The sequence below is a fragment of the Callorhinchus milii genome, unplaced genomic scaffold, assembly GCF_018977255.1.
Source record: "Callorhinchus milii isolate IMCB2004 unplaced genomic scaffold, IMCB_Cmil_1.0 Scaffold5, whole genome shotgun sequence".
Taxonomy (NCBI): Eukaryota; Metazoa; Chordata; class Chondrichthyes; order Chimaeriformes; family Callorhinchidae; genus Callorhinchus; species Callorhinchus milii.
Genome location: NW_024704746.1, coordinates 25,724,999 through 25,795,947, shown reverse-complemented (window position 1 = coordinate 25,795,947; position 70,949 = coordinate 25,724,999). Strand labels below are relative to the sequence as shown.

The 70,949-nt window shown below is 42.9% G+C and overlaps 6 protein-coding genes across 7 annotated transcripts; 2 read left to right on the top strand and 4 right to left on the bottom strand.

Moving 5' to 3' along the window:
• Positions 1-8,075: 8,075 nt before the first annotated feature.
• Positions 8,076-11,234, top strand: LOC103188899 (small nuclear ribonucleoprotein F). The gene is made up of 4 exons (XM_042335182.1): positions 8,076-8,171; positions 9,086-9,211; positions 10,551-10,615; positions 10,914-11,234. Exons 1-4 carry the CDS (start codon positions 8,169-8,171, stop codon positions 10,978-10,980), a joined length of 261 nt encoding a protein of 86 aa, XP_042191116.1. The 5' UTR covers positions 8,076-8,168; the 3' UTR covers positions 10,981-11,234.
• Positions 11,235-12,780: 1,546 nt separating this feature from the next.
• Positions 12,781-19,594, bottom strand: LOC121849176 (coiled-coil domain-containing protein 38-like). Its single transcript, XM_042335018.1, has 10 exons — positions 19,467-19,594; positions 18,914-18,994; positions 18,162-18,310; positions 17,547-17,631; positions 17,174-17,243; positions 16,396-16,547; positions 15,843-15,975; positions 15,275-15,474; positions 13,334-13,427; positions 12,781-12,909 (listed from the first exon to the last, which is right to left on the bottom strand). Exons 1-10 carry the CDS (start codon positions 19,592-19,594, stop codon positions 12,781-12,783), a joined length of 1,221 nt encoding a protein of 406 aa, XP_042190952.1.
• A 5,078-nt stretch (positions 19,595-24,672) lies between these two features.
• amdhd1 (amidohydrolase domain containing 1) lies at positions 24,673-32,676 on the top strand. The gene is given in 9 exon segments (NM_001292687.1): positions 24,673-24,895; positions 26,247-26,353; positions 26,798-26,862; positions 27,084-27,361; positions 27,523-27,748; positions 28,088-28,212; positions 29,062-29,155; positions 29,512-29,672; positions 31,982-32,676. Coding segments are annotated over 9 exon segments (1,302 nt in total). The 5' UTR covers positions 24,673-24,758; the 3' UTR covers positions 32,091-32,676.
• Positions 32,677-34,922: 2,246 nt separating this feature from the next.
• LOC103188894 (histidine ammonia-lyase) lies at positions 34,923-47,454 on the bottom strand. The gene is given in 21 exon segments (XM_007909062.2): positions 34,923-36,232; positions 37,766-37,835; positions 37,985-38,093; positions 38,602-38,655; positions 38,658-38,735; positions 39,120-39,285; positions 39,584-39,649; positions 40,387-40,467; positions 40,911-40,969; positions 41,408-41,503; positions 42,150-42,297; positions 42,448-42,495; positions 42,854-42,993; positions 43,306-43,431; positions 43,539-43,576; positions 44,265-44,331; positions 44,691-44,763; positions 45,241-45,315; positions 46,090-46,117; positions 46,219-46,279; positions 47,144-47,454. Coding segments are annotated over 21 exon segments (1,962 nt in total). The 5' UTR covers positions 47,391-47,454; the 3' UTR covers positions 34,923-36,100.
• Positions 47,455-48,835: 1,381 nt separating this feature from the next.
• On the bottom strand, positions 48,836-59,382 carry LOC103188896 (histidine ammonia-lyase-like). Of its 2 annotated transcripts, XM_007909063.1 has the most exons (20): positions 59,094-59,382; positions 58,273-58,336; positions 57,990-58,011; positions 57,040-57,114; positions 56,858-56,930; positions 56,390-56,456; positions 56,269-56,306; positions 55,458-55,583; positions 54,899-55,038; positions 54,741-54,788; positions 54,107-54,254; positions 53,617-53,712; positions 53,102-53,160; positions 52,894-52,974; positions 52,638-52,703; positions 51,734-51,899; positions 51,252-51,386; positions 50,431-50,539; positions 49,806-49,875; positions 48,836-49,141 (listed from the first exon to the last, which is right to left on the bottom strand). In XM_007909063.1, the coding sequence occupies exons 1-20, from the start codon at positions 59,380-59,382 to the stop codon at positions 49,082-49,084; spliced, it is 1,932 nt and encodes a 643-aa protein (XP_007907254.1). In that variant the 3' UTR covers positions 48,836-49,081. The 2 variants fall into 2 exon arrangements, 1 of the variants encoding a protein (XP_007907254.1); XR_489013.2 differs by lacking the exons at positions 48,836-49,141; positions 49,806-49,875; positions 50,431-50,539 and having other exon boundaries at positions 51,320-51,386; positions 51,608-51,899.
• Positions 59,383-61,528: 2,146 nt separating this feature from the next.
• On the bottom strand, positions 61,529-64,603 carry LOC121849189 (leukotriene A-4 hydrolase-like). The gene is made up of 3 exons (XM_042335181.1): positions 64,497-64,603; positions 63,835-63,939; positions 61,529-63,277 (listed from the first exon to the last, which is right to left on the bottom strand). The coding sequence occupies exons 1-3, from the start codon at positions 64,547-64,549 to the stop codon at positions 63,154-63,156; spliced, it is 282 nt and encodes a 93-aa protein (XP_042191115.1). The 5' UTR covers positions 64,550-64,603; the 3' UTR covers positions 61,529-63,153.
• Between the last annotated feature and the right edge of the window lie 6,346 nt (positions 64,604-70,949).

Genomic DNA, 70,949 nt, shown 5'->3' with positions numbered 1-70,949 from the left:
TTCTACACGTGTGTGTGTGACACACCCCCTGCCCCCAATAAACATTAGCTAAAACCGTCTAATATGACATCTAACATTTATTAGAGATAAATAATAAGAGGACTCCTGAATCTTTCCTTATCTTCCTGAATACAGCGCCTTATCACATCTTCGAGACGTCTCAAAATGCTTCACAGAATATACTGTAAAGTGCAATGACTGTATATTTATGGGAAACGCAGCAGCCAATTGCGCACAGCATCGCTCCACACACAACCGTGGATTGAGTGACCAATGTTTTTTTTTGGGAGGGATTATTGCCCTGATTATTATGATCCGCCAATTGACTAACAACCGGGTTCCTACTGACTGCTGGTAAACAGAGGCGCGTGGAGTAAGGCAACTTGCCCAGTGTTTTGCCCCAACCGGGAATCAAACCCAGGGCCTCTCGCTTCTGAGGTGAGGGCTTTAACCACTGAGCGATACTACTTCCAAGACCAATGCTCAGATTTCCAAATAAGACCTTGGATGTATATTTGCTCTTCCACATACACGGAGATACTGTTGTGGTCAGAAACACATTCATTACCTGTTGGGGTTCAAAGAAGCACCACCTTGTGTTAGAAAAGCATTTGGAATCATAGGAAAGTCTTATTCCTCTGGTTAAAGGGAAACGTTTTATAATAATAATCCTTTCATTTGATACAGCGCCTTATCATGTTGTTGAGACGTCTCAAAGCACTTCACAGAATATACCGTAAAGTGAAACAGATCTGTTTCAAGATCCTCTCACTTGCCCTGGCACCTCCTCCCTCCTCTCCAACCTGCTCACTCCCCAACCCACCACCCACTGCCTCCGCTTGACTGGCTCCAACCCCCTGCTTGTCCCTCCTGCCCTCTTCCCCACCATCGGTGGCCGTACTTTCAGCCACTACGCCCCGAAACTTTGGAAGACTCTCTCTCAATCCCTCCGCCTTGCCCCCTCCTTCCCCATCTTCAGGTCTCTCCTGAAGACCTTCCTCTTTGACCTGTGCCTATGGTCCCCCCCCCCTCCCCGGCTCGGTGTCGTGCTCCGCCCCTGTCCAGCGCTCTGGGACGCTGCCCTGTGTAGGGCGCTGTGTAAGCACAGGTTGTGGTTGGTATTTTTATCTAGCGTATTGCTTACAGTAGATACATTATACATGAATTGTTTGCATTGGGTTTTCCTATCTCATACTTTACTGAGTTCTATATGTCAGTCTGACTTTATTTCCCTTTTTACACATACATCTGAAGAACTAATTAGCTTCTCTCAGGCGGGTGACATGTTGAAGGGCTCGGAGAATGTTTCTCTCTCTCGGAGTTTGGATCTTTCTGATCCATCGTCATTCTCACTTCATTCATAACAGCTAATAGTGGGCGGGAAGTACAGTCACTCAAGGCCAGTCAGCTAGACAGTCAGTCAGACAGACAGTTGTCTGCAATTGACTGAAAATTTTCCTCAATCAACCTCTCAGAGAATGGATCATGTTAGCAATCAGTGTCAAGAGTGTACCAGGGCTGGTCTAGAGAACCCAGAAGAAAATTAATAAATAATAATAATAATCCTTTTATTTCATAAAGTTTCGCGCTGCCCGGGAATCGAACCCTGGTCCACTCGTTGCAAAGTGAGAGCTCTAACCACTGAGCTACAGGACTCCAATACAGCAATGCTGTGAGTCGGTGTACTGTCCAAACCATCTCCTGATGGTATTGTTTGCAGCTGAGATACAGCGGTTCACTGTCAGACTACACCACTCAGACTGATTTACACGGTGGTGTTGTGGCGATTTGCCATGAAAAGCACAGCATAGACTGGGCATCAATTTATGTTCAGTTGAAGGTGCTCGAGAGAAAGCCTTCCTGCTCAGGGTGTACAGTGCTCCTGCACCACTTAACATTTATAAATATTTATTGTGTGCTGCTACACACCGCAATATAAACCTGAGCCGGTGCTTGTCTCTATCCTCCACCTCGTGGGTGTTCTCCTGAGCAATTTCTATCGACACCTCTGTAACCTGTCTTCTCGTTTCGTTCACATTCTATGTCAGGAAACCTTTACACTTCACTGTTCCTTGCAGATACACTGATCTGCTTTCTATCTGCCATCTTCAGCATGTGAGTCATCTGTGGTGGCCAATAAAAATAATAATAATCCCTGCATTTGATACAGTGCCTTATCACGTCTTCAAGATGTCTCAAAGCGCTTCACAGGATATACTCTATAGTGTAGTGACTGCATATTTGTGGGTGAAAACGCAGCAGCCAATTGCGCACAGCAGCGTCCCACAAACAGCCTTGGATTGAGTGATCACATTATTATTATTATTTATTTTTGAATGGATTATTACCCCCGGAAAAGCCAAACAATTAACAACCCGGTTCCTGCTTACTGCTGGTAAACCGAGGCTGTGTGTGGAGTAAGGAAACTCGCCCAATGTTTCACCCCAACCGGGAATCAAACCCGGGTCCTCTCGCTTGCGAGGCGAGGGCTCTACCCACTGAGCTACAGGACTCCACGTTTACACATGGACTTAACTTTACAACATTTTAAGCTATATAACAACACCATGAACAGATTTGGTAACAAAGCCACATGGCTGACCATTAGTCTTGAGTCAGTGCAGGTCATTGTCACGGTGTCAGTGGGGGTGAGGAGGGAGCGAGCAGCACATTCCCCAGTCAGCGGGGAGCTGGGAACCAGCTCAGAAACAACCAGCGGGAGCTGTGGGAACATGGCTATGTTAGCAATACCTGACAGGCTCTGAGATTTACACAGCTCTCTCCTAGCTTTAGTGACTCTGGTCAGGAAAGGAAAGCTTCCTGGCATAATAATAAATAATCCTGGCATTTGATACAGCGCCTGATCACGTCTGTGAATTCCCTCTGTCACCTGTAGAATTGGGTCAGGAACTACTGATCTTCCCTCATGCTCTCAGGGGAGCATGTTGTTGTTGTTGCTGTTGTTCTTGCTGCTGCTGTTGTTACTATTGCTGCTGCTACTGTTGTTGTTGTTGCTGTTGTCGTTACTGCTGTTGCTGTTGTTGTTGTCGTTGCTGTTGTCGTTGCTGCTGTTGTTGCTGTTGCTGTTGTTGCTGTTGTTGGTGTTTGCCACTAAACCCAAGTGAAATTATTGGGATGAAAGTTCTCCGTTCTACTCTTGAGCAGCTCCTCCCCCAGGAAACGCACTCAGGCTTGCCTGGCTGGTGTTCAGTCTCTCTCAGGTATTGATGTGGCTTTTACCATGACAATTACCACACAACACAATACCTCCCTTCTTTTGCTTATTTTTCTCATATAATTTCCCTGCTGAATTATGCGACTAGTTCAGACGAAACCAACAAAACCCAAGACTCGTGCCAAAAATGTCCTGAATTCCTCAACAGAGAAAATAATAAGGGTCATTCATCAAAACATGACTCATTTAAAATATGACAAAGGCCCACTTTTTTGCCGTTTTGTGTCCCACACAGAAACAGTATTCGCAGACGCACAGACTTGTGGCCAAAGTTGCAAAGTTACTTTTGCAATTGCATTTGAACTGCATACAATTCCCTTCTCCTATATCTGTTTGCACACAATTGTGTAAGCAATAAATGTGGAGTCCTGTAGTGTAGTGGTTAGAGTAGTGAATTGCTTTCCGGGGATAAAATCTCTTTTTTAAAAAAAATAATAATTTGGTCACTCAATCCCGACTGTGGGACTCTGCTGTGCACAATTGGCTGCCACGTTTCGCCCACAAATTACACAGTCACTACACTTTACAGTATATTCTGTGAAGCACTTTGAGACTTCTCGAAGATGAGTAGATGGGATGCATGGAATTGTTGGGTTGGTTTAAGCACAGTGATGGGATTCCGCACGTGTCAGACACCCGACTGACCCCCATAAAAGCTTTTTTAAAAAAAACATAAATCTCACAACAATTCCATCAGGTCTGAGTGAGAGAAACCGAATAAAAGACATGTATCTACACTGTCCTGACATTTTCCTGCATTAGAAATCTGCCTCATGTGGGTTTGGGAGGGGATAGGAATTGGACATTTATTTGAAAAGGAAAAATTTGCAGGGCTAAGGGGTAAGAGCGGGGGATCGGACTAGGGCTGAATGATCTTTTTTGCTGTAAGGTCCCAGGATTTGGAGCCTTGTGCGAAAACACGAGTTTGTCTGAAATAAACAGAAAATTCTGCCTAAAATTTAACAAACGAAACCTAACTCAAAGACAAGACAAATGGTATCCTTTATATTAGCCATTGATCCCCTCTTTTAATAGCTTGGATTCATTGTACTTTTTATAGGAAATCCCATACGTTTCTACAAATAATGTACTGTACTGTGCAGGTATCTATCTGAGATTCCACAAACATCCCACAAATAGTCATAATTGCAAAATTGTGTGTTTCAGTCTCATGACAGTGATTGTTTCTGTAGATGGGACCCTACCCATTGATTATAAAACAAAGCTTATCAGACAGTTGGAGAATACTTCAGGAACAAAGACAAAAGCAGACTTTAGAAGCTTTCATCCAGACTCAACAACAAGTTGTTCTGACTCATAACAAGAAGATTAATGTACAAACTTCATACACACACATACTGTTCAAAATTGACCTTACAAGTTGGGACTGCATGTGCTCAGACTAGAGTCTAATCAGACTATAATCAGTTAATTGTGTAAAGTCAACAAAGAAGTTGACCTAGAATATTTGTGAGTCTCCTATTGCTTCCATGTATTGTTTTAATTGTTGTTGGCATAGTTTTGATGTAAAGTCATTCTAAATCTCACATAAGATATCCATTTCCTGTTCATTAAATGAGCAAGACGGTGGAAGCAGAAAGTGTTGTTTCTTTCAAGAACAAATGAAATAGATTAAATACACTGCCACAGAAAAGGCTGTTCCACTGAGTGTAAATCTTTCCCATTAAAACAAAATCCTTATGGTCTTTCTGAGTGGGATTGGCAATTTCTGAGTGATTGGTAATTTGGTGCCAATTTGTACCATACAATAGACCTGTACAACATCAACAACAAATTACATTTGTACTGTATAGCACCTTTGACATCAGGAGGACGTCCCAAGGCGCTGTACTGTACAGTGTTCTGTAATGTAACTCTAATACTGATAATAATAATCCTTACATTTGATGCAGTGTCTTTCACTTTGGGAAGATGTCTCAAAGCGCTTCATGGGATATACTGTAAAGTATCTCGTGTAATGGAGACACAGCAATGACTGTGTATTTTGTAGGTGAATGTGGTAGCCAATCTGCACGTCATGTAACAGCAGCCACCTGCTCGGAAGCTGCTTGCGGGTGTCCAGACATTTGAGTAACAGGAACCGAGTGGTGTTTCCTCTCTCTCTGCTGCCAAACAAAACTAAATCACGAGGACCTGATTTACAAGTGCTGACCCCTACATGGCCGGGATCGGTGATGCTGTTCTCCAACACTGGTGATTGTTAAACTCACAGAGATCAGTTCCTGAGGAAGTTCTCCTCCAGCACATTGAGGATCCCAGGAGGCTTCCAAGTTAACCCGCAACTGACGCAGCAAAGCTTAACGTACATCAGGCAGTTTGAGCAAAGTAACACACCTCAGCATAAATATGCAGTCCATCCACTTTACAGTATATTCCATGAAGCACTCTGAGACGTCTTAACCATGTGATGAGGAGCAATATCAAAAACAAGTATTGTTATTATTATAAGATGGTGACAGAATGAAACCTGAAAACCTGGAGAAACTGTAACATAATATTAATAATAATAATTAACCTGACATTTGATTTAGCGCTTTATCACGTCGTTGAGACATTTCAAAGCGCTTCGCAGGGTATATTGTGGAATGAACTGACTGTGTATTTTGTGGGTGAAACACAGCAGCGTCCCACAAACAGCCGTGGATTGAGTGACCAAATTATTTTTTTAAGAGATTATTAGCCCTGGAAGCGATCCGCCAATCGACTAACAACCAGGTTCCTACTTATTGCTAGGAAAACAGAAGTGCCTGGAGTAAGGAAACTTGCCTAAGGTTTTGCCGTGCCCAGGAATCGAACCCGGGTCCTCTCGCTTGTGAGGCGAGGGCTCTAACCACTATAGAGGAAGACAGTCAGTGTGAAAGGGCAAACGAACATTAGATCATGAGAACGTGACCTGGGTGGAGTGATCACAAGACAATATGTACAGCTTGTCCCCACAGCTCTGTAGAGGGCACCGCTGCAGGTCAGGCTGTGCTGCCGTTTAAAGGAGTGGTGATCTATCGCTTTCCTCTTGTTACTGACTTAGCACATTTCCGAGTCAGTCTCAACAGGAAAAAACACATTACTAACTCGTACACCACCATAATTCTCGGAATGATGTTTAAACAAAAGAGATAGTAATAATAGTAATAATCCCTGCATTTGATACAGCGCCTTATCACATCGTTGAGACAACAACAACAACAACAAGATTCCATTTATAGGAGGACGTCCCAAGGCGCTTCACAGGATATACTGTAAAGTGAATTGACTGTATATTTGTGGGCAAAACACGGCAGCCAATTGCGCACAGTTTATTATAGATGGGTCTCCATGATATAGGCAGATCTCAATTGTATTAGTCTCTATTGTAAAACAGGTATATATGATATAGACATAGTGACTAGGAGTCCCTGCAGCACTGCCCTGGGCTGTGTGTATGTGGCGTATGATATATATACAGTGTGTGTGTATGATGGTGTATATACAGTATGTATAGTGTATGATGGTGTGTATAAATAGTGTGTGATGGTGTATATTGGGGGGTGTATATTGGAGGGCGATGGTGTATATTGAGGGTGTGTATATTGGGGGGTGATGGTGTACATTGAGGGGGGGTGTATATTGAGGGGATGTATTTTGGGAGGTGATGGTGTATTTTGGGGGTGATGGTGTATATTGAGGGGGTGTATATTGGGGGGGTGATGGTGTATATTGGGCGGGTGTATATTGGGGGGTGATGGTGTATATTGGGGGGTGATGGTGTATATTGGGTGTATATTGGGGGGTGATGGTGTATATTGGGGGGTGATGGTGTATATTGGGGGGTGATGGTGTATATTGGGTGTATATTGGGGGGTGATGGTGTATATTGGGGGTATTGGGGGGGTGATGGTGTATATTGGGGGTATATTGGGGGTGATGGTGTATATTGGGGGTGATGGTGTATATTGGAGGTATATTGGGGGTATATTGGGAGTGATGGTGTATATTGGGGGTATATTGGGAGTGATGGTGTATATTGGGGGTATATTGGGGGTATATTGGGTGTATATTGGGGGTATATTGGGTGTATATTGGGGGTATATTGGGGGTGATGGTGTATATTGGGGGTGATGGTGTATATTGGGGGTATATTGGGAGTGATGGTGTATATTGGGGGTATATTGGGAGTGATGGTGTATATTGGGGGTATATATTGGGAGTGATGGTGTATATTGGGGGTATATTGGGGGGTGATGGTGTATATTGGGGGTATATTGGGGGGTGATGGTGTATATTGGGGGTGATGGTGTATATGGGGGTGATGGTGTATATTGGGGGTATATTGGGGGTATATTGGGAGTGATGGTGTATATTGGGGGTATATTGGGGGTATATTGGGAGTGATGGGGTATATTGGGGGTATATTGGGAGTGATGGGGTATATTGGGGGTATATTGGGAGTGATGGTGTATATTGGGGGTATATTGGGTGTATATTGGGAGTGATGGTGTATATTGGGGGTATATTGGGAGTGATGGGTATATTGGGGGTATATTGGGGTATATTGGGGTATATTGGGGGTATATTGGGGTATATTGGGGTATATTGGGGGTATATTGGGAGTGATGGTGTATATTGGGGGTATATTGGGGGTGATGGTGTATATTGGGGGTATATTGGGGGTATATTGGGAGTGATGGTGTATATTGGGGGTATATTGGGGGTGATGGTGTATATTGGGGGTATATTGGGAGTGATGGTGTGTATTGGGGGTATATTGGGAGTGATGGGGTATATTGAGGGGTGTATACGGTGTGGGCGTGGCTCAGACTCGGTGACGTAGCCCAATCAGGGTCTGGGGGCGGGGCCGGGCCGGGGTCAGGGGTCGGCCTGTGTTTCCCGGCAGCCTGTGCGGGGTTTTGGCGCCGTCAGTGCCGGAGCCCGAGCCATGGTGAGTGTGGGGGGAGCGGCCCCGGGGCTGTGACAGCACCCGAGGCCCAGGCCGCCCGGGCCGGGCCTGGGGGGGGAGAGGCCGCGGCTCAGGCCCAGGCCGCGGGGGGGGGGGAGAGGCCGCGGGGGGAGAGGCCGCGGGGGGAGAGGCCGCGGGGGGGAGAGGCCGCGGGGGGAGAGGCCGCGGGGGGAGAGGCCGCGGCTCAGGCCCAGGCCGCGGGGGGAGAGGCCGCGGCTCAGGCTCAGGCTGCGGGGGGAGAGGCCGCGGGGGGGGGGGGAGAGGCCGCGGGGGGAGAGGCCGCGGGGGGAGAGGCTGTGACACTGAGCGCCATGTGGTTACATTCCCGCAGTTGTTATCCCCCAAAACACCATTAATGAATTATTCCCAACAATAACTATGTTATTACGTTATACAAACACACTAACACGTGGTTATACTTCATCATTATTATATTATATCATTATTATATATCATTATATTATTATATCATTAGACAATGCCGTTACATCAACATGTGGTTAGACTGCAATGAATACGTTGTAACATAATTAATTATTGTATTATAATATTATTGTACGATACCAATGTGTTGACATGTGGGGCATCATAGACCCCGACATTTGCATAATGCACAATTCTTTGTGTGTTAATTACTCACATAATTATTATTCACATAATGATTACTGGGGCACGGTTTCAAAATTGTGATGTTGGTGTATGAGGCCGTGTTCGGCAGTTCCCCCATCGCAAAGCTTGAATTGCAAAACAATAATAGCTGTCAATCCCCTATTATTACTGACTTTAATTTGTGAATTTAATGTAGAATCTGTAGAAAAATAAAGTGAAAGCTGCTAACCTTGTCTTTCTTTTTGTTTTTGTCTTTTTGTTTTTCTGTTTGTCCGCTATGTGCAAAGAGTTTACCTTTGAATCCCAAACCATTTCTCAATGGATTGACTGGCAAACCAGTCATGGTCAAGTTGAAGTGGGGAATGGAATACAAGGGCTATCTTGTCTCAGTTGATGGCTACATGAACATGCAGGTAACAACAACAACAACAACAGGATTTCATTTATAGAGCGCCTTTCACGTTGGGAGGACGTCCCAAGGCACTGGACAGTTGGGTCAGGACCCGAGCATTGGGGGGGAAATGGTCAGGGTGAGGGAAGGGAGGGAGCGAGGAGGGGGGGAATGGTCAGGGTGAGGGAGGAAGGGAGGGAGCGAGGAGGGGGGGAATGGTCAGGGTGAGGGGTGGGAAGGGAGGGAGCGAGGAGGGGGGGAATGGTCAGGGTGAGGGGTGGGAAGGGAGGGAGCGAGGAGGGGGTAGAGAGTCGAGAGCGGAGCTGAAGGCTCGGTTGAAGAGAAAGACCTTGAGACCGGCCTTGAAGGAGGAAAGGGAGGAAGCGGCGAAGGCACTGGGGATGGAGTTCCAGAGCCTCGGGGCTGAGAGGCTGAAGGCCACCGATCGTCGGGCGGTTGGGGCGGGGGATGTGGAGCAAACCGGAGCCAGAGGGACGGAGGGTACGGGGGGGTATGTAGGGGGATAGTAGGTCGGAGAGGTAGGAGGGAGCGAGGCCGGGAATGGCCCTGTAGGTGGGGATGAGGATCTTGAAATCGAAGAATTCTTGAAGAAGCTATATATAGGGTGTAAATTGCACTGTAGTAGACAGTTCGTATTAGCTAATACATTAACTCTGGTGAGATTTGCAACTCTTATCCCCTTAATTGAAACATATCTCAGCACTAACATCGCTTGAAGAATGACTGCAATATTCTGCACTTTGTCAAGTATTTGTATTATTATTATCCCACACTGCTAAGTGTTTTTAGTGAGAAATATGGACTGACATCATAACTGGATTGAGATTGAGCAACTGAACTGCTCATCAAGAAGGCTGCATGATAATTTTATTTTATTTACTCTCTCCCTGGCCACGAACAAACAATAATATAGTATTGTCCATTGAAGGGCTTTCAGATGAACTGTTTCTGTGGATCTTGTGTAACAGACTGAGATGGCTCAGGCCAGGACAGCTTTAGAGGTTTTGATTTTGTGGATTGGGTGGCTGCCAAATCTGCAAGCTAGTATAGATGGTGCAAGATATAAGAGGAGAATTCTATAATATTCTTTTCCCCATGCATTTCACATTGAAAACTGAATGATTAGATCTTACACATTTTTTGTTTCCTGGCAAGATTGTGGAGAGAATTTTATACTAGGCTTTCCTACTTTGCTACAAATGCATTGTAATGAGGAATACAGATGTTGTCCTTTTGTGTTCAAAAAGGAGAAATATATAAGAGGTTGTACTTGCATTACTTCTGCACTTTGATATGTTAGTATTTAGGGCGAAAACTAAATATTGTTTTCTTCATTAAAGTTGGCCAATACAGAGGAATACATTGACAGTGCTCTAGCAGGACATCTTGGAGAAGTTCTTATAAGGTAAGAATTTCTATCTTTATTTAGAAATATAGGGAGATATTTGAGCTGCATCGTATCACATGTAATATCACCAGCTATATAATCAACACTTGTGAGATGATGTGTAGTTATTTCACACGGTCCAGACAGATGATTCGGGACCGGGTGGTTTGTTTGGTTTACCCGATATCCAGTGTCAACTGGGACCGGCAAAAACAGATTCCACTATATTTGATTTGTGACGATTAATGTATGTACTCTGTTATGTGTGTAATTAAGCTAAGTGGAGCTAACTTTAATTTGTAATCTTTTTGCACAGGTGTAACAATGTTCTGTACATCAGAGGAGTTGAAGAGGAAGAAGAGGACGGAGAAATGAGAGAATAATTTTGCTTTTTTTATATAAAAAATGTGTAATTATTTTGTACTTTTTTCAGCGCTGCGACATTGCTAGGTTACTGTTGAACAGACTCATTCACGGACTTGTAGGTGCTCTAAAGATGGATGATCTGCCTGGATTCTACAATACAGACTCTTAATATAACTGTTTCTGGCATCAAAGCTGGTCACAAATCACATGTTTGTTGTTTATGTGTGAAGATTCAGATCCAAGGTTAACAAATAAAAGGTGATTTAAAATACTCGTGCAATTTAATATACAGAGATATGCTTTAAGTAGTTAATAATCTGTTTACTTTGTTGGGGGAAATCTAGCCCTGGTTTATGAACTGGTTTAATTTTATTTGGTAAGGAGAAAATGTGTTAGAAATTAATGGATTCTCTACATAAACTACAGGTAAGATGGGGTATGTACTTCTATCACAGGCTTCGAGGTTATATCTACCTCGCCCCCTCCATCCCCACCTTCGGGTCGCGCCTGAAGACCTTCCTCTTCAACTGCCTCCCCCTCCCTCCGGCTCGGTGTCGTGCTCCGCGCTGCCCAGCACTCTGTGACAGGCGCTGTGTAAATGTGAGTTGTTGTTTGTTCAGAAATAATTATACTCACATCTGATACAGCGCTTATCGCGTCTTTGAGATGTCTCAAAACGCTCCACAAGATATACTGTAAAGTCTGGTGACTGTGTGCACATGGCCATTGAGATTGATTGAAGACATCAACAAAGCATGAAACGAGTGACTTTTCCAGTCAACTCCAATACAATACACAATTACATTTCTATAGCTCCTTTCACGTCGGGAGGATGTCCCAAGGTGTTAGGAGGTACTACGAGGTGCTTATGAATGTCGAGAATTGGAACTATAAGTGGATTTGGAGGAAGTTGCATCAAAGAAATCTCCCCCCCCCCCCCCCCCCCCCGCCCCCCAGTTCATTTTGTGTGAAAACTCAGAATAGAATATTTGGAATTTGAGAGTCACACTTGGTTGCTCGTGACGGTGTGGGACTAGTTGTTCAGCTGTCAATCCTGCAATAGATGCCCAAACTGGGAATGTTCCAGGTCCCAGGATACATATTTGTCACTTTAATAATAAGAATCATCAGATACTGTATTACAAAAAAAAGTAAAAAGTATAAACTTCCTCACCCCATTTCAGTGCTTATCCATTTAAGTTTAAAGTACCACATTGTGACAACAACTGAAACCACAACAAGACACGTTTAACAGATCTGTGACGACAACTTTTATCGGTGTACAATGTCAACAGGAAGCTATTGACTCGATGAAAACATTTCATCCTTACACTTATTAGATGAGTAAGGATCTACCTGTTCTTAAACCTCAAGTACAATTTGACTCTTGTGACGAATAATAATAATAAATAATAACAACAACTTGTATTTATATAGCGATCTTCACACTGTATAACACACGTTACAGAGCGCTTTAATAATAATAATGAGCAGAGCAAGGGGAACTTTACATCTGATTAAATGTGCCATCAATCCTGCAATGGATACCACCTTTGAATTGCAGCAGATGTGACATCTTTTATAGTCCCAACTTTCACTGTTCTAATTTTTAATTTTCCTAAAACTGATTAAAATTGTTGGTGACAAACAGTGATGTGACTGTTGATTGTCTGACAAGTCTTGATACTTTTCCCCCTTTAAATTGAGACTTCTGCATCAATAAACAGAATGCAATTACAAGATAACTAATGTTAAATAAAACAGAATCAACAGATACAGGAAACATTGGTCAAAATATAAAAACAAAACAGCCCGTTTTACTGAGTGTGTGTTATATTAAAAAAATCCTCAAAGCTGTGTTCAGAAAGGGCCAGCTCTGTGATGTTTATCTCGTCTCTTTCTTGGCTTTCAGGCGGTTTTGAACGGTACATGAGTTTTCTACTCAGCTGTTGGGGGGGAAAAAAGAATACGTTTAGGTTACGGTCTGGAATGCGCTGATTGAAAGGCTGGTGGAAGCAGATTTGATAGTAGCTTTCAAAAGGGAACTGGATAGGGACGTGAAAAGGAAGATTGTTGGCTATGGGGTAAGAGCCGGGGAGTGGGAATAGTTTGTAGCTTTTTCAAAGAGCCAGCACAGGCACGATGGGCCGAATGGCCTCCTGTGCTGTAAGATTCTTATGATTCTATGATTACTATCAGTATTCGGAGTTACGACAACCAAGAGCCAGTTAAATAAGCCTCTGAGACTGAGCAAAGTTGTAGAAATAGCAGAGGAGTCGGACCATAAAATAAAAACTGAAAATATACTGAATAAATACTGAAACTGCCTGGTAACTCGTTTAAGTCTTTGTTGACTGCCAAGATACGTACTGTCTTCCTTGCTATTCGAGTGTTCTTCTCGAACATCCTTTTCATTTTTCTGTCTCGATTCTTTTTTATTTGCGATAGAATTTCACCACGTTGCCTAAGGTTAAGGAAACAATTGGATAGAGCACACACCTGTTACCAGTGGCTACCAGATATTCAGTCCCTAAACTTTTAAGAGTGAAGAGCACTATATAAATGTAAGTTGTGTTTATTAGTAAATCTTTTAGACAGCCTTACGACGTCAAAACTGAAGATCAAGAGGATCTAAGTTTAAAATTGTAAACAGTAATAATCTTTACATTTGATATAATAATAATAATCCTCGCGTTTGATATAGAGCTTTTCATGTCTTCTAAACGTCGCAAAGCGCTTCACAGAATAGACTGTAAAGTGAATCAACCGTATTTTGTGGGCGAAATGCAGCAGCCAATTGCACACAGCAGTGTCCCACAAACAGCCGTGGATTGAAGTGACCAATTTTATTATATTATATATGTTATTATATAGTGCCTTATCATGTTGTTGAGACGACTCAAAGCGCTTCACAGGATATATTGGAATGGTGTCCTGTAGCTCAGCGGTTAGAGCACTCGCAAGTGAGAGGACATGGGTTTGATACAGGGCAGGGCAAAATGTTGGGCATTGGATAGGTACTTGAAAGGGAAAAATGGGGGTTATGGGGTAAGAGGGGGCAGTGGGATTAGTCAGTAGTTTCCTTACTCCACACGCCTCTGTTTACCAGCAGTAAGTAGGAAAAGAATAATCTTTTAAAAAAAAATTGGTCACTTCAATCCACGGCTGTTTGTGGGACGCTGCTGTGTGCAATTGGCTGCCACGTTTCGCCCACAAAATACAGTCACTACACTTTACCGTCTATTCTGTGAAGCGCTTTGAGACGTCTCGACGACTTGATGAGGCACGATATCAAATGCCAGGATTATTATTATTGTTGCTTCGTGTTTTGTGGATCAGTTGAGTGGATTTTCACAGCAGAACAAGAAATGCAGCATCTTCATCGCCCTCTATTGTTGGTCCCTGAGCTGTAGGTGTTACTGTCCTGTATGAGTGCTGAACCTCTCTGCCATCACTGCTGTGATGGGTAACCGCTCTTTCAGGTTGTAGGATATGAACAGTAGGAAACCTGACCACATGGAGTGTGGCATCTTCCCTAATGTGCTATTAGGATTCATCCCATCAAGTCTGCACCGGCTCTTACAGCAATAATAATAATAATCCTTGCATTTGATACAGCCCTCATCACATCTTCGAGACGTCTCAAAGCTTCACAGAATAGACTGTAAACTGAATTGACTGCATTTGTGGGCGAAACACGGCAGCCAATTGTACACAGCAGTGACCCACAAACAGCCGTGCGATTGAGTGACCAAATTATTATTTTTTGTGATGTAGCACTTTCAGGACATTGACTTTGTCTGTTTGTTTGTTTCTTTAGAGGGAGGGAGCGGTCATTTTAAAAACATTTATAACAACAACTTGTATTTACACAGCGCCCCTCACGCAGGGCAGAGTCCCAGAGCGCTTGACAGTGGCGGAGCCTGACACGGAGCCGGAGGGAGGGAGGAGGTGACCGTAAACACGGTCGAAGAAGAAGGTCTGCAGTCATGATCTAAAAGGGGAAGGAGGGGGCGAGACGGAGGGAATATGGGAGAGAGTTCCAGAGTTTTGGGGGCTAGTGACTGAAAGTGCAGCGCCGATGGTGGAGCAGAGGGGACGAGGGACAAGCAGGAAGCTGGAGCCAGCCGAGCGGAAGCAGCGGGTAGTGCAGTGGGGAAGAGAGCAGATCAGTGAGGTAGGGAGGCTCCAAGGCTATTGCACATAAATGGACTGAAATGCTCATCTGTTTTTTTGCTGGAGTTGAACTTCTTTAGGAAGACTTAGGTAAACATTTATTAACATTTAGCGATTAGAACAGAAATATCCTACCTCTCTCGTATCGCCTTCTGCTTCTGCTTCCTAATAATTTCTGTCTTTTCCGGTACACCAGTCTCAATCAGATCCATCAGCTTGTTGATCTCGCTCTCAATGCCAGCCAGCTTGTGTACTGAGCTGAGGTTCACGTTGGAATCGCAGCATTGCTGATACAACTTATTGATGGCTTTGTTCAAAACATCCAGGAGTACCATCTAATATACAAGAGACAAGTTCATTGGTTAGCCCCAGCTGTCATAGTGCAAACTATGTTCCATCAGCTAATTTTTTAGTTCCTTTACATGACTAATTTATGGGGGGAATAATAATACCACCTTAAAAATAATAAAAAATAATAATAATTTGGTCACTCAGGCCACGACTGTTTGTGGGACGCTGCTGTGCGCAATTGGCTCCCACATTTCACCCATAAAATAGATGGTCACTACACTTTACAGTATATCCTGTGAAGCGCTTTGAGACGCCTCAACGATGTGATAAGGTGCCATATCAAAGATTTTTATTATTAACATTTCCAACAGCATGACGGCAATAGTCAATGAATGCAGGGGAAAAAGTTTACCTCATCTTCTGCTGAACCCGGACCTGTGAACATATTCACTCTTAGTATAAAGTGTTCGGTTTTCTGTTTCTCTTTGTCGAGTTGAGCTTCGAGTGCCTCGACTTCTAACTTCAGACATTCTGCTTTATGGTTCCTGAAGAGTAATATCACTCCTTAGTAACCTACGTTTAGAGTCCTGGTTAGAGCACTCGCCTCGCAAGCGAGAGGACCTGGGTTTGATTCCTGGGCAGGACGAAACCTTAGTCAAGTTTCCTTATTCCACACACCTCTGTCCACCAGCAGTCAGTAGGAACCCGATTATTAGTCGATTGGCGGATTGCTTTTCCGGGGATAATAATCCCTTCCCAAAAATTAAAAAATATTAATAATAATTTGGTCCCTCAATCTATGACTGTTTGTGGGACGTTGCTGTGTGCAATTGGCTGCCACGTTTTGCCCTCAATTCACTTTACAGTATATTCTGTGAAGCGCTTTGAGGCGTCTTGAAAACACAATAAGGCACTGTATCAAATGCAAGAGTTACTATTATTATAATAACTAAGGTCAAACTTACAGTATTTTCTGTGCTTTGGTGTTTTCGGCTTTTATTTTGTCAAGTCCTTCCTCCAATTCCTGGTAATATTGAAGAACCAACAATGTCTGCTCTTCCATCTCGTAGAATATGTCAAGCACCTCCTGGGGACTCTCAAAATAGATCTCTGGCACCTGACAGCCAAACAGGAAATACAGGTGTTAGTCATAGTTAATAATAATAACAATTTTTGCATTTGATATAATAATAATAAATAATACTTGCATTTGGTCTAGCGTCTTTCATACACTCTCTCTCAGTCTCTCTCAGTCTCTCTCTCATAAGAACATATGAATATAGCGCCTTATCACGTTTTTGAGACGTCTCAAAGCGCTTCACGGGATATACTGTAAAGTGAATTCACTGTATATTTTGTGGGCAAAATACGGCAGCCAATTGCGCACAGCAGTGTCCCACAAACAGTCGTGGATTGAGGGGCCATAATTTTTTTATTTTTTGATTATTACCCCGGAAAGCAATCCGCCAATCAACGAACAACTGGGTTCCTACACCTGGTTAATGCCAAAAAATTTCAGATAAAATATTGATCATTATCTCCTTGTGGAAGAGAAAGGAGGAAGAGACAAAGTCGATACACATTAATATAGAAAAAAGGTCCATTTAGTTTGCCTTCCACCATCCTGACACTCGCTTGACATGTCGTGTCCCAAGCTATACACTGTATCCCCAGATATTATTTTCTAGAAATCTATCTAATTTGTACTTTAATTCAATTTAATTGAATTCAATTTTATCTCACCACTTCAGATTCAGATTCTTTGTTTCCCAATTTGAATTCCTGTTGTCTTTCCTCCAATGAAGCTGCATCGCTGATGAGAAAAATAAAGTAATTTTACCTCATCCCAAATCCAACCAACAACTCTTCACTAGTTTAGTGTTAAAATACAGTCGTCTTCATTCTGGCTACAGAGTAAGACTGATTGCGTAGTCCATACAGGACACCTTATAGGTAATAATAATCCTGGCATTTGATACAGCGCCTTATCACGTCTTCGAGACGTTTCACAGCGCTTCACTGAATATACTGTAAAGTATAGTGACTGTGTATTTTGTGGGTGAAACGCGGCAGCCAATTGCACAATTACGTTAATAATTAATTGTGTGAACCTGACCTCAGGCTGTGATGAATCGTGGGGGGTTTTCTCTCTGAGGTCGGATCAGATCCTCCTTTGATTGTATCAATTGTCTCCAAGTCAACTGCACAGTAAGGGGAAGAGAGTTACTGATTAGTGAATTATTGCAATCTATACTTTCCCGCAGATCTTTCCTTCGGTTTGTTCCATCGTAGAATCAGCAATATTGACGACACGGAAGGAGGCCATTCATCCCATCGAGTCTGCGCCGGCTTCAGAGCAATAATAATAATAACCTTCCAGTTGACACAGCGCCTTATCACATCTTCAAGATGTCTCAAAGCACTTCACAGAATATACTGTAAAGTGAATTGCTCGTATATTTGGGTGAAACGCGGCAGCCAATTGCGCACAGCAGTGTCCCCACAAACAGCCGGGGATTGAGTCACCACATTATTTTTTAAATTTAAGTTGTTATTTCTTTTTCATTTGTTATCATGACAGAAGACCAAAGTCCATCCAGTTCTCCTTCACCAGATCCTGGCAATCGCTTGAAATGACGTGTCCCAAACTATATGCTGTTTCCCCAGATATTATTTGCAAAAATAAATCTATCTAATTTGTCAATAATGTACCATTAGAAGCACGACCAACCTTTTATTCCGTCCTTGTTCGTTTTACCTATTGACTTCTGTAACCTTTCTTTCATTTTCTTCTCTTTCATTTCCTTTGGGGTTAGCATTTCAAGAATATTCTTAGAAACGATAGTATCCATCAGCTTGTCCTCTTCTTTGGCAATGGAGCTGAACAATAAAAAAAACACAGAGCTCTGTATGTGAACTGAACTCGGCTACTGCCTTGTTCCCACATAATAATAATCTTTGCATCTCATACAGCGCATTATCACATCTTCGAGACGTCTCAAAACGCTTCACAGAATATACTGTAAAGTGAATTAACTGTATGTTTTGTGGGCAAAACACAGCAGCCGATGGAGCACAGCAGCGTCCCACAAGCAGTCATGAATTATTATTTATTTTATTTTTGAAGAGATTATTTACCCCAGAAAAGCGATCCGCCAATCGCATGACAACCAAGTTCCTACTTACCACGAGGTAAACAGGTGTGTGGAGTAAGGAAACTTGCCTAAGGTTTTGTCCTGCCCGGGAATCAAACCCAGGTCGTCTTGTTTACGAGGCGAGGGCTCTAACCACTGAGCTACAGGACTCCACATAATAATTAATTTCTCTGTTTATTATTCATGCAGTATTATTGAACAAATCACAACACAAAAATACAACCATAATAACATCACATCACTGTATTTATTCCCGGACGGAGTGAAACCTCAGTGACGTGATAAGGTGCTGTATCAAATGATTATTTTTCTAATATATTTAACTTACCTTCTAATTTTCATAATTTCGATAGAAATGTTCTTTATTTCGGCAACTTTCTGAAGTCGAGCTTTAGTCGCTTCTTCTGCTCTGAAAGAAATAAAATATAAAACAGAAATAAAGATCTGAACAAATTGAATGGGTGACTTAAAGTATGACAGCTTTATGACAGTGGACAAAACCTTAGGCAAGTTTCCTTACTTCACATGCCTCTGTTTACTCAGCAGTAAGTAGGAACCCGGTTGTTAGTCGATTGGAGGATCGCTTTCCTGGGGGTAATAATCGGTTCAATTTTTTTGGAAATTGATAATAATTTAGTCACTCAATCCACGACTGTTGTGGGACACTCACTGCTGTGTGCAATTTCGCCCCCAAATTCACAATCAATTCACTTTACAGTATATTCTGCTAAAAGTTTTGAGACGTCTCGATGACATGATAAGGCGCTGTATATAAAATGCACGGATTATTATTCCTTGGGACTTCCTCCCAACATGAAAAGTTCTATACAAGTGTAATTTTGTTTTGTTGCTAATATTATTATTATTATAACCCGATCTACCTGATAAATGCTTCAGCTCTATTCTTCTCATTTTTGCTCAAGAACGCCTCCACCTTATCCTTGTACTCCTTGATGTATTTCTCATCTTGCACCATTTTCTTTTCTTCAGAAGCTGATGTTTTTATCATATTTTCGATGAGGCTTTTATTAAGGGTTGTTGTGTACTACATACAGAAACAACAGCAGTTTGGATTAATTAAGAAATTGAGGCCAATGTATAGTGATTATACTAATATACAGTCATGAAATTTCAACCCTATTATAGAAAAAACATTTTTTTGAAGGGATTATTACCGCTGGAAAGCGATCCACCAACAAACGGAATCCTAAACTACAGGACTCCACAATCCATCAAACTATAATTTTTTCAGTGGGAACATATTTGTACCTCCAGCAAGAATAGTTGTCGATTTCTAGAAATGTAGTCTTTGATTCGCTCTGTGTCTCTGGGCAAACCTGTTGAAAATTAAAGATTATTTTGGATGTATTTTCATATCGTTTTCCACCCTGTGCTGAATATATTAGTGTTTTAAAAAATCATTTTTACATATAATTTTTTTGGGAATAATCATAAGCTTTTTAGTACTAAATAGTAATAATGATGATAATCTCTGGGATTCTGCCCTGTGTGATGGGCGCTGTGTAAATACAAGTTGTTGTTGTCATGATAGCAATAGTATTAGTAGTAATGGGGCCTCCTTCAAGACCCTCCTTTTCGACCATGCCTTCAGGCACCCTCCTACCCCACCCTCCCCACCCTCCCCACCCTCCCTGCCCTCCACCTGATCACAACCCCCAGCTCAGATCCAAATCCCTGACCAAATCCCTGACCAAATCCCTGACGTCCAGCGCTTTGGGACATCCTCCCAACGTGAAAGGTGCCATGTGTTGTTGTTGTTGTTGTTGTTACTGCTGTTGTTGTTGTTGTTGTTGTAATCTCTTACCCGGAGCCAAATGCATTGACAAACAAGCTTGCCTCTGGGTGGGGCTTTCCTTCTCTTTGACAGACGGGAGAACACGTCTGCGGATCTCACCAGTCTGGCCTCTTCTTCTTGATATCTTTGTGGTTTTCGAGTGAACCGGCAGATTTCTCATGTTTATCTTCTCCTAAAAGTGAAAACAGTCCAACACCTCACACTTACACAGCGCCCGTCACACAGAGCGCTGGACAGTGGCGGAGCACGACACCAAGTCGAGGGGGGGAGGAAGAGGTGACCATAGCCACGGTCAAAGAGGAAGGTCTTCAGGCGCGACCTGAAGATGGGGAAGGAGGGGGCAAGGCGCAGGGAGGGAGGGAGGGAGGTCCGGAGTTTCGGGGCGGAGTAGCTGAAAGCGCGGCCACCGATGGTGGAACGGAGGGTACCAGGGACGAGCCAGCTGAGCGGAGGCAGCGGGTGGGGGAGTGGGGGAAAAGCAAATTACCTGCCAATTACCCGCTTCACAGAACATATTGTAACGTGGATTATCTGTGTATTTTGCGAGTGAAATGCGTTATAATAATTATAAAAAGGTTGTGACCATTTGGATCTACTGGAGACTAGAGCTGAGAATGCCAGTGAGGAGGGTATTGAAGAACTCGAGTCTGGAGGTGACAAGGGCCAGGATTTGTTGGTATTGAAGTGGAGGTTGGCAGTATTGTGGGGATGGAACAGGAGGAGGCCATTCAGCCCCTCGAGCCTGTTCCGCCATTCTTTAAGATCATGGCTCATCTGTATCTCAACTCCAGTTACCCACCTTTGCCCCGTATCCCTTGATCACCTGAACTAACAAACATCTCTCCCTCAGTCTGGACAATGTGTATGGATCCAAAATCCACAGCCTTTTGGGGGGAGAGAGAGAGTTAAAGATTCCCACTGGCTTTGTGAACTGGTTTCAAAGCTCTTTTACAGCGATTCCTCTTAAGTGTAGTGACTGTATGTGTAGGTGTCATATGACAGTTACGGCCCAAAGGGTAATTAACCTTCACTGAAACTCCCGACGTGGCCTTGCTATCTACTAGTAACTGAAGATGACCAAGAATTTACCTTTTCCTTCATTTGTTGCTGGAATTTGCGCACATCTATGTCCGAGTGCCAGGAAAAGGGATTGACACACACCTTTACATCACTTTGTTCTGTGTGTAGAGGGGGGAGGAAGGGGGAAACTTCTCAGTCAATAGATTATCAGAATTATAAAGAATACAAAGGAAGGGGCTACAGTATAATAATAATAATAGCAATCCTTTTATTATTAATAATTATTATAACAACAATAAATAATATATAATACTAATCCTTGCATTTGATATGGTGCCTTATCATGTCTTTAAGACGTCTCAAAGCTCTTCACAGAATATACTGTAAAGCGTAGTGACTGTATTTTGTGGACAAAAATTATAAATGGAAAAATAAATACATTTATCACCAATAATACAATTTTACTACTAATAAAATAAGAATAAATAACGATGATTGTTACTATTTTCAATAAGATTTATCCAGTGACAGCAAAAGTGTAATAATAATGTTTCCTAACTCCACACGCCTCTGTTTACTGGCAGTAAGTAGGGACCTGGTTGTTAGTCAATTGGTGGATAATGATCCCTCCAAAAAAAAATAATTTGAACACTCAGTCCACGACTGTTTGTGGGACACTTCTGTGCGCAATTGGCTGCTGCATTTCACCCACAAAGTATACAGTCAATTCACTTTACAGTATATTCTGTGAAGCGCTTTGAGACATGATAAGGCTGTATCAAATACAAGGATTATTATTACTATAAACATGTACACACTACAGATACAATACCCTGTAAGGGAGTTAAGTAACTTACCTGCAGTGTCAGATTTGCTCTTAATCTTCTGTCTTGTCAGTGTAGTTCCCGTTTGTCGCAACTGGTTTAGACCTTTTAAAAATAATTAGGTGTGTGTTAAACCTTCCATTTTAAACCTTCTCCCCGCCACTCCACACCCCCCGCCACCCCCGTCTCCCCATTTTATCCGATTAAAGAGTAATAGTCATTAATAAGAAACACTTACTTGGAAATCTGCTGTTTTTCACAGGTGTTCGAGATGGTGAGTTTACAGCCACACCAGTTGCCATGACTTTATCTGATTTCTGGTTAAATAAGTGCATAAATATTATTCCACTTAATACATACAGGATGGTGCATCTGACCAGATGTCTCAAACGAATTGTAAAGACACCTCAAAGCGCTTCACAGAATATACTGAAAAGTGTAGTGACTGTGTTTTTGTGGGCGAAACGCAGCAGCCAATTGTGCACAGCAGCGTCCCACAAACAGGATTGAGGGACCACATTATTATTATTTTGAAGGGATTATGATTCCTGGAAAGTGATCCTCAAGCGACTAACAACCAGGTTCCTACTCACCGCTGTAAACAGAGGAAACTTGTCCAAGGTGTTGCTCTGCCCGGGAATCGAACCCGGGTCCTCTCGCTCGCTCGCGAGGCGAGTGCTCTAACCGCTGAGCTACGGGACACAGTGTGGGGAGGAAGGACAGAGAACTAACCCAGGTAACAGCTGGTTACAGTGGGACACACACTCACACACACACACCTGGCACCTCTCCAGCCTCAATAATCCAGACAATCCGACCCAACGTTAGAAGACAAACGGTTGGACAGGTGAGGAACAGCCGATCTGATTGGTTTCAATCACAGAGCCCGACCCACACAGTTACATTTAGAATCAAAACAACCCGGAGAGGAGGGGGAGGGGCCACCAGGTGTGTCACACACAGGTGAGGGGAGGCAGGTGTGTGTCACACTTGGTCTTAGACCATATAAAGTCCATTCGCTTTACAGTGTGTCCTGTGAAGAGCTTTGAGACGTCTCAATGACTGTGATAATGCGCTATAATGCACTGTGGAGTCCTGTAGCTCAGTGGTTAGAGCACTCGCTTTGCAAGTGAGAGACCTGAGTTCAATTCCAGGCAGAGGGCGAAACCTTGGGCAAGTTTCCTTACTCCACACAGAGCCTAATAATAATCCTCCAAAACCAAAAACAATAACAAATTGGTCATTTTCAATCTACGACTGTTTGTGGGACATTGCTGTGCGCAATTGGCTGCCGCGTTCGCCCACAAATATACAGTCAATTCACTTTACTGTGTGTTCTGTGAAGCGCTTTGGGACGTCCTCCCGACGTGAAAAGCGTTGTATCAAATGCAATAATTATTATTATTATTATTATATCAAATGCGAGGATTATTATTATTATTTTTTTCTTAAAATTTGAGAACAATAAAACACAACAAATGCCCAGAAGAGTGCAAAGTTATGACATTTTGGTCTTAATTTGGATGCTGGTTTTCTGCAATTTCTAAAACATGGTCTTTCTGTAGCAAATAGGACCACAAATTAGTTTTGCTTTGTGGTTATGAACAATGCAGTGTTTAATTAGAGTCTCAGTTTTGTAATTAATAAATACATATATGCGCCTTATCACATCATTGAGACGTCTCAAAGCACTTCACAGAATATACTGTAATATGAATTGACTGTATGTTGTGGGCAAAACGAGGCAGCACATTGTGCACAGCAGTGTGGGTTCAATGACCAAATTTGTTTTTCAAGCGATTACTAAGCCCAGAAAGCAATTTGCCAATCGACTAACAAGTGGGTTCCTATTTACTGCTGGTAAACAGGGACGTCCTCCCGACGTGAAAGGTGCTCTATAGATGCAATCTTGTTGTTGTTGTTGGTAAACAGAGGCCTGCGATGTAAGGAAATGTCTCATCTGAAGGGCAGATAAAAGCAATGCTATTGGATTGGGAGGGGAGGGGACGGGGGGGCCATCCTTTTGCTTCCAGGCAAATCATTTTTCTATAGAAAAGATGCAATCAACTAACAACCGGGTTCCTACGTACTGCTGGATAAACAGAGGCGTGCGGAGTAAGGAAACCTGTCTGAGGTTCCGCTCTGCCCGGGAATCAAACCCATGTCTCTCACTTGTGAGACGAGTGCTCTAACCCCTGAGCTACAGGACTCCATAAACAAAATATAACCAATGTCGTAGCAAATCCATGGAAGTTTCAAAGGGTTCAAGTAGGTTAATGAATATGTTAATGAGTTACTGTGTAGAAATCCCCAGTTCATTAACAGTGCAGTGTTATTCAATCAAATGATAAGTGGAAGCAAACGGCTTATTGTGAGTTGCGGATGTAGAAACCCAGCGACTGTGTTGCAGGTTGTTTGCTCAAGGACAGAGATAAAAAAAAATTGTCCCCCAAATGCTCAGCTGCTCACTGTGCTGAGCGAGAGAACAGTCCAGAGTCTCCATCTCAGTTGCAATGTCGAGGCAATCCGGAATTCTGGTTCAAAATGCTCAGCAAGTTGTCCTTGTGTGTAACAATGGCGAGAAATACTTAACAAGAAAAGCGATGCAGGATCTCGCAGTCCTTCACGATGCCAGTTTAGTGATTGGAAGGTAAGTACTGTGTGTGTTCGATCTCTGGGGTAAAATGTTTTCCAATTATTACTGTGGTGCCTCATGTCTGTGTGGGAATGTTTTCCGAGCAATTGCCGTTACTCAGTTACAGTTTGGTAAAGAGTTTTTGTTTAAAAGCTACACATTACGGTCAAGAAGTTTAACATTAAAAATGCAGAACTCATTCCGTAATCTTAGTGATGCATTTGTTTTGCGAAAATAATGTATTGTTTATTTGTAGCGCTGATTAATCACTGATCAGTTGTATCATTCAAATACTGAAGTGCTCTTTAAATTTGGGAACATTCACAATCTAACTGCAATAGTTTGAGGGTCCAGTAACGACTAAAGTAAAAATGAGCCTTTGTTACACTTTTTTAAAAAAACAGTGCCTTTGAAAATATAACCGGAAGGAATATAACTGCCAAAAAAGTATATTTTAAATTGCTTTTTAATGTAACAAAGTCAGACTGTCTAAATCGTTTCACTTTGTGAGTCTGTCTCCATTTGCTGCAGCCATCATCAATTACCTCTGTATTTCTCAATTGTACAGGACAGATGAAAGGGAGAGACATTTGTGGGGGCGCTGCTGTGCGCAATTTGCTGCCGATTTCGCCCACAGTATACAGTCAACTCACTTCACACTATATTCTGTGAAGCGCTTTGAGACGTCTCAAAGACGCGATAAGGCGCTGTATCAAATGCAAGGATTATTATTATTATTACTTCTAAATGTATTTTTATTTAATTTCTAATTGATATAATTTTATAAAATGCTTTTCGCCCACAAAAACACAGTCAGTCCACTTTAAATTATATTCTGTGAAGTGATTTGAGTTTTCTCGACAATGTCAGATGCAAGGATTATTATCATATTATTATTATTTTGTTGGTATTCACTTTGGTTTGCTTGTTTTCTGAAATCTTCCTCTGTAAACAAACTATCAGTAATCTCTCCACACGGTGTGACATATAAACACATTATAATAATAATAATCCTTGCATTTGATATAACTCTGCGCAGAATATACTGTAAAGTGAATTGACTGTGTATTTTGTGGGCAAAACACAACAGCCAATTGCGCACAGCAGTGCCCTACAAACTATATATAAACAAACAAAATGTAGATTGAGTGACCACATTTTTATGAGGGATTTTTGATGGAATGCGATCTGCCGATTGACTAACAACTGGGTTTCTACTGACTGCTGGTAAACAGAGGCATGTGGGGTAAGGAAACTTGTTTAAAGTGCCCGGGAATCGAACCTGGGTCCTCTCGCTTGTGAAGCTGCAAGACTCCACAATGTCTTCTAGTTACAATGTGTGACTGTGTTTAACTTTTTCCTACAGAAATGGTCTGATTGAGGCTGTAGGTACTGTAGATGCCATCCAGTCTCAATATCAGGACACAGTGTTTGATCGAGTAATTGATGCTTCTGGCATGTGTGTGCTTCCAGGTGCGTTTCACTCAAGTTACTCCTCCCTGACCCGCTATCTCCATATCAACCTGTCCGCTCCCCCTGCTCAGCGGGCTCCGGCCTGCTCCATGTCCCCCAATCCACCAGTGACGGTCAAGCCTTCAGCCTCTCTGCCCATATCCCCTGGAACTCCATTCCACAGTCCTTTAATAAAGCGCCTGTCACGTCAGGAGGATGTCCCAAAGTGCTTCAAAGCATTTACTGAACAGTGGTGTGACTGTGTTTTGTGGGCGAAACACAGCAGCCAATTTCCACTCAAACAGCCATGAAGTGAATGACCGATTTTATTTTGTTGACTTTTGCTTACTTACAGAAATGGTCTGATTGAGGCTTTTGATACTATTTTTGTTTTACTTTGAAGTCAAGATAAGTCCCTTCTTACTTACGCTGATCGAGTTGTTTTATCGGTTTGTTTTTTTCTAGGTCTTGTAGATGCACACACTCATCCCGTTTGGGTTGGTGATAGGGTTCATGAATTTGCAATGAAGGTAATAATACATACATAACCCTACAATAGCTTAATGGATAATGACAAAACAATTGAAAAAAACCTTTAGAATAATAATAATCCTTGCATTTGATAATAGCGTAATTATTATTATATAGCGCCTTATCACTGTCGAAGAGGAGGGTCTTGAGATGGACCTTGAAGGAGCCACATGTATGTGAACTGCTATAACTGAGCTCTAAACCTTTGTAATTGTACAAGCTGGCGGGTGCTTCCTACATGGAGATCCACAATGCTGGGGGAGGGATACATTTCACTGTGGAACATACCAGAAAGGCGTCCGAGGAGGAACTGTTTGAGTGTTTGAAGAAACGTCTGCAGCGCATGATCAGGGCAGGAAGCACTCTGGTCGAGTGTAAAAGTGGCTACGGCTTAAACCTGGAGACGGAAACCAAAATGCTGAGAGTGATTGACCGTGCTCGAAGGGAACTCGATATCGATATCTCTTCCACATACTGTGGCGGTCATTCCATCCCCAAGTAAACACACTTTTTGTTTATAATCATAATAATCCTTGCATTCGATATAGCGGCTTATTACGTCATCGAGACGTCTCTAAAGCGCTTCACAGAATACACTGTAAAGTGTAGTGACTGTGTGTTTTGTGAGTGAACCAGTCAAACTGTGATTTCTTTCTCAGAGGGAAAACTGTAGAAGAAACAGTGCATGACATAACCAACACCCAGCTTCCCAAGCTGAAGCAGTTGATGCTGAAAGGGGAAGTTCACATCGACAACATCGATGTTTTCTGTGAGAAGGGAGTGTTTGACCTGGAATCTACCAGCACCATTCTCCAGGCCGGCAAAGAGATGGGACTTCACATTAACTTTCATGGTGACGAGCTCCATCCAATGAAAGCAGGAGAGGTAACATGGGTCACGTTAAGCAACACCACCAACAACACATGACGTTTACACGGCACCTTTCATGTCAGGAGGACGTCCCAAGGTGCTGGACAGCCAGGGATTTGGACCTGAGCTGGGGGTTGGGATCAGGAGGTGGGGAGGGTGGAGTGTAGGAGGGTGACCGAAGGCACGGTTGAAGAGGAGGGTCTTGAAGGAGGCGAGAGAGGGAGCGAGGTGAAGGGACTGTGGGATAACTCCTTTTCCTGATAGATAACTGAACATTTTCCTGTTAAATCAGCAAACAAAACCATAGGTCAGTATGGAAGGTCCTGCTATAAATGCACTTTATTCCCCAAACAGCTCGGTGCTAAACTGAAAGCTCTGGCGATCAGTCACCTGGAGGAAGTGAGTGATGATGGCATTAATGACATGGCCATTGCAAAGTCATCCGCTGTCCTCCTGCCAACAACTGCCTATATTTTGAGGTAATAAAATATCTTAACTTGAAATATGTTGATGAATTATACACAACATTTCCACAATCGGCCGTGGTTTGAGGGACCCAATTTTTTTTGAAGGGTTTGTTACCCCCGAAAGCGATCTGCCAATCGACCAACAGCCGGGTTCCTACTTACTTCTGGTGAACAGAGGCGTGTGGAGTAAGGAAACTTGCCTAAGGTTTCGCCCCGACTGGGAATTGAACCCTCTCGCTTGCGAAGCGAGTGCTCTAACCACTAAACTACAGCATTCATTCACTTCCTAACATTTAGAGCTGGACTAGGAGAGGATGTGACATGATGTAATCATTATTTCTGGAGTTTAAAGACGTCTTCAACTCATTGACGATTCTGACTTGAGTGGCTGTGTGTGTTAGACTGAAACTGCTGTTTGTATGAGATAATCAGTTACTAGGAATTTGTCCATTTTGTTTTTGCAGACGGACAGATGTGGGTTAGAGGTGAGGATATACTAGCCAGCGTATTTTGCTGACGTTGAGTATTTTGGGGGCTTTTCATTATTGATTAATTGCTCACAACCGACTGAAACAAATATAAGGTTTATTTTAGCAACAGGACAAAAGAACCAGAGGGGAAAGCAATCCACCAAGCAACTAATAACCGGGTTCCTACTTACCGCTGGTAAACAGAGGCGTGTGGAGTAAGGAAACTTGCCTAAGGTATCGTCCTGCACGGCAATCAAACCCAGGTCCTCTCACTTGCTTGCGAGGCAAGTGCTGTAACCAATACTCTACAGGACTCCACATGTACTGACCTGTACATGCTAACCTGTTTTCAGATTGACTAACCTAATATCTGATCTGTTTTAATGTTCAGGCTTAAATCTCCCCGAGCCAGGGACATGCTTGAAGCTGGTGTGATAGTCGCTCTGGGCAGTGACTTCAATCCCAATGCGTACTGTTTCTCCATGGTGAGTCCATTCATTAATTTATTGAGACTGTTTGACTGGTTTGATTGGAGCAGGGTTCGATTCCTGGGTGGGTCAGGGCGAAACCTTACACAAGTTTCCTCTGTTCACCTAGAACTCCATCCTATAGTCACTTTGCCTCGCTCCCTCCCTCGCCTCCTTCAAGGCATGTCCCAAGACCCTCCTCTTCAACTGCTCCTTCGGCCACCCTCCTATCCCCACCCTCCCTGCCCTCCACCCCTCCTGATCCCAACCCCCGGCTCGGGTCCAGCACCTTGGAACGTCCTCCTGATGTGAAAGGTTCTGTGTAAGTGTCGTCGTTGTTGGTGATGATGACTGAAGCATTTTCTCCCCTGTAGCCGATGATCATGCACATGGCGTGTGTCAACATGAAAATGTCCATGAGTGAAGCTTTGGCTGCGGCCACTATCAATGCAGCTTACTCTCTGGGTAGATCTCAAACCCACGGCTCTCTGGAGGTGGGCAAACGAGGAGACCTCATCATCATTAACTCACCAAGGTACGTAATGAGCCACTGCGCCCTGAAACTCTGCAACTCTCTCACTCCCTCCCTCCACCTCCCTCCCTCCCTCCCCACCTTCAAATGCTGCCTTACTTTTTGATTGTGTTTATGGTCACCTCCCCCCTCCCTCTTCCCCTCGCTCTCCCCCTCGCTCGGACTCAGACTGTCAGGCGCTCTGGGATGTTACCACGTGATTATTATTATTATCACGTTGTTGAGGCACCTGAAAGCGCTTCACAGAATATACTGTACAGTGTAGTGACTGTATATTTTGTGGGCGGAACGCAGCAGCCAATTGTGTACAGCCGCGTCCCACAGACAGTAGTGGATTGAGTGACAACATTTTTATAATATTTGTTTGAAGGGATTATTACCCCCAGAATGTGATCCGCCAATTGACTAACACCCGGGTTCCTACTCACCAGCTCCAGTCAACGTCTAAAATCACATGGTTCTCACCTCCTCCACCAACCCGACCTCCCCCTAAAACTCTCCAAACCCATACGCAACTTAGGCGTCAGGTTCGACCCCCAATTATCCTTCCTCCCCCACACCCGGTCCCTCACCAGCACCGCCTTCTTCCACCTCTGATGCATCACTCGTCTCCGCCAATATCTCTCCCCAAAAGCCAATGAAACTCTGGTCCAGGCCTTTGTCACCTCTCGGCTGCACTACTCTAATGCCCTCCTCACCGGTCTCCCCTCCACTACCATCCATACAGCCCACATCATCCAGAACTCTGCCGCCCGCATTCTCACCCGCACCAAACCCCGCTCCCCGCTCCCCCAGTCCTGGCCCTCCCCCCCACCCCCAAACCCCGCTCCCCGATCCCCCCAGTCCTGGCCCTCCCCCCCATCCCCAAACTCCGCTCCCCGATCACCCCAGTCCTGGCCCTCCCCCCCACCCCCAAACTCCGCTCCCCGATCCCCCCAGTCCTGGCCCTGCCCCCCACCCCCAAACCCCGATCCCCGATCCCCCCAGTCCTGGCCCTCCCCCCCACCCCCAAACCCTGCTCCCCGATCCCCCCAGTCCTGGCCCTCCCCCCCACCCCAAACCCCGATCCCCCCAGTCCTCGCTCTCCCCCCCACCCCAAACCCCGCTCCCCGACCCCCCCAGTCCTGGCCCTCCCCCCCACCCCCAAACCCCGATCCCCCCAGTCCTCGCTCTCCCCCCCACCCCCAAACCCCGCTCCCCGATCCCCCAGTCCTGGCCCTCCCCCCCACCCACAAAACCCGCTCCCCGATCCCCCCAGTCCTGGCCCTCCCCCCCACCCCCAAACCCCGCTCCCCGATCCCCCAGTCCTGGCCCTCCCCCACACCCCAAACCCCGCTCCCCCCAGTCCTGGCCCTCCCCCCCCCACTCCCCGATCCCCCCAGTCCTTGCCCTCCCCCACACCCCAAACCCCGCTCCCCCAGTCCTGGCCCTCCCCCCCACCCCCAAACCCCGCTCCCCGATCCCCCAGTCCTGGTCAGACTGCACCGGCTCCTGTCCCAGAGAGGATCCATTTCAAGATCCTCACCTCGTATTCAAGTCCCTGCACTCCTCTGCACTCCCCGACCTCTCTGACCTCCTCTCTCCTCAGCACATTACCCGTTGCCTTCGTTCCTCAGGTCTGACCTCCTCCTCGTCCCCCGAGTCCTCCGCCCCCCCCTCGGTGGCCGTGCCTTCAGCCCCTGTGCCCCGAGGCTCTGGAACTGCCTTCCTCACTCCCTTCCCCTCGTCCCCTCTCTTCCTATTCTCAGGTCTCGGCTGAAGACCTTTCTTCTCGACCGCACCTTTGGTCACCTTCCTCCCCCTCCCTCCCTGGCCCCTCCCCCTCCCCTGGCTCCTCCCCTCCCATGGCTCCTCCCCTCCCTGGCCCCTCCCCTCTCTGGCTCCTCCCCCTCCCCTGGCTCCTCCCCTCCCCCTCTCCCTCCCTGGCCCCTCCCCCTCCCCTGGCTCCTCCCCTCCCCTGGTTCCTCCCCTCCCATGGCTCCTCCCCTCCCTGGCTCCTCCCTCTCCCCCTGGCTCGGTCCCGGGATCCGTTGCTGTGAAGCTCTGAGACGCCGTCCAGGTGTGGGGCGCTATGTAAATCCAAGTTGCTGTTGTTGTTGTTGTTGCTGCTGCTGCGTAAACAATAGATGATTAAACTGTTGTAAATTATTGATTGATGGAACTACTGTGCATTTGCCTCAAAGTGGAATTGATTGGCCGGGAGACCTGTTAAATGCTTATTCCATTGAAACGTTTTTTTTTAAATGGTTTAAAAAGCTTATAAACATGACAGCAAACTGCACATTCAGCAGCATTGCCATCCTTGATTTCAGATGGGAGCACTTGATATACCAGTTCGGAGCCCATCAGGAGCTCATCCAGTGTGTGATTGTCAGAGGGAAGGTGGCCTATGAAAACAAGAATTGCCTTGGGTATTATTAACTTCAGACTTTCAAATTCTCAACCACACAAACATTTTGCCGACAAAACAAGACCAAGGTCCATCCAGTTTGCCTTCCACCATCCTGGCAGTCGCTTGACATGCCGTGTTTAATGTGTCCTGAGATAGTAATTCCTAACAGAAATCTATCTCATTTGTCCTTGAAAGAATCAACACTCAACTTAGTGAGATTTATATGATGCCCAACATGATCGTCAGGAGTTTAGAAGAACATGAAGATTGTATAACATTGTACCAGTATGCACATCCTGTCTTCCTTTCAAACCAGTTATCTGTTGTGATTGTATGAAATCCTGTATTTATACACATTAATACTGCGTAACAGATAGGCAACTGAGAAGGTTTTCCAGCATTGACCTTAAGAATCATTGTGTGTCTTTACTACTGCAAGGTGAATTATAACCAAATCATCAAACGTCATAATAAATAATAATCCTTGCGTTTGATACAGCTTTTCTCGTTGGAAGAATGCCTCAAAGTGCTTCATGGGATATACTGTAAAGTGTAGTGACTGTGCAATTAAAACATGAGGACAAAGGTATATAAATAAATTGCCATTGCATTCTTTCTTGTCAGTCTGTACTCTCATGAAAACCTGCTTTTATGGTGTCCAAGCTGTGGATTTAAGATGTTAAATTCTTATGAGGATTCTGTAAATAAAATTTTGCTCAAAATTGGATTATTAATTTAACTTAAAGATCAACATTTTTTCCAGAAATTCTCACCATTTCCAACAGTCTGACAATGGCAATGTTGGCAGATATTGTAAAGGGTTTCACACCGAGGAACCTTTTGATCGGTGGAGTCCAGAGGTTATCATTGTACCTATCACTTCAGGCTATATTCCACCCAACTTTACACTGAAAGGATAATATATTAAACCTCAGCCCTATCAGATGGCACCAGATATTTACTATGACTTATGCAAAGTTGGAGTTATGTCAAACTTATATAGAATATAAACTCTTGACCTGGACTTGGGCAAACGTACGACTTAGCGATTATGCGATTTATACAGATCAGACTTATGTGAATTTTATGGTTCCTTTTTATGCTCACATGTCAGTCAGTGGATTGGCAGGAGGCATTTGAAATTTGAATTCTTTGACTTTCTGCGCTGCCTAAACAGTACCAAACCATCCTGTTGGACACCAAAACACAGTCGCTGCAAATGTCCTGAGAATGAGAGCCGTACATTCCAGACACAAAACAAGTTTGGGCAATTTTGACCTTGTTCAATCCCATTTGATGGAACACAAACATTCAGTTTAAAACATCGAGACCATTGACCAACTGTTTAACTTAAGAGTTAATAAGTTACTGAAAGCCACAAATTCTAACATTGGTGATGAGTAAAAAGGGATTGTTAGGAAGAGTTCATAGTAAGGGCCAGAAGAACACAATGCTTTTAAAGTCACAATTATTATTTTTATTCAGTGGTCGTGGCAGGAAGATCCACCGGTTAGATCTTAGAATCATAGAATTGTACAGCATAGAAGGAGGCCATTCGGCCCATCGTGTCTGTGCCGCTCTTTGAGCTTCCAAATCAACCCCACTCCCCCCGCGCTCCCCCCATAGCCCTGATCAACCACACTCCCCCGATCTCTCCCCATAGCCCTGATCAACCCCACTCCCCCACTCTCTCCCCATAGCCCTGATCAATCCCACTCCCCCACTCTCCGCATAGCCCTGATCAACCCCACTCCCCCACTCTCTCCCCATAGCCCTGATCAACCCCACTCCCCCACTCTCTCCCCATAGCCCTGATCAACCCCACTCCCCCGCTCTCTCCCCATAGCCCTGATCAACCCCACTCCACCGCGCTCCCCCCATAGCCCTGATCAACCACACTCCCCCGATCTCTCCCCATAGCCCTGATCAACCCCACTCCCCCGCACTCTCCCCATAGCCCTGATCAACCCCACTCCCCCACTCTCTCCCATAGCCCTGATCAACCCCACTCCCCCACTCTCTCCCCATAGCCCTGATCAACCCCACTCCCCCGCTCTCTCCCCATAGCCCTGATCAACCCCACTCCCCCGCACTCTCCCCATAGCCCCGATCAACCCCACTCCCCCGCTCTCTCCCCATAGCCCTGATCAACCCCACTCCCCCACTCTCCCCATAGCCCTGATCAACCCCACTCCCCCGCTCTCTCCCCATAGCCCCGATCAACCCCACTCCCCCGCTCTCTCCCCATAGCCCTGATCAACCCCACTCCCCCACTCTCCCCATAGCCCTGATCAACCCCACTCCCCCACTCTCTCCCCATAACCCTGATCAACCCCACTCTCCCGCTCTCTCCCCATAGCCCTGATCAACCTCACTCCCCTGTTCTCTCCCCATAGCCCTGATCAACCCCACTCCCCCACTCTCTCCCCATAGCCCTCCAAACTTGTCCTCCCCAACACACAAAACAAGTTTGGGCAATGTTGACCTTGTTCAATCCCATTTGTTAATACAAACATTCAGTTTAAAACACTGACTATGTTTTGGTTTCTACGTCAGGATGGTTTGATGCTATTTAGGCAGCACAGAAAAACACAATAATAATTTGGTCACTTCAATCCACGACTGTTTGTGGGACATTGCTGTGTGCAATTGGCTGCCGCATTTCGCCCACAAATATACAGTCAATTCACTTTGCAGTATATTCTGTGAAGCGCTTTGAGACGTCTCGAAGATGTGATGAGGCGCTGTATCAAATACCAGGATTATTATTATAAAGTCAAAGAATTCAAATTTCAATCTTTTCATATCTCTCTGTGTAGTTATGTGGCAAAACAGAATGAAAACGAACTCAATTCAATGTCTAAACTTGAAGTTACTTTATAGGTTTTTGTAATTCATAGTTGACTTATAAATATCACCGTCCCCCTCGCTTACAAATAAGGGCCCTTCACTCTGAATCAATAAACAACCTCTAGTTTATTCACAATCAATTTCACTGTAGCCTCATGGCTTTAACAGTCAATGACCAAATAACACTCCACGTATCATGCTTACCTTCCCCCATCCTTATTATTTTTGTTTAACACCAAAGCATTTCATTTCTTATATCACACATTAATTGATAATTTCAGCAATATAACAACAACAAATGACATTTAAACGGTGCCCTTTACATCAGGAGGACGTCCCAAGGTGCTGGACAGTCAGGGATTTGAACCCAAGCTGGGGGCGTGGAGGGCGGGGAGAGGAGGGTGGCTGAAGGCGCAGTTGAAGAGGAAGGTCCTAAGAAGGGTCTTGAAGGAGGCGAGGGAGAGTGCAAGGTGTAATGCTGCAATCACAAGAAATAGCTGTCTATTTAAATAGGATTCCATCTTGACCTCATTACTTTGCTTTCCCAGATCTCATATCACCTCAGTGAGCGAGTATTAAACACATGGAACAATCTCTCTAGGGAGACGGTGGAAGCAGAAAGTGTTGATTCTTTCATGAACAAATGAGATAGATTTCTATTAGGAAATAATATCTGGGGATACAATAGAGAGTTTGGGACATGACATGCCAAGCGACTGCCAGGATGGTGGAAGGTGAACTGGATGGACCTTGGTCTTTCATCTAGCAAGTTCTTATATTTTTATGTTGTCTCCCTTTACCTATACTGTTGGCATGTGTCATTCCTACACCCTCACTACATTGTAATCCAAACTCATTGTATATTCTGGCCTAAACATCTTCTGATTACCTTTTTCATCCAAACCAGTCTTGTGATCTTTCGCTCTCTTTCTCTCTCTCTCACACACCAAAGTGTCCCATTTACAAACTAAGGTCCATTGCAATAAATTTCCAGACACCCAGTAAAATGGCATATATCCAAGATGAAATCTCCACAATTTATCAAATAATTCAAGTATCACTGAAACCCACTTATAAACTCTACATTCACAGATTGAGTTGTACACTGTTATAAGATGATGGTACGCTACATAAGAGGTAGCTTTCTGCTATGGTACACTTAGATATGTAACTCTGTCAAGCACAAAGCTTATTCTTTACGAGCTCGCTTGCATGAAGGCTCTAGAGAGTCCAGTGAAAAGGCAGTGGGGGAAACCGATCTCGTTTCTGGTACGTTGGCTGTTCTGTACTTCTCTATGTAAGGATGTGCCACTTGCCAGACCTGTGAGAAGAGAAGCAATCAGATCAAAAGCAAAAAAAACATTGTTAATCATAATCATTTTTAATAGGGAACAAAAATAATCCTTGCGCCTTTCACTCTGAAGTATGGTGATGGGTTTCTGCATGTGCCAAACATGCGGCTGACCCAATAGAAACTTCAGGAGGATATCCCAAAGAGTTTCACAGGACTTACAGTGAAGGTAGAGTGACTGTGCGCATCACTCAGCGCAATGATGCACAGCAGTGTCCCATGAACAGCCATGAAACCCATAACCAATTCTATTTGGGGGATTGTTGGTCAGGACACCACGAGAGAGAAACTCCCTTCTCTTTTCAAATAGTGCCATGGGATCTTTAACATCCACCTGAACAGGCAGACAGGACCTCAAATTAATATCCAAACTGAAGGACAAGTATCTCAGACAATGCAACCCCCACCAAGCATTGCATTGCAGTGTCAGCTTAGACTGTGTGAGTTTAAGGTCCAACTTGGGGCTTGAACCCACAACTTCCTGACTTTGAGGTGAGAGAGCTACCACTGAGCCAGGCTGACAAGCCAAATAAAAGAGTATAGAATGGGGTTTGTGACCCTACAGAACATGAGCTTGTCTATTCAGGATCATTGCAGAACTGCAAACAACAAGATAGGGATGATTTTTGAAGCAGATTCTGAGCGTGATTTTCATAAAATAACATACCCAATTTTCTAGGAAAGGAAGACATTTCTTAACTAAGGTCTTTTCCCAGTAACCCAAATACTCCAAACACTAAGAATGTGTGTCGTTTGATTTTCACTTTAAATATTTGTTCCTCAAATCAATGTTTAACTGTACAGTCAAACACATTTATCTAATGTCAATAAATTTAGCCCCAAATTCCAGCCAGTCTTAGCCGGTAAGACTGTTTGATCTTAAATTGAAAACTGCACAATACAGAATTATGGAAAGCACTTAAATTCAGTGTTATTGTGGAAGCTGGACTTCTGCAGTTTGTAAAACAAACTTCCAATCAAGACAATTTTTCACAAGTATTTTCCACAATTTTTCATAATCTTAAATGTTAAGACAAAATGGTTTTATAATAATAATGCTTGCATTTAACATGACGTCTTATCACTTTGTTGATACATTGTAAAGCAAATTTGGAAAAGGCGCTAAACAAATGTAATTTGTTGTTGTTGAATTGACTGTGTATTTTGTGGGTGAAACGCAGCAGCTAATTGCATACAGCAGTGTCCCACAAACAGTCGTGGATTAACTGACTTTTTTTTAGGGATTATTAATGCCCAAAAAGTGATCTGCCAATTGACTAATATGCGAGTTCCTACTGACTGCTGGTAAACAGAGGCTTTGTGTGGAGTAAGGAAACTTGCCTAAGGTTTTACCCTGACCTGCCCGGGAATCGATCCCGGGTCCTCTCGGTTGCAAGGCGAGTGCTCTACCCAATACCCTACAGGACTCCACAAATTTTGCATTCCTCTTCTAGGACTGACTATGACTAGCTGGAATTTCAGGACTTTTGCCCATCAACTTGCCTTCTGTTCCACCAGCATCCTGTGGACAACTTCAATGTCGGGCGCCATGAAACGATCTTTAATCCAAGGTCTAGGAGAAGGGAGACAGTAGAACAAACATTAACATTGTTGACTGGACCTATGTATGTCCATGTGTTTGGTCTCTGGCCTCATTTGTCAACACTTTGCACAACCTTTTCTCAAATATTACCCGAAAATAGATAGTGTGATTCAACAAACCTGACCACCGTACGCACAAGATCATAGACCTTCTCCAGTGGAGTTGTTGTCTTGAGAGGACGGAGAAATTCTATCCCTTGGCAGGCTGCGAGGAGCTCAATGCTAAGCACTGAAACGGCAAGAGAGGAATAGCATATAACTTGCTAATCAGCCAACATTTACAGATTGTAGATAATAATAATAATCTTTGCATTTGATATAGCGCTTTTCACGTCGGGAGGACATCCCAAAGCGCTTCACAGAACACACTGTAAAGTGAATTGACTGTATATTTTTGTGGGCGAACGCGGCAGCCAATTGCGCACAGCAGCGTCCCACAAACAGCCGTGACTGAGTGACCAAATTATTATTATTATTATTATTTTAAGGGATTATTACCAAATCTACAAATTAAATAAAACGTGATCTGCCAATCGACTAACAACTGGGTTCCTACTTACTGCTGGTAAACAGAGGCGTGTGTGTGGAGTAAGGAAACTTGCTTAAGGTTTCGCCCTGTCTGGGAATTGAACCCAGGTCCTCTCGCTCACTCAGTGAGTGCTCTAATCACAAACCACAGGCGTTCACGATGCAGCATTAAAGTGATCCTCAGTCTCTGTGGTTTCAGTCAGGGTTACCTTGCTCCACGTGCTCTATGACCCTCAAGGCTTTCCTGGCAGCCCAGCCCCCATAGAGACATGATCCTCAGTGGCTGCACTGGTGGACAGGGAGTCAACTGATGACGGGTGGCACAGAACCTTGTTCTCAGACACTGCAGGAAATAAAAATAAGGCTGTGCTCAGTGCCTTAGGCTTTCTGAAAAGGTCAAATGTAACAAACAACAACTTTTACTGTATTTTCTGTATTTTACATTTACTGTATATAAATATAGAGCACCTTTCGTAGCGTATCTGAGCACTGAACTGTGGTGGGATTTGATGCCAAACAAGGGAGAAGTAATAATAATAATAATCCTGGCATTTGATATAGCACCTTATCACGTCTTCAAGACGTCTCAAAGCACTTCACAGAATACACTATAATGTGTAGTGACTGTGTGTTTTGTGAGCAGCCAATTGCGCACAGCAGCGTCCCACACACAGTTGTGGATTGAGTGACTAAATTATTATTATTTTTGAAGGGAATGCTAACTTACCTAAAGCAGCTGCTGAACAATGAGCGATCATAAAACCAGAGTTCAACCCTCCTTCATTGACCAGGAAGGCTGGCAATTCACTGAGAGAAGGGTTACACAGCCTCTCGATTCTCCTCTCACTGATCGCGGCCAGTTCATGAACACCAATAGCCAGGTAGTCGAGGGCCTAACACAAGCAGAATCAACATCATCATAATAATAATCTTTGCATTTGATACAATGCCATATCACATCTATGAGACGTCTCAAAGTGCTTCACAGAATATACTGCGAAGTGAATTGACTGTATATTTTGTGGGCGAAACTTGGCAGCCAATTGCACACAGCAGCGTCCCACAAACAGTCACTTGTGAGGCAAGTGCTCTAAACACTCAGCTTCCAGACAACACAACACTGTGGATATTATATGTGAGACTCAGGTCAATGAACAGGTTACAAAAACAATCATTAAAATGGCCACTTACTTTTGCGGGATATTCTCCGTGAAAGTTTCCCCCAGAAATGGTCTCTCCTCTTTCTGCAAACACCATCTTTAGTAAATAAATTAAGGTTTAAAACTGCTGGGAAGACTCTGTCTATGTACTGCTGAAATCCGACTTATTTTAAGTAGAATTTCAGTAGTAGATTGACAAAGTCAATGCAATGGGGGCATCATCGTAACAATACAGCGATGCCATTTAGGAGTGAAATCAGGGGCAGTTTTTTATGCAAAGGCCAGTGGAAATCTGGAACTCTCTCTTTCCGCCAAAAGACTGTGGATCATGGCTGTGGATCCATTCACATTATCAAGACTGAGGTGGAGAGATGTTTGTTAGGTCAGGGTATCAAGGGCTAGGGGGCAAACCATAATTTACTGCTATGGTACGTTTTTCCAATTCATCTTTAATTGCTAATGATGAAATACGATAGAGTGAGAATGGAGGCTGTATTACAGTAATAATAATAATCCTTGTATTTGATACAGCGCCGTATCACATCTTCGAGGCGTCCCAAAGCACTTCACAGAAAATACTGTAAAGTGAATTGACTGTATATATTTGTGGGTATATATATTAGCAATAATAATAACAAGCCTTGCATTAGATATAGAGCTTTATCACTTATAACTTACTAACTTATATTATTATTTACAACTTATCACCTCATTATTCTAATTAATTACAATTTATCATTGATAATACTAATAATTATCACATTATTATTATTTATAACTTAGAACATATTATGCCGTTGCATATTATCGGTTGTTTAAATTCACAAAGGATACAGGGTTATCTGTAGCACTGTTAATTTCAGTCTGAATGATGTTTTTCACAAAAGCAATAGTGTCATTCACCACCCCATGTACCTGAAACAAAAGTACTCAAGTTATAATAATAATATAATAATAATCCTTGCATTTCATATAGCAATATTTCATGTCATCGAGACATCTCAATGCAATTTACAGGATTTTCCTTTGAGGGGAGTGACTGTATTTGTAGGCAATTTAAACAGAGCTATACAGCTTTCACATGCTTTCTTAATTTGAAGGGCAGTTACAAGTTACATCGTGCAAATAGTCACAGAGTAAAACTGGCACAATTCTGATCTGTATCAATCGTATAATCACTAAGTCGTACATCTGCCCAAGTCACGTTCAACAGTTTATATTCTATACAAGTTTGAAATGACTCCTACTTTGCATAAGACATAATAAATGTCTGGTTCCAACTGATATGACTTATGTGAGGTTTACTGTAATGCATCCGAAACATTTCAACCATCAGATCGCAATGAAATATTGGCTACCTGAGGGCAACATCGTAGAGTATATGCATCCTGGACACGATCACAGAACCTGTGGCTTTCTGTGAAAAATGTACAAAACGATAATAATAATAATTATGCTTGCATTTGATAAAGCGCCTTATCACGTCGTTGAGACAATATCTCAAAGCGCTTCAAAGAACATATTGTGGGCGAAACGCGGCAGCCAATTGCACACAAACAGCCGTGGATTGAGGGACCAAATTATTATTTTTTTTGAAGGGATTATTACCCCCAGAAAAACGATCGGCCAATCGACTAACAAGCGGGTTCCTACTTACTGCTGAGTAAACAGAGGTGTGTGGGGTAAGGAAACTTGCCTAAGGTTTCACCCTGCCCGGGAATCAAACCCAGGTCCTCTGGCTTGTGAGACGAGGGTTCTAACCACTACGCTATGGAACTCCAAGGAAGACTGATACAAATATTATGAGCACATTCAGAATATTGCAACGCTATTTGAAACCCATGGGACTGCTTACCTGCTATTTCAGAGGGATGATGGTCAGAACCCAGCAGTGACCTAAATCGAAAGGCTACCTCCACCTGGCCAGGGTGAGGACGTAATTCATGAATGTCTAAACACATGGGTAACAGCACACTGTAAATCCAGCTGCAATAAGCACTCAGAGATTTATGTCGCATTTACCTAAAGGACATATGATGTGATGAATTTGTTTCCCGAAATGTGATATAATCATATACATTCTATAATATATATCTTATAACCACAAAGGCTTATAAGATAAGATAAGCCTTTGCGGTTATGATATCAGCAATTTATTATTCCGTAAAGTAGCAAGACTTGTAATAATGATAATAATCCTTACATTTGATATAGCACCTTATCACGTCTTTGAGACGTCTCAAAGCACTTCACAGAATATACTGAATATACTGACTGTATATTTTGTGGGTGAAACACAGCAGCCAATTGCACACAGCAGTGTCCCACAAACAGTCGTGAATTGAGTGATCAAATGTTTTATTTTTTTGAAGGGATTATTACTCCCAAAAAAGCGATCGGCCAATCGACTAACAACTGAGTTCCTACTTATTGCTAAATAAACAGAGGTGTGTGGAGTAAGGAAACTTGCCCAACGTTTCGCCCTGCCCAGAAATTGAATCCAGGTCCTCTCGCTTGCGAGGCGAGGGCTCTAACCATTAAGCCACAGGACACTGAGCTAGAATGCCCATTGGGTATAACACTAACTAATCACTCACCACTGTCAAAGGCTCTTGTGGTGCCTTTCAGAACCTCCAGTGTAAGAGCTGCTATAATGTCAGCCTGTCTGGCTATAGCAGTCGCTCTCTCCACAGCCTCAGCTCCCAGCGACGTGATCATCTGTGTCCCATTAATGAGAGCCAGTCCCTGTATGATGAACAAATAAAGAACAATAACGTACAACCATGCCATTCTAAATTGAAGATCAAGTGCCATATCTGCCGCATAGGACAGTGTTGCTGATTGAAACAATCGCACATCAGTGAAAGAAACAATAAAATCAAACCCCTGAATTACCTCCTTCGGCTTCAGTGTAATGGGCTTCAGGCCATGTGCTTGCAAAACCTGAAAGAGAAAGTTTTGTTATTGGTGCAAAATGTTGTAAAGGATCCATTGAATCCAACCTGTTCACAACAGCAGCAGCAACAACAATAACAACTCACATTTACACAGCCCCCTCACACAGGGAGCGTCCCAGAGCACTTGACAGTGGCAGAGCACGACACCGAGCCGGGGGGAGGGGGAGGTGACCATAGCCACGGTGGAAGAGGAAGGTCTTCAGGCATGAAGATCGGGAAGCAGGGGGTAAGGTGTGGGGATAGAGGGAGAGAGTAGGATTTGCAGGGTTACCAGGAGCTGAGTGGGATGATTCTTGACCCCCATTGAAGCCTTAGTATTTCACGGAACAGAATGAATAACTCACATATTTGGCGTCTGCCCATCCACTTTTTGGTGACCACATTTTGCCTTCACCCATCAGCCCCAGGGCGAGGTGAGAAAGGGGAGCCAGATCTCCACTGGCCCCAACTGTTCCCTTCTCTGGGACGTATGAGAGACAGGAAGCTACAGGAGAAAGAGAGAATATAATAATCCTGGCATTTGATATTGCACCTGATCACGTGTTCGAGATGTCTCAAAGCGATTCACAGAATATACTGTAAAGTTTTAGTGACTATATATTTTGTGGGTGAAACACGGCAGCCAATTGCACACAGCAGCGTCCCACAAACAGCTGTGGATTGAGTGACCAAATTATTATTATTTTTAAAATTTATTTTTGTTTTGAAGGGTTTATTATCCATTCTATGGTGTCAATTTCACACTGAAAAGATGCGAAGTCACTTTAGCAAATCTGAGAGAGATTGTTTTTCTCACCATTAAAAGCCTGGATCATTTGCTGGAGGGTTTCCAAAGAAATCCCACTGTATCCCTTAGCGAGAACATTGATCCTCAAAGCAAGGAGCATCCGAGATCTATCTGGAGTCAAGGGCTTCCCAACACCTGGGCAACGTGCAGCAGCAAAGGTTTCAGTGAAAGAGAATCAGAATTCAAAATAATCCAGCACAATTTTAACATGTCACAAAACATGGCAATAAAGAGGTCCTTACCAGCTGAATGGGAACGCACAAGGTTTTCCTGGAGTTCCCTGAGGAACAAGGAAAATATTAATAATAATCCTTGCATGTCATCAAGATGTCGCAAAGCGTTTGACAAAATATACTGTAAAGTAAATTGACTGTATATTTTGTGGGCAAAATGTGGCAGCCAATGGCCCACGCCAGTGTTCCGCAAACGGTCGTAGATTGAGTGACTCAATTTTTTTCAAGGGATTATTAATCCCTGAAAAGTGATCCACCAATCGACTAACAACCGTATTCCTACTCTCTGCTGGGGAAACAGGCGTGTGGAGTAAGGAAGCTCGCCCCACGCTTCGCCCCAACTGGGAATCGAACCCGGGTCCTCTCGCTTGAGAGCGAGTGCTCTAACCACTGAGCTGCAGGACTCCACATTCCTAAAAGGTTACATTCCTAAAAAAAATATTGTTCATCTTTTCCATTAAAAAGCCATAAGGCGTAAGGTTTTGATTTGGATCAATTCTGATCACGGACTTAAATGCTGCTTTGCAATGAGTTAATCAACGGATACTGTGACCTAACAACCAAAGGTGTGAGCCACATTTAAAGACAATTTCCAGAAAGAATCTGTATATTCAAATAAGCTTAAAGTTGCCAAAATGGTACGAGTTAAAGCTTCCTAGAAGCCTGGACATTATAAATGATAAAACTACTGTAACAATGTCCAAAGTTATTAGGCCAACGAGTAACATGACTTACTTGAGCTTATTGTGTGGGATCACAGTTCGAGCAAATTTACCAAAGCCAGTAGTTATTCCATAAACAACTGAAAGGGAAAACAAAATGAACACTTCAATGTTACTTATAATAATAATCTTTGCATTTGATACAGCGCCTTACCATGTCTTCAAGACGTCTCAAAGCGCTTCACAGAATATACTGTAAAGTGAATTTGGGGCGAAACGTGGCATCCAATTCTGCACAGCAGTGTCCCACAAACAGTCGTGGATTGAGTGATCAGATTATTTATATATTTACTTATTATTTATCTATTTATTTGTTTTGAAGGGATTATTACCCTTCATCTATTACTTATTTTTAGAGGCCTTTAGTTTAATTGTATTCATCTCACAGATGTTGCTGATATCATTCAGATTCCCAGTGATATTTCTTTCCCTGAAATACCTTTATTTTCTTTCACAATATTTTCCAGAAGCAGTCTCGACTGTCTGATCCTCTCCTCTGATTCTTCAGTCAACTAGAGACACATTCCATAACATTGTCATTCAAACACATAATAATAATAATAATCCTGGCATTTGATACAGCGCCTTATCACGTCTTTGAGACGTCTCAAAGCGATTCACAGGATATACTGTAGAGTGAAGTGGCTGTGTATTTTGTTGGTGAAACCCAGCAGCCAATTACACACTGCAGCGTCCCACAAACAGCCGTGGATTGAATGACCATTTTTTTTGGAGGAATTATTACCCCTGGAAAGCGATTCACTGATCGACTAACAACTGGTTCCTACTTACTGCTGGTAAGCAGAGGCGCGTGGAGTAAGGAAACTTGCGTAAGGTTTTGTCCTGCCCGGGCATTAAACCCGGGTCCTCTCGTGCCCTTTGCAAGTGAGTGCGCTAACCACTGAGCTACAGGAATCCACGCGTTTAATGTTTAATTGCACTACACAAAGAATTTCTAAACATATTGACTTTAGTAGTAAGATTCGAACCTTGATCTTGTAAAGTCCTCTTCCCAAAGAAACCAGGTCTTCTGTGGTTAGATTGTTTCCGTCTAAATAAATATTCTGAGAGATTGTTTTTCCTTCAGATTGTTTTACAACATCAACTTGCATTTACACAGCGTCCTTCATGGGGGTGGGGGTAGCATCTCGGAGCGCTTAACAGTGTCAGGCTGGGGGGAGGGAGGGAGGAGGGAGGAGATGACTGTAAGCACGGTCGAAGCGGAAGGTCTTTAGTTGTGATCTAAAAGCAGGGAAGGAGGGGACAAGATGGAGGACTCGTGGCAGAGAGTTACAAAGCTTCAGGTCGTAGTGGCTGAAAGCACAGGTACCGACGGTGAAGCGGAGAGGACGAGGGACAAGAAGGAGGCCAGAGCCAGCCGAGCGGAGACAACTTACTTGACATTCGACACATTATAATTAGAGAAATATTCCAAAACAGTTGTATGTTGAGTTACTGAGCAATAATAATCCTGGCATTTGATACAGCGCCTTATCACATCGTTGAGATGTCTCAAAGCGCTTCACAGGATATATTGTAAAGTGTAGTGACTGTGTATTTTGTGGGTGAAACGCGGCAGCCAATTGCGCACAGCAGTGTCCCACACACAACCGTGGATTGAGTGACCAAATAATTATTATTATTTTCATTTATTTTTGGGAAGGGATTATTACCCCTGGAAAAGTGTTCCGCCAATCGACTAACAAGCGGGTTCCTAATTAGTGCTGGTAAACAGAGGCGCGTGGAGTAAGGAAACTTTGCATTAAATCCTGAGAAGCACCTTGTGACATGTTCCCGATGTGAAAGGTGTCAGTGTATCAAACACAAGGATTATTTACCTCCTCCGGCTCCCGATATTTGTGGTATCTGAGAGATCGATTAGTTAAGGCAATCACGCTATTGATTTTCCATCTCCATTTACTTTCCAAATATTATTTTACTCGGGGAATAAAGCTGTGAAAGGATACAGATGGACTCTCTCCGGCTGAGATGGAATGAAGTCTGGAGGCATAACGTCCCCCTCAATAACTCAATTCAAAAATAAATACTGTGATTAGTTAATGAACATCCATCAGCGATCAGAGCTCAATGTAAAGCAGTGGGTGATATATCGTCAAATCATAGGATCATAGAATCTTACAGCACAGAAGGAGGCCATTCAGCCCTTCAAGCCTGTGTCGCTCTGAAAGAGCCATCAACTAGCCCCACTCCCCCACTCTTACCCCAACTAGCCCCACTCCCCCACTCTTACCCCAACTAGCCCCACTCCCCCACTCTTACCCCAACTAGTCCCCACTCCCCCCACTCTTACCCCAACTAGTCCCCACTCCTCCACTCTTACTCCAACTAGTCCCATTGCCCCATGTTACCCCATAGCCCCGCACATTCCTTTTTAAGTTCCTCTCCAATTCCCTTTTGAGAGTTGTTATTGAATGTGTTTCCACCCTTTCAGGCTGTGCATTCCAGACTGGAACAACTCCCTGGGTAAAAACAGTAAATGCCTCCCTACCAACCTGCCCACTCCCTCCGTTCAGTGGCCTCTGACTGCTCCATGTCTCCCGCCCGACCCGCGCTACCATCGGTGGCCGGGCTTTCAGCCTCTGCCCCCACACTCTGGAACTCCATCCCATGGTCCCTTGGCCTCGCTTCCTCCCTCGCCTCCTTCAAGGCCGGTCTCAAGACCCTTTTCTTCGACCGTGCCTTTGGTCTCCCTCCCACTTCTCTGCCTTCCCCCCCCCCCCACCCCTCCCCCACCCCTCCCCCATGCTCGGGCCCCGACACCTGACTGTCCAGCGCTTTGGGATGTCCTCCTGGCGTGAATGGCGCTCTATAAACGTCATTTTGTAGTTGTTGTAACGTTCATTCTGTGAATCCTGTTAAGCACAAACCTACCAACTTCCACAAAATCATTGTCTTCCAGAACGTCCTCAATGGCATCATCGGGATCTAACAATCCCTGTCCCTGACAGCGTCTCATCAGGAACGTCACGTCAGCCACACAGTCCAACCCGCCATTGTCTGGCTTGTTCTTCACGTAGCGTCTCAAGGCCTCTCGGCCCAACCACAACACGGTGCTACACGTGTCCTTGCAGGGCACCGTCAGCCACTCGCTCCTCACGTGCACGGTGTAGCGAGGCATGGCCGCTGGGAGCTGTGGTGCTGGGTGTGAGGAGCACTGAGATGTCTGTCCTCACCAACTCCTCAACCACAGTCCTGAGGGATTGATAGAGAAGTGGGGATGTCCAGACCTCCTCCAATCACATCACAAGTTGCCGTGTGTTCCCTCCCCCTTCCCAAACCCCTCCCCCAGGCCTGAGTAAAGCCCCTCCCCCTCCACAGGCTCCTCCTCCGAGACTCAAGTGTTGTGGTCAAAATTTGTTGGGTCAAAATACAACTTTGCTGCACAACACAACGTAATTGCAAACCGTCTCCTTCCTGCCATTGTCGTGGAGCTCTCGCCTGGCGAGCCAGAGGACCCGGGTTTGATTCCCGGTCGGGACACAACCTTAGACAAGTTTCCTTCCTCCACACACCTCTGTTTATTTAGCAGTAAGTAGGAACCCGGTTGGTAGTCGATTGCATCTTTTCTATAAAAAAAGATTTGCCTGGAAGCGAATGAGTGGCCACCCCCCAACCACCCGTCCCCAACCCCCCCAGGTATCATTCTGTGCTGCAGTTCACAGCCTCATTGACTCGGGTGTCCTGGGGGTCACTTTGTCATGACTGTCGTTTATTGTATAATCCAGTTATGAGTCAACAGCCGGCACATGGTATTGTAATCGAACGTAGGTCACTGCCACACAGCGACCTCTGTGTTGTAGGCAGCTGGTGTAATGCCTCTTGCCTTTGGAAGGAGGAATGAATCCAATAGCATTGCATTTATCTGTCCTTGATGAGACATTAAGGATTATTAGTAATAGTAGTTAATTGCTAACTGAGAGCTGGCTCAGGGGATAAGAAGTAATCTGATGTTGGCTTCTACCTGCAGTGTGTTAGAAAGATAACTCACTCAAGAACTATTTGACTGTAATATAATTTACTGCTCTGATTTATATACTATTGCTCTGCATCAATGCAACCTTAAAGTCACATAACGTATTGGTTAGAGCATTCACCTCGCAAGCGAAAGGACCTGGGTTAGATTACCGGGCAGGACAGAACCTTAGGCAAGTTTCCTTACTCCACATGCCTGATTACCAGCAGTAAGTAGGAACCCGATTGTTACTCAATTCGCAGATCACGTTCCGGGGATACTAAGCCCTCCAACAAAAAAAAAGCAGGTCTTCTCGCTTGCAAGGCGAGTACACTATCCACTACACTACAGGACTCCACAACTTATTGTCTAGTAATTGGAAATGGTGTTATAAGGTCCCTCTGTCAAGCTGAGAGTTACTAGTATAGAAATATCAGTATATTACAGCATATTCTGTGAAGCGCTTTGTGATGTCCAGAAGACTTGAAAAGCGCTATATCAAATGCAAAAAGTTCAAAAAGTTTGAAAGTTCGAAAGGTCGAAACATTCTGACAAGCAGAGAAGCAGGTTTATATAATGGAGAGTTTATGGAAAAAAATGGTAGATTGTCATGATGACTGAATTGAGTTTTATATATATTCCAATGACCACAAAACAAATACAAACACATCCCTAGAATCACGAAATAGTATTGTTTTCCATTTACAGTAGACAGTAATACATCAAGTTAAAATAATCTTTGTGTTTCTCCAAAAGAGATCTTTAACCGTCCTTATACACTGAGGCCATTTCTTAAGCAGTTATTTATCTGATGATCACAGAGAATTCTTCAAAGATCCATCTGTTGGAGCAAATGCTTATTCTGATGTCTTAACATTCCTGTAATGTTCCATATATGGCTGCACTGCTTGCCAAACCTGTTTAAAACAAATCATTACAAAATTATAATAATAATAATCCTTGCATTTGATATAGCGCCTTATCAAGTCTTTGAGAGTCTCAAAGCACTTCACAGGATACCCTGTAAAGTGAATTGACTGTGTGCTTGTGGGCAAAACACGGCAGCCAATTGTGCACAGCAGCGTCCCACAAACAGTCGTGGATTAAGTGACCAAATTATTATTATTATTTTTGTTATTATTAGTTTTTAACAAAATATTACTCCGAGAAAAGTGATCCGCCAATCGACTAACAACTGGATTCCTACTTACTGCTGGTAAACAGAGGCGTGTGGAGTGAGGAAACTTGCCTAAGGTTTTGTCCTGCTCGGGAATTGATCCCAGGTCCTCTCGTTTGCGAGGCGAGTGCTCTAACCACTGAGCTACAGGATTACTGAACCTGATTATCACTGCTTAACAAGAAATTGTTGTTAAGCAGTGATAATCAGGTTCAGTAAACCTCACATCAGTAAACCTCACATTTAATATGACTTATGCAATGAATGAGTTTAGTCAAACTTGCGTAGAGTATAAACACTTGAATGAGACGTGGGCAATGTATGACTTATACAGATGAGATTTATGCCAGTTTTACTGTATCTGTGAAACCTTCCCAGAAATGTACAATACAGCAGTAACTTGCCTTTTCTTCAGTCAGCAGCCTCTGAGCAGTTTCAATGTCTGGGGCCATGGAACGATCTTTATCCAGGGCTCTGGACAATGACAACAACAACAAGAACTTGGATTTATATAGCGTCCTAGAGCACTTAGAGCAGAAGGTGCGAAGGTTAAGGGGAATATAATAAAATAATTCTAGCATTTGATACAGCATCTTATCATGTCGGTCAGATGTCTCAAAGCGCTTCACAGAATATACCGTAAAGTGAATTGACTGTGTATTTTGTGGGTGAAACGCGGCAGCGAATTGTGCACAGCAGTGTCCCACATACACTCGTGGATTGAACGACCAATTTTTTTTTGAAAGGATTATTATCCCCAGAAAAGCCATCCTCCAATCAACTAACAACCGAATTCTTATTTACTGCTGGTAAACAGAGGCGTGTGTGTGGAGGAAGGAAACTTGCCTAAGATTTTGCCTGGGAATCAAACCCAGGTCCTCTCTCTCTCGCTTGCGAGGCGAGTGCTCTAACCTGAGCTACAGGACTCTACATATCACAGTAACTGAAGGTGAAAGTTGTTTTTAACCTTCAAGCAATTTATTATTGAGTATTTTCCTCTGAGACGAAGGTACTGATGCTATGACTTACTTGACCACTGAGCGCACTAGTTGATAGACGGTTTCCAGGGGGGCTGTGGTATGAAGTGGGCGCAGGAACTCCAGAGCCTGACAAGCTGCCAGAAGCTCTATAGCGAGCACTGAAACAACAACATAGTCCTCACATCAATCTGCTGTTTGTTAGTTTAACACAAATAACATAATGACCCAACAAATTCCTTTTTTAGTTCAAGTTGCGTTCATATAAATATAGCTTTAAATTGCGCATTGCTTTCTGATAATACTAGTTTAATAATAATAATTTAATACTAATACAAATTACTTTAGTAGTAATAATAATACCTTTAATAATAACATTCATAACAATTTAATAATGAATTAATTTAATAATGAATTAATTTAATAATAAATTAATTTAATAGTAATTTACAATATATTCTGTGAAGCGCTTTGCGATGCAGGTCACAGCCACACAGCGACCTCTGCGTTGCAGGCAGCTGGTGTAATGCCTCTAGCTTTTGGAAAAAGGAATTAATCCAGTATCATTGTGTTTATCTGCCCTTCAGATGAGAAGTTAAGGAATATTATTAGTAGCAGTTAATTGCTATCCTTATAAGGTGCTACATCAAATGCAAGGATTATTATTATTAAAGAAATATTTCCCTGTTACCAATTTTACTGTAATAATAATAATAATCCTTGTATCTGATACAGTGCCTTATCATGTCTTGGAGACGTCTCAAAGCGCTTCACAGGATACACTGTACAATACATCATGAAATGCAACAATCAAATGCGAGGATTATTTTATATATATGTGTGTGTATTGTTTGTTCTCTTAGTCAGGGTTACCTTGCTCCACGTGCTCTATGACCCTCAAGGCTTTCCTGGCAGCCCAGCCCCCCATAGAGACATGATCCTCAGTGGCTGCACTGGTGGACAGGGAGTCAACTGATGACGGGTGGCACAGAACCTTGTTCTCAGACACTGCAGCAACATCAGTTATCAACAGATTATTTCACAATCACCTGTTCCATGTGATTTAACTTCCGTTGTCTAACTACATCAGCAACACAATATTGGCAGCCAGTGTGGTAAGTGTGTATATAACACATATATATAAACATTATGTTGTAGATTGGAAATAACATGATTACACAGCAGAATTATTTATTTTAATATATTTAACAGAAAAGATGACATCTTACTTTGTTATATCTTGTGTTGGGGAGTAAGCAGGTGGAAGAGATTGGGAGGTGCCAGGGCAGGAAGGGAATTGTAGATAAATGGGAGGATTTATTTTATTAAGACATTTATAACTGTGATATCTGTACCCAAAGCCGCTGCTGTGCAGTGAATCACCATGAAGCCACAGTTCAGACCCCCGTCAGTGACCAGGAAGGCTGGCAGGCCACTGAGAGAAGGGTTACACAGCCTCTCGATTCTCCTCTCACTGATTGCAGCCAGTTCATGAACACCAATAGCCAAGTAATCCAGGGCCTGGAGAGTTCGTTATAACACAAGATACAACATTCAGTCAGTCCATTTAGTGTGCAGCTGTGAGTATCTGTTTGCCAATACAATTTCAAACATTGCTTAAACTATCAAAATCTCCTATAAGAATACAGTAAACCTACAGTAAACCTCACATAAATCGTATCAGCCACAAATTTACGGTCAATTCACTTTACAGTGTATCCTGTGAAGCGCTTTGAGTCGTCTCGAAGATGTAATAAGGCGCTATATCAAATGCAAGGATTATTATTATTATTTTCAGTTGGGACCATACATTTAATGTGACTTATGTAAAGTATGAGTTATGTCAAACTTGATTAGAATAGAAACTCTTGAACAGAACTTGGGCAGATGTACGACCTAAGTGATGATACGGTTTACACAGATCAGACTTGGGACAGATTTATTGATGCTTTAGAGATTAGTAATGATTACTTATGAGGTGGTAATGGATGAAGTAGTAACCAATGAGGTAGAAACACTGTAGAGGGATGTGATAATCCAGTAGGATAATTTGGCTATTGGTGGGTACGGCTGGTTTGGCTTGTTTTATTTCTGTTACGATATTCTTACAATATGTTCACAGTGGGATGTTTATCCCTGGCCCTACATGAATTATTCTCTAAACAGTTTGAACAAATGCTTGGGGAACCCTAATCTGCTTGGGGTGGGGAGTGCGCTGTATATATTTATATATGCAAGTTGTTGTTGATGATCACTTACTTTAGCCGGATATTCACCGTGGAAATTTCCACCTGAAATAATTTCTCCTCTCTCTGCAAATACGATCTTCAAACATATTAAGGTTCAACATTCATCTGCCAGATTGTAATTGCTGTGCGCAATTGGCTGCCGTGTTTCACCCACAAAATACAGTCAATTCACTTTACAGTATATTCAGTGAAGCGCTTTGAGACGTCTCGAAGACGTGATAAGGCGCTATATCAAATGCAAAGATTATTATTATTATAAAGGATACCGGGTTATCTGTAGCACTATTAATTTCTGTCAGGATAATTTTTTTCACAAAAGCAATAGTTTCATTGACCACACCGTGCACCTGGAAGAAATGATTTCCAAACAAGAGAAGCTTTGTTATTGTTAGAACTTAAAACGAGAGCTGCCATGGTCAGCTTGCCTGGTGTAACAGTAAATATGTGACATTATTTATGTGTCATAGTACTTACCTGAGAGCAGCAGCATATTGTGAAGGGATCCTGAACACGATCACAGAACCTGTGGCTGTCTGGGAAAGTTTCAACAGGTTAGAGGAACATTAACACAGAGACATGAAGCAAGAATAATAGCAGCAATAATAATAATAATAATCCTGGCATTTGATACAGCGCCTTATCGTGTCTTCGAGACGTCTCAAAGCGCTTCACAGGATACACTATAAAGTGACTGTATACTCTGTGGGCGAAACGCAGCAACCGATTGCACAACATAGTGTACGGTGTCCGACAAACAGTCATGGATTGAGTCACTACGATTTTTTTAAAGTGATTATTACACTTGGTAAGCGACCTGCCAATAACAAATGGTTCCTACTTACTGCTAGGTAAACAGAGGCGTGCATGGGGAGTAAGGAAACTTGCCTAATGTTTTATTTTGCTTGGGAATCAAAGCCGGGTCTCTCGCTTGTGAGGCAAGTGCTCTAACCGCTGAGATACAGGACTCTACAAGGTGGTGAAGGTTCTACCTGCGATCTCGGATGAATGAATGTCAGAATCCAGTAGTGACCTAAAGCGAGAGGCTACCTCGGCCTGGCCAGGGTGAGGGCGGGAGCTGTGGATATCTGTCACGTGAGAAAAGGAAAGAAAGGCAGTATTGGCATTATGTTATCTGAAGTGATAAGAAAATTAAGGGTTTGATAAGAGTCTCCAAACCAAACTGAGAATTTTCCACATCCCACCTTCACACGGAAATCCCAGAGAGAGATTGTTGCAATGGAATGTGTGCTCTCTCTCTCCCTGGAGGGACACATCCTGTTTACCTAATTCCAGAGAGTATTAGGCGCAGGTTGGCGAGAGCCAAGGCTTGGGGGGAGCCCAGAGTGTGTCGGGGTAACTGCTGGAGTCTAACCAGCTAAACCCACACAGCTTGGCCGTTGATGTCGCCAACTGATATATAAGGAAGGGAAAAATGCCAATAGAGTAGTTTACATCAGGTCTGTTTAACAGAATACTCACCACTGTCAAAGGCTCTTGTGCTGCCTTTCAGAACCTCCAGTGTAAGAGCTGCTATAATGTCAGCCTGTCTGGCTATAGCAGTCGCTCTCTCCACAGCCTCAGCTCCCAGCGACGTGATCATCTGTGTCCCATTAATGAGTGACAAACCCTAGCCAGGAATGGAGATTTGAGTTAAATACATTCAATGTTCCTCAACAGAAAATGAGTTCCAAAAAATAATAATAATCCTTTTAACTGGATTAAACGTCAACATTTTCTCCAGAAATTCTCATCATTTCCAATGGTCTGACCACAGCAATATAATAATAATAATGTAATAATATAATAATAATAGTCTTTTTATTTGATATAGTGCCTTATCATGTCTTCGAGGCGTCTCAAAGCGCTTCATACTGAAAAGTGAATTGACTGTGATAAAGACGTGATAAGGCGCTATATCAAATACAAAGATATATTATATATATATACATACATACAACTGTTGCAAATGAAAAGAAATGTTAGCTAGCAATGTCCCCGACACATTGCTTTTCTGGTTCCTGAGATGTGGTGTGCTAGTGTTTGAGATATAGTGATGATACCAATATGTTCCAGGTGACGTCCAATATGTGTGACATGAGTAACGTTTCCTTACCTCTTTAGCTTTCGGTGAAATCGGCTTGAGACTGTGAGCTCGTAAAACCTAATCAAGGGGGATACAGCAATGGGACATTTTTAAACAAGTATCTAAAATCCACTAAAGCTACAGGACTCCACAATAAATATAAAGAATAAATTGAAAACAAATGTTACGTCTTCAGCATCTGCCCATCCACATTTTGGTGACCACATTTTGCCTTTGCCCATCAGCCCCAGGGCGAGGTGAGAAAGGGGAGCCAGATCTCCACTGGCCCCAACTGTTCCCTTCTCTGGGACGTATGAGAGACAGGAAGCTACAGGAGACAACATTAAACAAATTAGGTTAACATTTTGTAATTATTTTGTCTATTACTCTTTACATGTAGTGCTTAACTCTTCCTTTTTCATCAACAACAATTTAATTAACAACAGCAACAAGTGACATTTACACAGAGCCTTTCACATCAGGAGGATGTCCCAAGGTGCTGGACAGTCAGGGATTTGGATCCAAGTTGGGATCAGGAGGGGCGGAGGGCAGGGAGGGTGGGGGAAGGAGGGTGACTGAAGGTGCAGTCAAAGAGGAGGGTCTTGAGATGGAGCTTGAAGGAGGCGAGGGAGGGAGAGAGGGGAAGGGATTGTGGGATGGAGTTTCAAAGATAGAGACAGAATGTTGCACTGAGTCCATGTATGTTCATATGACCATAGGACCATAAGATAAAGGATTATATCTTGCCGTTAAAAGCCTGGATCATTTGATGGAGGGTTTCTGAAGAAATCCCACTGTGTCCCTTAGAGAGAGCATTGATCCTCAAAGCCAAGAGCATCCGAGATCTTTCCTGTGACAAAGGTTTTCCAACACCTGGACGAGGACAATGTAATAATAACAATAATAACAATGATAATAATAATCCTTGCATTTGATACAGCGCCTTATCACATCTTCAAGACGTCTCAAAGCCTCACAGGATATATTGTAATGTAAATTGACTGTATATTTTGTGGGAGAAACACAGCAAATTGCGGACAGCAGTGAATGTACAAATGCAAATACTTCCAAACCATTTCCACTTACAAAATATTTAATGCAGATTGTTTAGAAATCGTATGAATTCTACACTTTTTTAGTTATTTTGAATATTCCATTAAATTGTCTTTCCTTCCAAATGAAGCAGAGTGGACAGATTTCACTTCAAATTGGATCTCATTAAGCAAATACAGTAAACCTCACATAAGTCGTATCAGTTGGGTCCATACATTTAAGATAACTTACAGAAAGTATGAGTTATGTTAAACTTGGCAAATGCGACTTAGGCGAATTATACGATTTATACAGATCGGACTTATGCGAGTTTTACTGTATCTACATTGCGTAAAATATTTTTGTTCATTTATTGTTGATAAGGTGAAAAAAGGTCAGAGAAGAAATATGTACTTAGCTGTAAGGTGATAGCAAAACATGTGTTTGACAGACAATAAAGCTCTCGAGTGTTTCAGGCAAGTGACAGAAATTTGCGTGGGGAAAGGAGTTACAGTACTTTACCTACCCACTGCAGAGGCCAATATAACATTCTCTTGGAGCTCCCTGTAACAGCAAAAGCTCGATTAATGAACAATGCAAGGAAATCACCGTTACACCAAACAGTACAGAACTGGCCACATACTTACTCCAGCTTGTTATTTGGAATAACAATTCTGGCGAATTTCCCAAAGCCGGTTGTTATTCCATACACAGCTGCAATGGAAAATATTAGAAGACATAAGGTTTAGGAGTCACGATGCTCATATGTCCTCAGTTTGTGTTAACTTCAATTTCTAAAATATCACATGAAGTGATTCGAGAATATCTAATGATGGGTTTCTAGATGACAAGATTTTTTTTCAAACAAAGTAGAAATAGAGCATGCATTTGTTCCATTTTTGACAGATTAAAAAAAATGTTGGTCACTCAATGCACGACTGTGTGTGGGGACGCTGCTGTGCGCAATTGGCTGCCGCGTTTCGCCCACAAAATACACAGTCAATTCACTTTACAGTCTATTCTGTAACAAACTTCGAAACGTCTTGAAGACATGATAAGGGGTTATATCAAATACAAAGTTTAATATTATTATTATTGACGGAGTAATGTGCAACCTTTGTTTTCGTTGATGATTTTCTCCACAAGGTCTCGGGATTTTTTGACTCCTGTGACTGCCTCTGGAGTGAGCTGAAAGACAAGAATCCATTCTGCATTCAGGTGCCAAACCGTTTTTAATTGAAGCGATTGGTTTTAATATCAAATGTCAAGCAATCCTACTTAACAGAGAACACTGTACCTGGATCTTGTACAGCCCTTTACCAAGCTTGACCAGGTTTTCTGTGGTTAAGGTCTTTCCATCCAACTCAATGTACTGAGGAGAACAACAATCACTCACAAGAGATCATGAGTTACAGATTAGAAACTACATTTCAGCCCATCTGATCGCATCCTTCCAGAATACCCACCTCATCATACAGCACAGAAGGAGGCCATTCAGCCCCTCGTGCCTGTGCTGGCTCTTTGAAAGGGCTACCAACTAGTCCCACTCCCCCACTATTGCCCCAACTAGTCCCACTCCCCCTCTATTGCCCCAACTCGTCCCACTCCCATATTCTTACCCCATAGCCCCACACATTTTTCCATTTTTAAGTACCTATCCAATTCCCTTTGAAAGCATACATAAAAAACCTTCTCGGTGTTTAACCTAGACTTGCCCTTCACAGCCCTTAACCTCTGCCCTTACTCTGCCTTTACTAAAATTTGCCAGACAGCGCTCTCAATGGCTAAGCTGTCTGGGTTTAATTGGTCAGACTCCAGCAGTTACCCCAACGCACACTCTGGACTCCCCCCAAGCCTTGGTTCTTGCCAACCTGCACCTAATACTCTCCTGAATTAGGTAAACAAGATGTGTCCCTCCAGAGGGGGAGAGAGAGCGCACTCCATCCCAACAATCTCTCTCTGGGGTTTCCAGGTGTAGTTGGGATGTGGGGAATTCTCAGTTTGGTTTGGAGACTCTTAAGCAACGGTGACGGGTTTCCGCATGTGTCAGACACCCGGCTGAGCAAAACAAAATGACTCTAATAATGCAATTTCACATCTTATCTCCGATGCTTTAAGCAGAATGTTTCTCCCAAGATCTGTCTTCATCAAAACCATCTGCTCAGATCCATCCAAACAAAGCATTACTGATTTTAAATCAACGTTAAATTAAATTTAGAGTGGTACAATAATTCTGTCTTCTCTTACCTCCTGGGGCTCCCGATATTTTCTGTAATATTTATTAAGAATTTGTAACATGATGTGATAGATTTGTAGCACCAGCCTCCTTAGCTGTTTATTAACTCTGGAGACCTGTAGCTCAGTGGTTAGAGCACCCGAAAGAAGAGTAACCACAAGTTGGACAAAGAGCACTCTTTCATAATAATCAATCTCAAATATTACAATGATACACCTATACAATACATGACACTGCATTCGACCAGTACGTAGCATTGATTACATGGCAAAATAAACACAAGACAAAGGATACAGAAATGCTCTTTGTGTGCTCAAAGAGTTGAACTCTGTGGCTCTGGAATCATCTCCTGTGATAACTATATAACAGAACAACCAGAAGACTTTAGACATCAATCAGGTCCAATCATTGATGTAAACACACATCACATAGTAACACTCCAATACTTGGGGAGGGCTGTGTTGTCACAAGTGCCGTCCATCAAAGAAAACGTTAAATCAGGGTTCTGTCAGTCCATTCAGGTCATAAGGTAAATATGACCCTGAATGGGCTTTGTTTGTTGGAGTCCTGTAGCTCAGGGGGTAGAGCACTCGCCTCGCTAGCGAGAGGACCCAGGTTCGATTCCCGAGCAGGGCGAAACCTTGGGCAAGTTTCCTTACTCTACACGTCTGATAATAATCCCTCAAGAAGAAAAAAGCAATTATAATTTGGTCACTTCAACCCACGACTGTTTGTGGGACGCTGCTGTGCGCAATTGGCTGCTGCGTTTCACCCAGAAAATACACAGTCACTACACTTTAGTGTATCCTGTGAAGTGCTTTGAGATGTCTCGATGACGTGCTCAGGCGCTGTATCGAATGCCAGGATTATTATTATTGTTGTTTATTAGATTGCAATGATCTGCACAGAAGGGGCCATCGTGTTGGTACACATCAGCACAGACTCCGTCTCCTATTGTCTATCTGCCCCGGGAGGTTGACTGAGCTCTTCATTGATCTTCAGCAGGTTCATGGCAAGTGTATCTGCCGTCAGTGTTTTGTGTGAAGCGCTTTGAGACGTATTATGAGAACAGTAAATGACATCATTGGCCATTTGTGAATGAAGAGGAAACCTACCAACTTCCACAAAATCATTGTCTTCCAGAACGTCCTCAATGGCATCATCGGGATCTAACAATCCCTGTCCCTGACAGCGTCTCATCAGGAACGTCACGTCAGCCACACAGTCCAACCCGCCATTGTCTGGCTTGTTCTTCACGTAGCGTCTCAAGGCCTCTCGGCCCAACCACAACACGGTGCTACACGTGTCCTTGCAGGGCACCGTCAGCCACTCGCTCCTCACGTGCACGGTGTAGCGAGGCATGGCCGCTGGGAGCTGTGGTGCTGTGTGTGATACTGCCAACATCTGGTCAGTAATCCTCCTCCAAATTGCAATTTATAATGTGTTGCTTGTTAATGAATATAACTTTGTTAACAAATTACAGATTTCAGTATAAAATCCAATTCCTTGTGAGCTCGTAAGTCATTCGAAGAATCAGAGGGGATATGTTGCTGGCTGTTTTGGTGTCATATTCATGATTTAGTGCTCAGAATTTTGCTTCTGCAAACATACATGATCAAAATGATAATAATAATCCTTGAATTTGATAGAGCACCTTATCATGTCTTCTCAACGTCTCAAAGCGCTTCACAGAATAACTGTAAAGTGAATTGATAGCGTATTTGTGGGCGAAACCCGGCAGCCAATTGCACACAGCAGCGTCCCACACACAGCCGTGGATTGAAAATGACCAATTTAATATTGGTCAATTTATTATAATTAGATCCTTGGCTGATCTGTACCTCAATTAATCCTTTCAATTCTAATTTCCCGCTTTCTCCACATTATCCCTTAATACCCTGACCAACCAACAATCCATCAACCTCAGTCTTGAAGGTGCGGATGGATCCAGTACAAAGTCTGGCCCTGAGGTGAGTGGGTTTTTCTAACTCTACACTTTCTGCTGATCAGAATTGTTGAGAAAACTCACTGCTCATAGTCCAAACCGTCAATCTAAGGACAAATAACTCACAGAAGTCAAATTGGTGATGCGGATAATCCAAAAATAAAACATCAGGTATCAAAGTCAGAAAATCAACTAATGCAATGGATTGCATTGACCCCTGAACTGCCCTTTCTCCCCCACATCTGCACCGTGACCGGTACTGCCTACCACCATCTCCACAACATGGCCAGACTCCGCCACTGCCTCACCCCTCCGGCTGCCGAAACCCTCACCCACACATTCGTCACCTCCCTCCTCATCGCCCTTAACAACTCTTCCCTTCACAACAATATTACACGTGTACAGCGCCTTTCACGTCGGGAAGACGTCCCAAGGCGCTGGACAGTGTACAGCATTTCAGACCTGAGCTGGGGGTGAGGGAGGGGGCATGGTCAGAGGAGGGTCTTGAGGCAGGACTTGAAGGAGGATAAGGAGGAGGCGAGGCAGATCGCGTACTCTCATGCACCAGGCTCCGTGACCCCATCACTCCCACCCTCGCCCGACTCCACTGGCTCCCCATCCCCCAGAGGATCGAGTTCAAGATCCTCGTCCTCACCTTTAAGGCCATCCATGGCGTTGCTCCCTCCTACTTCTCTGACCTGCTGACTCCCTACCAACCTGTCCCCTCCCTCCGTTCATCGGGCTCCGGCTGCTCCATGTCGCCCGCCCGACCCGCCCTACCATCGGTGGCCGGGCTTTCAGCCTCTCTGCCCCCACACTCTGGAACTCCATCCCACGGTCCCTTCGCCTCGCTTCCTCCCTCACCTCCTTCAAGGCCGGTCTCGAGACCCTTCTCTTCGACCGTGTCTTTGGTCTCCCTCCCACCTCTCTGCCTTCCCTCCCCTCTACCCTTCCCCCTGCTCGGGTCCTGACCCAACTGTCCAGCGCCTCGGGACGCCCTCCCAACATGAAAGGCGCTCTATAAACGTCATTTTGTTGTTGTTGGATTATGCTCGTCATCGCAGTGACAGGTTTCTGGGGATTAAAGAGTATAGTTTGCAGTTCAGGCCAGGAGTGGAGTCCTGTAGCAGTGGTTAGAGCGCTCGCCTCGCAAGAGACCTGGGTTCGATTCCTGGACAGGGCGAAATCTTAGCCACGTTTCCTTACTCCGCACACCTCTGCTTACCAGCAGTAAATAGGAACCCACTTGTCAGTCGATTGACGGATCGCTTTTCGGGGTAATAATCGCTCCAAAAAGAAAAAAAAATTTGGTCACTCAATCCACGACTGTTTGTGGGACGCTGCTGTGCGCAATTGGCTGCTGCTTTTCACCCACAAAATATAGTCAATTCACTTTATATATTCTGTGAAGCGCTTTGGGACATCTCAATTACACGATAAGGCGCTATGTCAAATGCAAGGATTATTACTAATGTAATAGAGGCACTCAGGTGCCGGCTGGTTTATTGTTTAACACTACCTGAAACTCAGTTTGGCTTAGATGGCTTAAGCACAGAGATGGCTTTCCAGGTGTCAGACTGACCAAAAGAAAAACAGCCAGAACAATTTGCAGAAAACTTAAATCATTTTATTATCCAATGATACACGTGTTAGTAATGCTCTCAAATCACTGGTAAAGATTTATTTTTAATTACTAACCAAACACCTGAAGTTTTCCCATATATTTCACACAATCATAAAGTTTAGTCAACAGTGAGAAAGTCTGGAATTCCAAAGTCTCTCTCTCCACACAATTACCATCAGCAAATCACAGAAAACCACAGATATTCCATTTTTAGTTGAAAATTAACATTTGTAGTTCAAAATTAAAATGAATAAATCGCTGAGTGAAAGGGAGCAACGGGGTGGGGTGGGGGGTGTTTGTTTGTGTACATTTACTGAACATTTAGCACTCTCTTCAACTTGTAATTCTTACAAATCCATACGCCTTCAGAAACCTTTGCAAACAGTTTTGCTTTGCACGTTCCAGTCTAGTATGTTTTTAAAGCAGTTTTTAATCCCTTAAATGCGCCTTCCCCCCCTCCCCCCATTATATAATAGAAGTCGCATTCACTGTAGCCCTGGGGGTCCAACCTTGTGGCTGCTGAGGGCTGTTTGCCCTATTTGGGAAATGTTTGTGAGACGCATTTTGTTTCCCTTCCAGAAACATCCAACATTTACAGGTTAAGGAGGGAGCAGGTGGGACGGATAAAATGGAGGGAGGAGGGGCCGGATGCAGCCCACGGCCACCAGCTGGATCACCCTGCTGTAGATCATGATGGTTAGGCTGAGCAACCAGCGCTTTGAGGAGTCTCAATTACATGATAAGGCGCTATGTCAAATGCAAGGATTATTACTAATGTAATAGAGGCACTCGGGTGTTGGTTTATTGTTACCTGAAACTCAGTTTGGTTTAGATGGCTTAAGCACAGAGATGGCTTTCCATGGGACAGACAGCCGATTGACCAAAAGAAAAACAGCCAGAACAATTTGCAGAAAACTCAATCATTTTATTATTTTAGATTTTTATTATTTTACTGATACACGTGTTAATAATGCGCTCAAATCACTGGTAAAGATTTATTTTTAGTTAAATCTCCTAAACCAAATACTGGTTTATTTGTTAAACCAGTAACAATTATAGAAAAACTGATTTCATCCCTGTAATGCAGAATTTCAATGAACACATTAAAAAAAATCTTATGTCAATTGTATTTCACTTTAAATTTGTCAAGAGCAAGTTTTGGGCTGAGATTATTGTTCAGAAGATGCTCTTATACTGGACTACTTAATTTCCAGATCAGCCCATCTTTACGTGACTGAGCAGTCCTATTATTAATAGAAGGTTGAGAGGTGATATGATTACCGTCTTTAAGATTCTGAAGGCATTGACTATAGACCATGATAAGCTGTTTTATCTTGTATTGAACAGTAGAACCAGAGGACATTGAAGGGGCTAAATTCAGAAATACTACTTCAGAGTTGTAAATGTATTGAACAGGCTCCCGAGGGAGACAGACGGTGGGAGCAGAAAATGTTGTTTGTTTCAAGAACAAATTAGATTTCTGCTAGAAAATAATCTCTGGGGATACAGTGTATAGTTTAGGACACAACATGTCAAGTGACAGCCAGGATGGTGAGAGGCGAACTGGATGGACATTGATCTTCTTTTGCCAGAAAATTCTTATGTTCTATTGTTGATCCATGTGAAGGTCTTTGGCGATGATACTGGCTGTGATCGGGTGCATGTTGGGTTTATTCTTCACAAACGTGTTCTTGGTTTGCTGACGCGCTGTTTCAAAGTTGTACAGATCCCTGCAACCAATATTGCTTTTTAAACAAACCTGAATACACAAGTGCTAAACTTCAGCAAATCTAAACACACAGAATATTACCTCAGGGCCTCTTAGTATTTTGGGGTCTGCCGGGTGTCGGACCTCCAGCCTTGTCCCTTCCTACCTCTGTGACAGGCTACTACCTTATCAACCTGTCCGCTCCCTCCGCTTTGCTGGCTCCGGCCTGCTCCACGTCCCCTGCCCCATCGGGGGTTAGGCCTTCAGCTTCTCTGCCCCCACCCTCTGGAACTCCATCCCACGGCCTCGCCCCCTCAATTGCTTCCATCAAGGCCCATCTCAAGATGCTCCTCTTCAAATGTGCCTTCGACCACCCTTGTCCCATCCTCCCTGCGCTTCACCCCTTCAGATGTCAACCCCCAGCTCGGGTCCAAATCCCCGACGTCCTCCTGATGTGAAAGGCACTGAGTAAATGTCCTGTGTTGTTGTTGGCAGTTTCTGTGATGTTGCCCAATAGACTTTCAAAACACAATGCCACATTCTAATAGCTAAAAAGGTGAAACTATTAGTGAATGATACCTGTAAAGAGGTCGAGTGAACTTCATTCTGCCTTGTTCTGTCACCATCTGTAACGCCAGAGGAATGGCCTCCTCCCACTTGGCTCGCAGACACAATCGGAGCCATCTTGTGTGGATCAATAACAAAATCATAAAGTCTACACAATACTGCTAAGCAAATCTAACGTTAATCACTCAACCCAAAAGAGTACAAAGTCACATTTCTGAGTGCTAAAAGCAGTTTTAAGAATGCGATTGCCAAATCTCTGGTTTAAATCTAAACCAGATTCAAAGGGAATTAAATCCTCTTCTTTCTAACGATCCACAGCCAAATCCAATCTCGTTCTTACGCAATGTCCACACGTCTACTTTCCCCATCAGGCGATGATTATGAACAAAAACTGAACATTTCCCTCTTTTATCCGGTTTCCTTTAGCCTTTCTGCCCCCACCCTTTGGAACTCCAACTCACAGTCCATTCACCTCATCCCTTCCCTTGTCTCCTTCAAGGCCCAACTCAAGACCTTCCTCTTCAACCCTACCTACCCCTACCCTTGCTGTCCTCCACCCCTCCTGATCCCAACCCCCAGCTCGGGTCGAAATCCCTGACTGGCCTGCGCCTTGGGACGTCCTCCTGACGTGAAAGGCTCTGTGTAAATGTCATGTGTTGTTTATTATTCTGTACCTGAAACGGATCTCCGCATTTTTTGTGCTGTTGAATTTGTAAACCTCCTGCATTTGTTTCACGTGTTGGAGGGACAGCACGGGCTAAAGGCAATACAAACACAGCAGTTAGCATGACAATCAATGCAACGTACACAAGATTAGATTATTGTGAGTATAATAATTCACTCCAAAAACTGAATAATGTCTTGCACTGGAAATGACCAGATGAAATTCTATTTAAGATGATCAATCTCAACAACAACAACAAAATCAATCTCAACTGTCTGTCTGTACCGCTCTCAAACATTAGCTGTGAAACACAATATTCTACAGATAAACAAAAGGAAATGCTTGTGATAATAATCCTTACATTTGATATAGTGCCTTTTCACACTGTTGAGATGTATCAAAGCACTTCACAGAATATACTATAAAGTGTAGTGACTGTGTATTTTGTGGATCACGGTTGATCTGTATCTCTACTAGAATTTCAAATCCAATTTCCCGCTTTCTCCCCGTATCCCTTAATACCCTGACCTACCATAAATCGGTCAATCTGTCAGCACATTTCATCTTCAAAACACAAAGACAAAACATCTACTTTGATGCACATGGAATGACATTCAATGTTTTTTCAAACTCATTTTAATAAAAAGATAAATGGCAAAAAAATTAGTATGAGAATATCTATATTGTTAGAAAATGTGCATAGAGAAAAAGGAGCACTCCATTTAAGGTTTAAAATTTATTTAAAACATTATTTTTTCCAGTGTGGAAAGGAAAGGTCTTTTTCCGCTTTCCTCCCTCTCACAACCAGTACAAACATTTTCTTCAACAACATATCAAAAGCACAGATTTTGCCGTCACACTATTTCAATCTACAATAAGTGAAGAAACAAGCCAATAGTTGAGGAAAGTTAATTCAGTCTCACTTCAGCTCCTAATAGACAATTGTATTCAATATTCTTTGCTTTGTTCACTACCTACAAAATACTCTACATTTTGCAATAAATCCTAGGAAGTGCTTTGAGACGTCCTCCCAATGTGAAAGCCGCTATATCAAATGTAATGATTATTACTATCAAATTAAAAAAACGTTTTGAGGAACACAGATTTATATTTTCCACAGACTTGAATTTGTTTCAATTTGAATTTGCCAGAATCAGCTAATATTCCAAAATCCTTTGAGGTCTAACAAGATTAATCGTACAAGATAAGCTGCTTTAGATGTTCTCATGGAGATTGCAAATTGCAGCAGAGCCTCGAATTAATAATAATCCATGCATTTGATATAGCGCATTTCACATCTTTTAGACATCGCAAAGAGCTTCACAGAATGTACTGCAAAGCAAATTGACTTGTATTTGTAGGAGAAATGCGGCAGCCAATTGTGCACAGCAGTGTCCCACAAACAGTCTTGGATTGAGTGACCAAATTATTATTTTTGTTAGTGATTATTATCCCCAGAAAAGTGATCTGCCACTTGACTAACAACCGGGTTCCTACTTACTGCTAGGTAAACAGAGGCATGTGGAGCAAGGAAACTTGCTTGCCCAACATTTTGCCCAGCGGGGAATAGAACCCAGTCTCTCGCTTGCGAGGCGAGCGCTCTAACCACTGAGCTACAGGACTCCACAATAGTGAAAATGACTCCAAGAACATTCCACTGTAAATTACTCATTAAAGAAAAAGACAATTCATTGGGGGGAGGGGGTCTACTATGATGGATTAAACATTTCTGTATTCATTATCGTTATTTGGAACAGTTTTGTGTAACACGATTATCAATGGAATAATTTCAGGAAGGGCTCAAAACCCTGCTTGTTGGATGTCAAATGACTCCTCAGTGACTCTCTTTCTTAAAGAGATTAAAATAACAAGATGATTCAAATTAAGAGGCAGAACATTAAGAATAAAATAGGTTCCAGTTCCCATTTACAAGATTAAACTGAGACTTGCAACAGTTCAGTTATCTGTTCAACATTTTAAAATTATGCTCTTTTCCACACTCCAGAACAGAAATAATCTTTGTATGAGTTAACAATTATTCTTTGGAACAAATAAACTCAATGAATACTCAGTGAGAACAACAAGCAAGTCAGGAAAGCAGTTCCAGTCTTAGTTTATCAAAAGACTATGAAGAACTAGTATTTCCGCTCAAGCTTAACCACTCATTGAGGCAGAAATTATTGAGGGTGGAGATTAAGAGAACAGGATTGTATGCAGTTAAAAGGTGAATCCCGGAGAAGTAGAAAAACCGTCAGAAACCTGAATATCCTTTATAACTGGTCTGTCCTGTCTGTCCTGTCGCATTTCACCCACAAAATATACAGTTAATTCACTTTACACTAGATTCTGTGAAACACTTTGAGACGTCTCAACGATCTGATAAGGCACTGTATCAAATGCAAGGATTATTATTAATAACTATGGCATCACTCCATGCATTAAAGATGCATTAGTGTAGGCAGCAACATTACTGTCTGTCAAAATGTATTATGGCTGTTTTTACTTCTGTACAAAGATAAAGAATGAATAAAATTAAAAGCATGAAGCTGAATGTTTTCCTGTCTCTCAAAAAATTAACTAAAGTCAAAATGCATATTTTATAGTAATAATATAAATAATCCTTGCATTTGATATAGCGCTTTTCACATCTTCTAGACGTCTCAAAGCGATTCACAGAGTAAAGTGAATTAACTGTATATTTGTGGGCGAAACATGGTAGTGAATTGCGCACAGCAGTGTCCCACAAACAGTCGAGGATTGAAGTGAGCAATTTTATTAGTTTTTTTTCTTGAGGGATTATTATCAGGTGTGTGAAGTAAGGAAACTTGCCCAAGGTTTCACCCTAATGGGAATCGAACCCAGGTCTCTCGTTTGCAAGGCGAGCACTCTAACCACTGAGCTACAGGACTCTTGATAGTACAGGGGATAGTACAAGGGAAGAGGAAGGCCCTGTATAATACATGATGGCACATGTTACAGGAGCAAGCTAAAATCCAAGCAAGCTGCCAAATCAAGTCACAACCATGGTTCCACGAGGTAGGAAAAGGTAGGAGGGTAAAAAGGTGGGCGGGTTAGGAGGGGAAAAACAGTCATCTTTTTACAGTCTACAAAATTGATAAGAGGCCAAGTGAGGTAGATTGTGCTCAGAATATGTGTAGGGGTTCAAAGATCTGATTATATTGGCTAAAACAAATAGGTATATGTGAATTCCTATTGAAGATCAAATCTCACCCTCAGGCAATTTAACTGGGTTATGTGTGGGGGAGGGGGTGACCGTGGGTAAAAACTGTAAATATGTAAGAAAATAATCAAAAGAGTAACTTATTTGGATCAATTTTCAGTTATTCTCCCGAAGGAACTTACTGTGGTTGAGGTAACACTTCTACTAGTGTGGTGGCCCTTCATTATCTTGCCAATGTGGTCATCCGTAACCCTACAAATAAATGTCAGCAAGCTATTTCACCATGTATCACTGCAAATCCTGCGCTCACACAAGTGCTTTCCATCAGTGGTTGTGATTAGGGGAAACCTAGTTGATTCTTCCCCTCTGTTTCTAATGGGTGTGGAGGTTAATTGGTCAGGCCTTCAGCCTTTCTGCCCCCACCCTCTGGAACTTCATCCCTGGAGTTCTGAACCGTCTTGGTTAGAGCATTTGCCTCGCAAGCGAGAGGACCTGGGCTCAATTCCTGGGAAGGGAGAAACCCTCCACACAAAAACAACAACCTGAGACCAGTAAACTGAGTACAGACCTGGAATTAAACACTTTCCGATCTTTATTATTTAGTACTGTCTGATTACTTTACCCTCCAGGCAGCTGGGGGAAGTACCAAAGCCACAACTGCAAACCTGAGGGTTAAAACAATAAGTCCAAAGGTTGAGTAAAGTTACTCAAAAAAGAGCCTAATTTAGTTAAGGAATAAGATGTACCAAAACTAAAATCCCCTTTTTAGGATATACATTTAATTAATTGTATAGCTTAAATAATACTTTTATGGCTACTCGAAAAAAGTTAAGATACATTACAGTACAATACTTTGGCTAATTGAACAAATTCTAGCAATTAATTCTATTCTGGATGACAGACGGTCGGTACTCTTGTGAACGAACGCCTTTATTCACAATCAACTATAGCAAATTGGGTTTATCTCTTCTGATAAGTACAGGTATTCATTGAAAATCGAAGGCACTTTGTTTTGATCTAGCATGATATTGACAACAACAACTTGCATTTATATAGCGCCCATCACGCCGGACGTCTCGGAGCACTTATAACTACTACCTCCAAACTACTCTATACTCTCACTAAATTGTTGCAGATGTCTTCTTTGACGATCAGAATGCACAGACTGTTCACAAAGTTTAAGCCTGTTTATATACCAGACACGAGTTGTATAGGGCACATTCTCTAAATTCAATGCTCCTATAAGTGCCTCTCTCCATCACTGGGCAGGAATTTGTCACTAGGGTGAGAGGTGGGAAGCTGTTTGCAGTTGTAATCCATAAGAATATTTGTGACTGAAGCCTACTTTCAATCATGACTTTGTGTAGTAGTAGAGAATGTGCTGGTGACTACTATGTGAACATATAGCCAGAAAGCTCTCAAAGTGGAACTGTGTAGCATAGTGATTAGATTCCCGGACAGGGTGAAACGTTAGGCAAGTTTCCTTACTCCACACGTCTCTGTTTACCTGGGACCCAGTTTTAGTTGAATGGCAGATCGCTTTTCCAGGGGTAATAATCCCTTCATAACTTTCATCACTCAATCCACGACTGTTTGTGGGACAATTGTCTGTGCATAATTGGCTGCCGCGTTTCGCCCACAAAATATACAGTCAATTCAATATTCAATATATTCCGCGAAATGCATTGAGATGTCTCGAAGACGTGATAAGGCACTATATCAAATGCAAGGATTATCATCATCATTAATGTGAAGAGACCTGAAACTGCCAAAAATAAGTTTAAATTAATACCTTAAGATTAATATGATTCAGTATGCCTGCCAAAAATGCAGACTTTCCTGCTCTTGCTATTGAATTTTTAAAAAATGTTTTGTCATTGGCTCAGGAGATATATAAGCCAATGAATGCATAGCTACCACATTTCAGTTCTTCCATTTTAGAAATATTCTTAGAATACCACTTACCAGACACTATTTAAAGGATCTTCTCTTTTCATTGAAAAAACCTACTGTATTAACGAAAGTTCGGACGAAAGATCAATGACCTGAAACTTTAACTCACTTTCCTCTGTCCATGGATTCTGCCTGACCTGTTGAATGTTCCCAGCGACTTCTGTTTTTACTACCATAAAATGTCTGGCTTTATCATTGATTGCACTCAATATTTAAATACCAATGAATGCAAATCGAAGCCGAAGAAATTTTGCAAAATGTTTTAACACCTATTGAGGATAGTGAGATTCATGTTTTAATTATAAAAAAATGCTCAAAAGAAGCAATTTTCCCAATAACTGATTTTTTTGTGGCTTTTGGTGCAAGATTACTAAATTCTCTATCAAGATATTATCACAAATTTTCCAGTATATTTTAAACCAACTTTATTCTATAAATTTCAAGAACAAATTAGATAGATTTCTGCTAGAAAATATATCTTGGGATACAGTAAATAGTTTGTGACACGGCATGTCAACGACTGCCAAGATGGTGGAAGGCAAACTAGATGGACCTTGGTCTTCTTTCGCCAGCAAATTCTAAAGTTCTTACGCATGATAATTTAAAACTTCATATCTGTCATACAGATTGGTAATTCTAGGGCACTTTTTTTAAAAAAAGAAAGACTACATACTCTTCGTGGTAACACGTCACGTAAGAAAATGAAATGCCGCTGAAGTGCTGTCAAAACACAATGAGCTATAAAAATACTGCCAACATACTGTATATCAAACATAGCGCCAATGTGATTATGATATGCTATACTGTCATCACATCTCACGCTTAAATATTTTATGAAGCAGTATTTCAAATAAACAAATCAGGACGCCTGGCTGACCAAACAAAATTGAAGGTATTGTCCTTCAGAGGGGATATTAAACTAAGGAGCTGCTTGTCAGATGAACTTTAAAGATTCTACGGAATTATTTGAAAAGAAGAGGGAGTTTCTCCTAGAGTCACGGCCAGCCATCTCCCAGATCAAATTTGTCATGGCTGTTTGTGGGATATTGCTGTGTGGGACATTGCTGTGCACAAACTGGCTGTCATGTTCAGCGTCAAAATATACAGTCACTACGCTTTATCATAAATTGTGTGAAAAGCTGTGAAACATCTTCGCAACACAAGGCTATATCAAATGCAAGAAACATTTATTTTCACTCATTAAAAGTGGGAATTATAACTGCTTCCTGGTTCACACATCTTCTGTTAAAGGTTTCAGGAGAACAACAACTTGCACTTATGTAGCAACAACAACAAAATTACATTTGTATAGGGTCTTTCACGTCGAGA

Excerpts from the sequence above, each read along its gene's own strand:
- LOC103188899 (XM_042335182.1), top strand. Across the intron at positions 9,212-10,550 it reads ATGGCTACATGAACATGCAG|TTGGCCAATACAGAGGAATA; the intron begins GTAACAACAACA and ends TCTTCATTAAAG. Across the intron at positions 10,616-10,913 it reads CTTGGAGAAGTTCTTATAAG|GTGTAACAATGTTCTGTACA; the intron begins GTAAGAATTTCT and ends CTTTTTGCACAG.
- LOC121849176 (XM_042335018.1), bottom strand. The coding sequence starts at position 19,594 with ATGATAAAAACATCAGCTTCTGAAGAAAAGAAAATGGTGCAAGATGAG. Across the intron at positions 15,976-16,395 it reads ACCAAAGCACAGAAAATACT|GAACCATAAAGCAGAATGTC; the intron begins GTAAGTTTGACC and ends ATTACTCTTCAG. Across the intron at positions 15,475-15,842 it reads CGGGTTCAGCAGAAGATGAG|ATGGTACTCCTGGATGTTTT; the intron begins GTAAACTTTTTC and ends CTTGTATATTAG.
- LOC103188896 (XM_007909063.1), bottom strand. The coding sequence starts at position 59,382 with ATGTTGGCAGTATCACACACAGCACCACAGCTCCCAGCGGCCATGCCT. Across the intron at positions 56,931-57,039 it reads AAGGGCTGTACAAGATCCAG|CTCACTCCAGAGGCAGTCAC; the intron begins GTACAGTGTTCT and ends CTTGTCTTTCAG. Across the intron at positions 56,457-56,857 it reads AATCATCAACGAAAACAAAG|CTGTGTATGGAATAACAACC; the intron begins GTTGCACATTAC and ends TTTCCATTGCAG.
- LOC121849189 (XM_042335181.1), bottom strand. The coding sequence starts at position 64,549 with ATGCAGGAGGTTTACAAATTCAACAGCACAAAAAATGCGGAGATCCGT. Across the intron at positions 63,940-64,496 it reads AATGCGGAGATCCGTTTCAG|ATGGCTCCGATTGTGTCTGC; the intron begins GTACAGAATAAT and ends GATCCACACAAG. Across the intron at positions 63,278-63,834 it reads TTCACTCGACCTCTTTACAG|GGATCTGTACAACTTTGAAA; the intron begins GTATCATTCACT and ends TATTGGTTGCAG.